Here is a 60,948-nt window from a genome sequence, read left to right as displayed (position 1 = left end):
GAGGAAAATAGCAATTGCAGAGATTCTCCCCAAGAAACACAAGTACCAAGCCCCACATAGAGCTCCCCAGACTGGGCGTCCTGCACTAGAATGACCAAACCCCATAATGTTTGGCTTTGAAGGCTGGCAGGGCTTACTTTTGGGAGAGTCAGAGGTCTGTGGGATATAGACACCCCATTCACACAGACTGCACACAGAATCTTACAAGGCAGCCACAGTAATATGGAAGAAGCCTGGGTCAGAGTCACCTGCTGATGTCGGTGAGCCTCCCAGAGAGGCAGGAAGCAAGTGGAGTGGGCCCACAGGACACAGACTCTGGCAGCGGCCGTTTTGGGGAACTGGTGCCAGCAAGCATCATTGTGGAATCCTTCCTCTAGTTTATTAGTGTCTGAACCCATAATGCTCTCAGCTGACATTTCAGGAGAAAATCTATAGGCAAGAAGAGAGTGACATGATATATTTAAAATAATTAAAGGAAAAAAGCTACAACTAAAAACACTCCATCTAGAAAAAGCTTTCATTCAGATATGATGGAGCTATCAAAAGTTTTAAAGACAAGGAAAAGATAAAAGAGTTCAGTGCTGCCAAATCAACTTTAAAAAAAAATAATACAGAAATATCTCTACATAGAAAAGAAAAGGCCACAACTAGAAATATGAAAATAAAAAAGGAAGAATCTCATTGATAAAGGCAAATAATACAGTAAAAGTGGTAAGTCAAGCACCCATAAAGCTGTGAAGAAGGTTAAGACAGTGAAAAGCAGTGAAATTGTCTACATTCACAAGAAGAAGAAGAAATGCAAAAGAAAAGGACACAAAACAGGTAAGAAACAGTAAACATGGGGGTGTGGAGTAAAAATGAAAGGGTGTTAAAATGGGTTTGATTTAAGAGACAAACAATTTAAAATATTCTCTATATAGACTACTACATATAAACTCATGGTAGCCACAAACCAAACATCTATAAAAGATAATACATGAAAGAGAAAGGAATCCAAACACAACACTAAAGACATTAATAAATTCAAAAGGAAGACAGCAAAAGAAGGCAAGAATAAAAATGAACCATTGAGTAACTTTATAAAACAATTATTAAAGAAAAGGCAATAAGTACATATGTATCAATAATTACTTCAAATGTAAATAGAATAAATGCTCCAATCATAAGACATAGAGTGGATTTTAAATATATTTATAATTCATAATATCAAGTTAATATCTATATATTTCAAGGGAGAAATCTAGAAGTTAAGACATCATAATGATAGCAGTTGTTGGTCTTGGTAAAACGATCACAGATATCTTTAATTATTTTATTGATGCATGAGCAGAAGCTAACACAAAACAGGTAAGAAACAGTGATTCAATGAAGTGAATCAACTATATTGATCACAGGCATTTTTATTTTCATCTTTACCTGTTTCTCTGAACTTTTTCAATGAACATCTTTCCCAGCACATCCCACTTAAGAGCTGGGTGACTTTTGTTGAGTAACATCGGTCCTCTGAACCTCATTTTCCTGATCTACAAAATCAGAATTACCAATATCAATATTGTGTGATTGCTGTGAGAAGAAAAACATTTAGAGAAATAGCCTAACAGATAGACAAAGCTCATTAAATATTTGCTACCATAAAAGTCAATGTTTATTAAACACATAACATTTGAAAATACTAAGCTGAGGAAAATACTAGCTCCTGGGAAAACAGAAACCATTTTCATTCTACAGAAATCAAGATTCCTCCATGGCTCCCTCACAGTCATATCAAATAATCCTCCGGGAATCATTAGTTTTATCTTGAGATCAGCAGAGCCAATGAAGGACCAGAGGACACAGGAGACTCAGGCCTGAGGAGCCTGCAACCAAAACTAACAGCCCAAGAACACATTAGTCTGGCTACTTCCTTCTCCTCCCCCTATTCAGCCATGCCCTCTTACCACTGACTTGGGGCGTCCAGCCACCAGGTCCCCACTTTCCTGCCTTCACTTTGAGCACACAGCCCAGCGGACAGGATGTCACCACTGGAAGCATTCACATTTTTATCCTTCTGGGCTTGTGAGTCACTCCCTGGTCATTTCACTTTAGATGAATGAGCAAAGAAATTCTTGGATATTTCTTACATTATCAGAAGTTCATTAGAAATTCTCTTCTTTTACTTGCAGCTGGACTTGGGTTATCAAAAGTGGAGCAGGCCCAGATCTCCCTTTCCACAGAAGTAAAGAAAAGTATTAACATACGTTGCAAGATAGAGAGCACGAATTTTGAATCAGAAACTGTTTACTGGTACCGGCAGAAAAAGGATCAGGCTTTGGAGCATCTGGTTTATGTGACCTCAACCACAACTGCAGCTCGAAATCAAGTAGATGGGAAGAACAAAATTGAGGCAAGAAAAGATGCTCGAATGTTCACTTCGACCCTTACGGTAAATTTCATAGAAAAAGAAGATGTGGGCATTTACTACTGTGCTGGCTGGGACTCACAGTACTGTAACTGTGGAGATAACCCACACAAGATCCCCTCCCTGGGTCTGTGCCCACCCACATCCTTCCCACTAGCAGCAATCAGTTTCACACCTGGGCTTCCCACCTCAGCCCCACCTCATCTGCAGCACTTCTTGAGCTTTCCAGGAAGTCACCTTGGATCACACTTGCCCTTGACCTTCAGGCTTTATTTGACACTGTATCCCAGTGAATAGAATTCTTGGGAATTCCAAGGACTGAGGGCACACAGACTGTGCCAGCATTCACCATCTCCCATCCAGAGACTTCTGTATGTGGGCAGGTTTAGAAAGGGCATTACCATATTCCTTTATTATGATACATACTCAAGACGACAAGGCTGCTGTACAACTATTATTGGTTCATTCTACAAATAAAGAAATAAACACCTAGAAAATTTAATCCTAACAATCACCAAAGAAAAGAAATCCATGCTTTGAACTGGACTGTGAGATCACACTGAAAAGTTTAAGGATTGCAATTCTTTTTTTTTTTTTTTTTAGAGTCAATAACAAAGGCATTAAGATTTTAATTATTAGAACATCTAGGGAAATGTTAATATATTTAGTAGATACATCCTTCACATTACCTTTAAGTCTTTAAGATTATTCTTAGACACATGGAACTCTGCTCAATGTTATGTGTCAGCCTGGATGAGATTGCAATTCTTCAAGTGAACGTTAGACTATTAAGGATAAATTAGGGATGAAACAAGTGCCCTCTTTTTGAGAGGTATGGGTAAAAGGATTCTGCCAGCATGATATCATCAGAATAGAACTCTGTGTCACTGGGGTGCTTAGATGAGTTCATCATCCTTGGTTACTCAGATTCTGCTTGTGAAAAAAAGATAAAGTGGGACTTCCCTGTTGATCATGTGGTTAGGACTTCATGCTTCCACTGAAGGGGCACAGTTTTGATCCCTGGTTGGGGAACGAGGATCCATCATAGGGTTGTTAGGTAGTTAGACTAAGAAAAAGGAGTCCAAGATGGCACTGGCTAAAAGACAGAGAGAGGAAAAGCCCATGAAAATAGAACAAAAGAAAATCTGAGGACCAGAGTGAGAACCTAAAGGGTTAAAATGTGCCCCCCCCACCCCCCACCCAGAAAAGAAGAGAGAATGCCTGCCAAGACCAGAAGAACTAACATTGGTGTGTCTGAATGAATTCCCTATAAGTGTTCTCAATGCCTTGCGTATATTAGCTCCTTTAAACTGCATTATCTGTAAGATGTTTTCTCTTATCATGAAATATATTTGACTCACAAGGCAAATAAAGTACCGGGTGGTTCAATCACTCCTCCAAACCACACAGCTGGTCCATGGCTAGTCGACAGAGCAGGAAAGGGACCCAGATAATCTAGCTCCTCTTGATTAATACATGAAACCACTTCTTAACTGAAGGACCAGGCTTCCCTGGTGGCTCAGTGGTAAAGAATCTGCTTGCCAAGCAGGAGACTCAGTTTTGATCCGTGTCAGGAAAATTCCCCGGAGAAGGGAATGGCAACTCACTCTAATAGTCTTGCCTGGGAAATCCCATAGACAGAAAAGTCTGGTGGGCTATAGTCCATGGGGTCATAAATTGCACAAGATTTAGCGACTAAACAGCAATAACAAATTGAAGGACAGTGAAAGGATGGATCCATTGTTCCCAGTGCCACAATCAAGGTTGTACTGAGCATCATAGAACACTAACTGACTCATGTTACTATTAGGTGCTAAAGCATGTGCCCAGGATTGGAATAGTAGGTATCTTCTCAGAATAAGTAAAATCTCAATAAATTATCTATTGGCTTTTCAATGTAAAACAATACAAATTTCTTATTTTCTAATAGTAGTATCTGTAGCAGGTTTCTTGCAAGAATATGGATATATGAGCCTTCAGCCTTTCCTCTCCCATTTCTGGTGTTCTTATATTTTGATTACATCCTGACCTATACTGCTTATCACCATGACAGTTTTTTTAGTGGAGAAACTGTTGCTTATTACAGACAAAAATAATCTACCCATCCCCTATAGGTTTCCCTGGTGGCTCAGTCAGTAAAGACTCTGCCTGCCAGGCAGGAGACTGTCTGAAATGCATTGAGACAGGGGTTCAATACCTGGGTCAGAAAGATTCCCCTGGAGAAGGGAGTGACAACCCTCTCCAGTATTCTTGCCCGGAAAAATTGCATGGACAGAGGAGCCTGGTGGGCCACAGTCCATGAGGTCACAAAATGTCAGACATGACTAAGTGACTAAACCACCACCACAGGCTCCTATATGTGTTTTAAAATTTGTATTTTAGTATAGTTGATTAATAATGTTGTGCTAGTTTTGGCTATACAGCAAAGTGAATCAAACATACCTATCCATATATATCCTCTTTTTGGGATGTCCTTCTCCTTTTTGGCCACCATAGAGCACTGAGTTTCCTCTGCTAAATAGGGTTCTCATTATTTATCTGTTTTATACATAATCGCAATAGTGTAAGTGTCAATCTCAATCTCCAAATTCATCTCCCTTTCCCCCTAGATGGCCATGCATTTGTTCTTTACTTTTGTGTCTCTATTTATGCTTTGTAAATAAGATCATCTCTACCAGTTTGGGTTTCCCTGGTGGCTCATATTGTAAAGAATCTGCCTGTACTGCAGGAGACTCAGGTTCGATCCCTGGATCAGGAAAACCACTTGGAGAATGGAATGGCTACTTACTCCAATATTCTTGCCTACAGAATTCCATGGACAGAGGAGCCTGGCAGGCTACAGTCCAGGAGAAAGCAAAGAGTCAGAAACAACTGAATGACTAACAATTTCACTTTCATACCAATTTAAGAAAGAGAGTTTTAAATAAACTGACTCTATGAAGTTTCTTGGCCCAAAGGAAAGACAAAATGAGTCTGGATGAAAAGAATGATCAAAGAAGATGGCAGACTAAGAAGAACCTGAGCTCATCTCCTCCCATGGGCACACCTATATTACACCTATTTACAGAGAAACTGCTGATGAGAAAGACCCAAAGACTAGCAAAAAAGACCTTCTACAAATAAAGATACAAAGAAGGAACTACAACAAGATGGGTAGAAGGGGCTAAGGAACAGTATAAACAAGACTCATAAGCCAGGCTAAGTGAAGTGAAGTGAAGTGAAGTCGCTCAGTCGTGTCCGACTCTTTGCGACCCCATGGACTATAGCCTATCAGGCTTCTCCATCCATGGGATTTTCCAGGCAAGAGTGCTGGAGTGGATTGCCATTTCCTTTTCCAGGGGATCTTCCAGACCCAGGAATTGAACCCAGGTCTCCCGCATTATAGGCAGATGCTTTACCATCTGAGCCACCAGAGAAGTCCCAGGATAAATGACCCACAAACAGGAGGAAAACAACAATCACAGAGTTTCTCCCCAAGAAACACAGGTACTAGGTCTCACATAGGGCACCCCAGCCTGGGGGTCCTGTACTAGATGACCAGACCCTATAACATTTGGCTTTGAAGGCAGGCAAGGCTTACTTTTGGGAGAGTCAGATGTCTGTGGGATACTGACACTCCACTCACACAGGTTGCACACAAAATCTCACAGGGCAGCACACTGATATGAAAGGAGCCTGGGTGAGATTCACCTGCTGATGTTGGTGAGCTTCCTGGAGAGGCAGGAGGCAACTGGGGCTCACCCACAGGGCCTAGATTCTGGCAGCAGCCATTTTGGAAAACCAGCTCTACCACAGGGACACTGGTCCTGGCAAGTGTCACTGTGGAATCCTGCCTCTTGCTTATTAGTGTCTGGACACATAAGGCTCTCAACCGACTTTTCAGGAGAAAATCTGCAGCCAAGAAGAGAGTACATATTTAAATAATGAAAGGGGAAAACCTAACAACCAGGAATACTCTCACCAGGAAAGCTTTCCTTCAGATATGATGGGGATATCAAAAGTTTTAGAGACAAGAAAATGATAAAATAATTCATCCCCACCAAATCAGCTTTACAAGAGATGATACAGGAACTTCTCTAAGTAGCAAAGAAAAGTCCACAACTAGAAATATGCATAAGAAAGGAAGAATCTCATTGATAAATGCAAATATACAGTAAAAGTGGTACATCAAGCACATATAAAGCTGTTAGGAAGGTTAAAAGATGTAAGTAGTAAAATCATCTATATCCACAATAAGCAATTAAGGAAATGAAAAAGAAAAAGACACAAAACAGGTTAAAAAAACAGTAAACATGAGGGTGTGGAGTAAAAAGGAAAGATTGTTTAAATGTGTTTGAGCTGAAGAGATAAGCAGCTTAAAATTTCCTCTATATAGATTTCTACATATAAACCTCATGGTAGCCACAAACCAAACATCTGTAATAGACACACACAAAAGAGAAAGAAACTTAAACAACACTAAAGACAATAATTAAATGACAAGGAAGACAGCAAAAGGAGAAGCAAAGATCAAAAATGAACCTTTGGAAAACTCCACAAAAATATTAATGAAAAGGCAAGAAATACATACATATCAATAATTACTTTGTTTATTTTACTCTGTATTTATTTGGCTGTGCTGAGTCTTAGTTGCAGGATGTGGAATCTAGTTCTCTATCTAGGGATCAAACCCAGGCTCCCTACATTGGAAATGAGGAGTCTTAGCCACTGGATCACCAGGGAATTTCCCTCTATAATTACTTTAAATGTAAATAGAATAAATGAACCAATCAAAAGACATAGAGTGGCTTATAAATATATTTATAATCCATAATATTGTATTGATATCCATATATTTTCAAGGAAGAAATCTAGAAATTAAGACACTGTATGATAAGACTTGTTAGTCTTGGTAGTATGATCATAGGCATTTTTATTTTCACTTTTATCCTATTTGTCTGAATCTCCTCAATAAGCTCTTTCCCAGCACGTCCCACTTAAGAGCTGGGTGACTTTTGTTGAGTCATGTCACTCCACGTTTTTCCTGAGAAAAACCCCATTTTCCTGATCTATTAAATCAGGACTACCAACATCAATATCAATATCATGGGATGGCTGTAAGATGAAAAACATTTAGAAAAATAGCCTAACAAATAGAAAATGCTCGTTAAATATTTGCTACCATAAAAGTCAATGTTTATTAAATATGCAATATTTGAAAATACTATGCTAAGAAAAAGTGTTCATAAACTACCTCCTGGGCAAATAGAAATCATTTTCATTCTACAGAAATCAAGATTCCTCCATGGTTCCTTCACATTCATGCCAAATAACCTTCCAGTGACCACTAGCTTCATTTTTGAGACCCGCAGGGCCAGTGGGAAAACCAGAGGAAACAGGAGACTCAGGTCCAATGAGCCCAAGGACCCGCTAGACCATCCACTTCCTTCCCCTTCTTGGTTCAGGCCACGCCCTTCCATGATTTGAGGCATCTAGCCACCAGGTCTCTACCTTCCTGCCTTCTCTTTGAGCACACAGCCCAGCAGACAGGATGTCACCATTGGAAGCATTCACATTTTTCTCCTTCTGGACTTGTGAGTCACTCCCTGACCATTTCACTTTAGAAGAATGAGCAAAGGATTCTTGGATATTTTTTACATTATCAGATGTTCATTAGAAATTCTCTTCTTTTATTTACAGTTGGACATGGGTTATCAAAAGTGGAGCAGGCCCAGATCTCCCTTTCCACAGAAGCAAAGAAAAGTATTGACATACATTGCAAGATAGAGAGCACAAATTTTGAATCAGACACTGTTCACTGGTACCGGCAGAAATTGAATCAGGTTTTGGAGCATCTGGTTTATGTGACCTCAATCACAACTGCAGCTCGAAATCAAGTAGATGGGAAGAACAAAATTGAGGCAAGAAAAGATGCTCGAATGTTCACTTCGACCCTTACGGTAAATTTCATAGAAAAAGAAGATGTGGGCATTTACTACTGTGCTGGCTGGGACTCACAGTACTAGAACTGTGGAGATAACCCATACAAGATCCCCTCCCTGGGTCTGTGCCCACCCACATCCTTCCCACCAGCAGCAACCAAACACCAGTTCCCCATCTGGGCTCCCTGCCTCAACCTCACCTCATCTGCAGCACTTCCTGAGCTTTCTAGGAAGTCATCTTGGATCACGCTTGCACATGATCTTCCAGAGGACCCCAAAAGCTGTGCTTCCAAAGCTTTTTTTTTTTTTTTTTTTTGGACACTGTATTTCTATGAATTGAAATCTTGTCTGAGGGAACACAGGCTGTGCTACCATTCATCATCTCCCAATCCAGAGACTTCTGTATGTGGGCAAGCTTCAGGTTGAAAGAGGGTATTACCATGTGCCATTATTACGACATATACTTAAGACAGAAATGCTGTAAGTGTAAGTGTAATTAGTCTGTTTCACAACTAAAATGAAAGTGTAGAGAATTTAACTGTAATGATTAGCCTAAGACAAGATGTCCATGTTGATGATCTGGACTATGAGATCACACTGAAATGTTTAAGAATTGCAATTCTTTAAGTGAACTAGGATACTGGGGTAGATGAAGGGGCTACTCTCTAGTTCTGGCGTGCGGACTTCTTGTGGTGGTTTCTTTTGTTGCAGAAGCCCCTTAACTCTCATAACAACCCGTGAGACTTCTGTTATTAGTATAAAGCCCATTGACTCATTAGGAAAATGAGACCCTATGTGTCTCAGGGACTTGTTCAAGTCACACAGCTGGTACTTGGCAGAATAGGGTTGGATCCAGGGTATGTAGCTCTGGAGTCTGTCCTCCTCATTCTAAGGGGATAAAAAGAAGTGCCATGTGTCATTCCTACCTCCATGGAGAAAACAAAACTCACCTTTGTGGAACATTCACTGGCACAATTTACTATTTTATGCTGAATCTTGTGAGCAGCATTTGAATCATTAGCAGTCTTCAAAGAATACATGAAATGCCAGTAAGTTATCAATTTATTTTCTAAAGTATTTGAAAACAATAAAAATTCTATTGTTTTGTGTTGCCACCTTTCAAATCATTGTGAAACAAAGGAGAACTACTTTGCAATCCACACTTCTTATACAGCATATACCAGGCACCCCGTGGATATCACTTTGCATCTATGCCATGAGTATTCCCTTATTTATTCGATAATTTCCAAGGTCATGGCGACATAGTCATCCCCATGACCCCCTCTACTTAAGACTCCAGTTCCCTTTCTAATTCAGGGAGGCCTTTGAAAGAAAAAAAGGGAGGACTCACAGGAAAGACTGACATAGAATCAGACTGTCAGCCTTTCTCCTTCTACCTCTGATGCAGGTAATCTTCTGTGATTGCCTGTCCAGTTAATTTCTATCGATCGGATACACTCAGTGCAGGCTACAGTTGATTTCTTGAAACTAAATAGGGCACTGTTGTTTACCTAAACTTCGAACACAAGCTAAGGTAGAGACCCAGACCTGAGAGAAACAAATGGGCTGAGAACATAAGCCCTTTTGAGACAGGAACTTGAAGACAAGCTTGTCAACTTACTTCTGCTCCCTTCTTCACATGATGGCTCATTGACTAATTAAAAGCACCCCATAAAGCAGTAATGGGATGTCCATAGTAGGGCCCTCTGTATCAGATCTTAGAGGAGAATTCTCCAGCAGCTTCTTACATGTCAGGATAAACGGTGAATAACAGGGAAAGATTTACATTGTGTTCAAATGATAGAAAACTATGCAGCCGTTGAAAACAAAGTTTTCAGTAGTTAAGAATCCACCTTCCAATGCAGGGAACAAGGGGTTGATTCTTGGTCAGGCATCTGAGATTCCACATGCTGTGGGGCAACTACAGAGCCTGTGTGGCCAAAAATATAAATAAACAAACAAATTTAAAGTTAGGAAATTAAAAAAAAAAAGATATGTATGCAGGCAAGGTGCACCTGTGGAAAGTGAGGCAAAAGAAGCTTAAATAATTCAGCCCATGGCAGATGGGGTAAGTGGTATTGGAAATTGTTTAATTTTCTTTAGTCATTAAAAATAACTATTAATAGTTAAAAATAATATCACATAAATTATTTAAAACTATGTTGCTGGGGCTTCCCTGGTGCCTAGGTGGTAAAGAATCCACCTGCCAATGCAGGGTTCCTTTGCTGATCTGGGAAGATCCCATATGCCATGGAGCAACAAAGCCCGTGTGCCACAAATACTGAGCTTGTGCTCTAGAGCCTGAGAGCCACAACTACTGAAGCCCATGCTCCCTAGAGCCCGAGGTCTGCAACAGAAGAAGCCACCACAATGAGAAGTCCGCACGCCCCAACTAGAGAGTGGCCCCCGCTCTCAGCAACTAGAGAAAAGCCTGAGCAGCAATGAAGACACAGCAGAGCCAAAAATAAATAAATAAATAAAATTATATGTAAAAAGCTGTGCTGCTTACAATCAGAAGATAACCAAACGAGAATATAGAGCTAAAAATGCAAATTCCACCTAAATGTATAAATAATACCCATCAATCTGATCGCTAGCCATACAAATGCAGAGAAATTTTCAAAGTAAATGATCTGTGCTTTTTTGTCCTCTTTACATCTTATTTTACCCATTTCCTTTAATAAATAATGGTTGCTTATAGGAGTTCCCACATTTACCAGCTCCATGTCTTTAAATGAGTCTGTTTGCCACTGTTGTCCTTTGTCAAATGGAGATATTCATAACAGCTACCTCCCAGGATAGTGAAGAAGATTAAATAAAATAATATGAGAACATTTAGAACCATGCCTGATGACTAGAAAGTCCTCAATACATATTAGATGCCATATTAATTTTAAAGGTTATCACTGCATATTTAACAGAACATTGCTTTTAAAATACTCCTGCGTGTGACATAATGCTCATGAAACTGTTCTCAGGTCCAGGTTGAGTAGAAGCTGATTTCCACAGACTGCTCTGTCTTAAAGATCCACAAGAAATTGCAATGTAGTCCCTTTTTGAAGGCACCCAGATTGTAAACAAAGTGTAATTTCTCTGGATGGTAATTTGCATGGTGACATCTCAATTAATTAGAAAAAAAACTCAAAAATATTCCAGTGCTTGTGTCTGTAGCATATTAAATTATGTCAAGAAGATGTTCTAAAGTCTGATGGTTTTCTGTAGCGTTACAGAAAAATAAAGGTCAGGTTTTATACACAAGTCCTGGATCACCAACCATTTACAGAAAGACAGACATAGAGAAAGAACACAGCAGGGACGTCTTTCTATTTCTGCAGCAACATTACTAGAGGAATTTCAGGGAGATGAGCTGAGCAGCTATGAGAGTAGCCCCACTCTCAAGTATACGCATTTATCTCTGGGTTGTCTGTCCGGATCATCATCCTTCTCTTAAACCGTCTGCCCAGGACTTAGGGGCAGGAAACCCCTGTGAAACCACAGCTGCTCATATCTGTTGCAGATTATGAAGAACCCCAGACAACCATACCACCAGATCCACCTCTTCCTCTGGGACACAAGATCCAGGCCCACTCCCCTGCCACTGGCCTGAGACTTCCTTCCAACAGACCTTGCCTTTTTTACCTCCTCCCTGGGAGTCAGTCTGGTGACGAGATGGCATTCCTGGAAGCGGTCCTCTTCTCCTCCCTCTGGTCTTGTGAGTTGCTTTCTCAGTCATTTCAGTCTACAGGAGAGACTGAAGAAGGTCTTTCTTGTTGCCTCTTCACATGTCTTTTGTTTATGGGAATTTCTCTTCTTTGCTTGCAGTTGGCCTTGGGCAATTAACTTTGGTGCAAACTGAAGTATCAGTTACTGGAACAAGAGAAAAGAGTATAATTATGTCTTGCAAGGTGTTCTCTAAGGACTTTAGCAAAGATTACATCCACTGGTACCGGCAAAAACCAGATCAAGGTTTAGAACAGCTACTTTTTGTCTTAGATGCCCCTGCGCTAAACGACTTAGGAGGGAAGAAAAACAAGCTTGAGGCCAGAAAAGATAAACCCTCTTCCACTTCTACCTTGAAAATAAGTTTCTTAGAGAAAGAAGATGAGGCCACATACTACTGTGCCGGCTGGTTGCTTGCCCACAGTGTGGGAGTTTCTTGGATAATACACACAAGAACCATCACCAGATCTGTGCTCACCACATCCTCAACGCAGGCAGCCACAGGCGTTGCACAGCTGGGAGCCCTGCCTAAGCCTCCCACTAAGGAAAGTGAGTCTTGTATGATTTTTTTTTTTAACTATCCAGAGGTTATTTGCAAGTTACATGGCTCAGTCTCAAAGAGGAAATCACCCTGTGCCAGAAATATTGATATTTATTGCATCTTACATCAGCATCACAACACAGATGCAATGTAATGTTCATGTTTTCCATATCAATACTAGTAATTTAAGATGTAGCAGAATAAAATGACTTTTTAGACCCTAAATCCCATGTCCCTTCAACTCTTTCAGGCCATCCTGAAGAAGTTCAGAGTCTGGTTATTCCCTGCAGACTGTGGTGAAAGCGAGATGAGGCTCTTTTCCCTTTCTTCCATGAATGGGGTGACTGTTGACTATGCACTCAGGGTTTGTATTACAGCCTGACCATCACAGTTCCTTTTGCACAGGCCTCTGACCCCCCAGAGCCATTAGATGATCCCAGAACAAGGTAGACACTCCAGTCAGGATCCTTTTCCCCAGGATTCTGCAGTGAATCTGCTAAGCCTCACATTGGCTATGCATTCAGTTGCTACTCTTTCTGACACTGTTCTAATTAGGTAAATTGTTCTCATGTTTGAGATAATCCATTGACATTGGTGCTGTCATGAGTCACATTTTGTAACTGATGAAACAGAAGTGTGGAGATGTGATTTCCTTTGTGGTCAACAGTTAAATGAATGGGGGTGGAGGCTTGCAGCTGGATGGGAAAAAAATAGTAGACTCACTTCATTAAGCATGCAAACAAGAAAACAATGAATTAAAATCTATTAAAATATTTATTTATTTGGCTGCGCTGGGTCTTAGGATCTAGTTGTGGTATGTAGGATCTAGCTCCCTGACAAGGGATCAAACCCGGGCTCCCTGCATTGGGAGCATAATTCTTAAGCACTGGACCACCAGGGAAGTCTCAAAAAGACAATGGAATAAAATCTTGAAAGCGATGGAAGAGAAAATGGACATCTCAGTAAAAATATACTTCAAAAGTACAGGAGAAATGAAGAATTCTCAGACAAAACAAAATTGAGGAAATCCATTGCCAGCCAACCTATTCTATGAGAGATGTTAAAGTAAGCTATTTAGGCATAAAACATACATTATAGGTCAAAATTCGAATTTGCAGAAACACATGATATGCACTACAAGTATAATAAATGAATGTAAACGTTCTTTTTAATTGTTCCAAAATAGGAGTTGTCAGACATTTTCTGTGAAGGAAATATTTTCAGTTTTGCATGCCATCTAGTTTCTGCCCCGACCCTTCAGCTTTGCCAGGGCAGCACGAAGCCACTCTCCCTTTAGACCTGAAGGGACATGGAACTGCTACGTGACCGGCAGGGTGTTGGTATTGAGAGGTCACCTGATAGGAGCTGCAGCCTTTAGTAAAGGGACACAACAGCCTGCTGATGCAAATAATCCATAAGCAATCTTTAACAAGAATACAAAAAATTTTTTACTTGAGTTAAACTGAAGGCAACAGCCCAGGTGACACAGATTTATAAGCCATAGTTTGTTGTGTTAATGAGTAAGACTGGAGCCAGCAAGATATAAAAGGTGACCCCCAAGACCATAAGGTCACAGCTGGCAGCCGCTAGCAGATAACAGTTTTTAAAAAGACTGGTGGTGTCCCTGAGTTTGATACCCTTCAGAAAATTCAAGTTCTCAGTAATGCAGGAACATATCTGAAACCACATTCACAATGGCACCCAGCACCATTTGGGATGCCTCAATGACATTTTTATTTCTCTCAGAACAAAGAACAGACATCAAACATGACAAGGGTGCTCTTCTTCAAGATTTCAAAGAGACAGATTAGCATGTGCATGGTGACTCAGCTTGACCTTGGTGTCTGGAAAGGAAAACTCATCTTCAAAGGAGTGCTAGCATAGGAGGGGAGGACCATTTATTTGTATCTTCAAAGTTGATGCTCTAAAAAATCTGGTTAATGCAGCCAGGAAATTAAAAGATGCTTAATCCTTGGGAGAAAAGTTATGACCAACCTTGACAGCATATTAAAAGCAAAGACATTACTTTGCCAACAAAGGGCCATCTAGTCAAAGCTATGGTCTTTCCAGTAGTCATGTATGGATGTGAGAGTTAGACCATAAAGAAAGCTGAGCACCGAAGATTTGATGCATTTGAACTGTGGTGTTGAAGAACACTCTTGAGAGTCCCTTCGACTGCAAAGAGATCAGTCTGTCCTAAAGGAAATCAATCCTGAATATTCATTGGAAGGACTGATGCTGAAGCTGAAACTCCATACTTTGGCCACCTGATGTGAAGAACTGACTCATTTGAAAAGACCCTGATGCTGGGAAAGATTGAAGGTGTGAGGAGAAGGGGACGACAGAGGATGAGATGGTTGGATGGCATCACTGACACGATGGACATGAGTTTGAGTAAATTCCGGGAGTTGTCAATGAACAGAGAGGCCTAGCATGTTGCGGTCCATGGGGTCACAAAAAGTCAGACACGACTGAGTGACTGAACTGAACTGAATTTATTTGGGAGATTCAGGCAAACAAGTGGAGCAATAAGGAAATAAAGCTTGAAAAGGAAGACAGATGATAAAGTATATTTTGGTAAGCTACTAGGTGACCAAAGGTAGCATAACAGGGTTTCAAAACTGAGTGATGAATTAAGTAATGAATTTTCTATTCTGCTCTCCTGTTTTGTGGACTTCCATGTAAAATGAATAGAGTCTGTGGGACCCTAACTTATCTGAAAGTCAACGTGGTGGTCAACCAAAGAACCTTGCTAAGAGTCAGAACCCTACAAGGAAGAAATTACAGAATATAAAAATGTTCATGGTATCCTATTAAATGATAAAGACAGCATAACATTGCATACACATCATCATACCTATGTGAAACAAAATTTTAAAAGGAATAGACGTTAATTTGTAAGAGAATACACTGTTACCTCCTAATTGTCTCTATGCGATGGGACAAAAAGCCATTTTCTTCTCTTCTGTTTGTGTTTCTTTATGATCCATACTGAGGTTGCACTCATTTTATAATACAAAATAACAATAGTTTTTGCTTTTAAGGCATATTGAGGCACTCCAAGGACACAGCATCTCTAAGGATCCCATTTAATGGTCATATTCAAAAATAAGAATCTGAAATAAATCTTCTTTTCAGCTGGGTTATAGAAAGTATAGAGCAGGGTCATACACTACTAGTAAGCTGTCCCTACATCTGTGACTGCCTGATGCAGTACAGTGACCATAAAAGATGTTTCAAGTTCCCATGAGCCTGTCAAGTGTGGACTTTGGCCTTTCCTCCCTTGTCTTTCTCTTCCCCTCTGTTAGATCAATAAAGGACTTTGGTCCCTTAACCGTATAATTGTTTATACTAATGTCACTGGTTGGTGAAAATCACAGGCTGATTGAAAGAAATCTGCTGATGAAATAGCAGACCTATTTCCACAGGATGTTTGAGAATTACCACCAGCCCCTGTCCCTGTGGCCTGGATCCTAGCTGTGGGTTCTGAACACCACTTCCTCCTACTAAATCAGCCTGCCCGTTTGCTCTGCAATCTTCCCATTATTCAATCACATCTCCTGACAAGAGCTGGCAGCATGCTGCTCCTGCCCCAGGTCTTGGTGGTGGCCTCCCTCTGGACATGTGAGTGGCTTTACCCAAGGAAGGGGATTGATCATGGACAGTCACATCACCCCTTTCAGGTGGACGCTGGTCACATGGTCTTTCGAGCTAGGCTGAAAAATTCCACCCATATCTTGAGTTCTTCGGGAAGAAAATTTAAACATCAGTCCCCAGGCTTTTCATGAGTAGAGAAAACATGTAGACTACCTTAATGAACATCAAGTTTTCACTAATTTTTCCTGTTTTTTCTTTCAGACACAAGTGGAGATATTCCAATAACACAACGCATAACATCAATTACCAAGAAAAAAGGAAATACGGCATTTCTTGAATGCCAAATAAAAATAGATAAGTTAAAGAAGAATGTATACATGCACTGGTACCGACAGAAACCAGAGCAGCCTCTAAAACGAGTTCTGTATATTTCCTCCAATGAGAATGTTGTTCACGAACAAGGGATTAGTGAGGAAAGATATGAAGCAAGGAAATGGCCGAGTAACTCACTGGTGAGCCTCAGGATACACCAGGCTACTGAAGAGGATGCGGGGCTCTACTATTGCGCCTGCTGGGTGGAACACACGTTGCATAAGAGATCCGCTGTCATTGAACAAAAACCGCCCTCAGGCCAACATGTTGCAGAAGAGATCCGCTGTCTGAACGAAAACCACCCTCACACCAAGGAGTCTGGGCAAAAGCACCCTACCCCCTCGACCCCCACCACCGCTGCCCCTGCTGCCCCGGCTTTCTGCCTCCTATAAAGGGCTCTTTTCCTGCACATGCGCCCTGAGCAGTGTCTGAGCAACTAGTCCAGGACCTGATCTGTGAGGCTTTTTTTTCAGTTAGATCACTTTATTCTCCATCCTAAACTCTTGGTCATAGGCTGGCTTTTTAAATTACCCCACATGGTCACAGCTTCATCATGTATGGGGGCCTCTTGGGAAGGAAGCCATAAACCAGTGCTCAACATGATGTGTCGGCTTGGAAAGAAAGAAAGAATGAATGAATGAGTGGCGGAAAAGACAAGGTCTTTTTAGTGACATAGGACTGGATTTCTAAGTCCTGCTCAGCCATTCCCTGACAGGGTGACCTAGGCAAGTTACTGAATCATTTATTTCTGTTTTCTCATTTTATTTTTAGTCTATTTATTTTAGATTTTTATTTGGGGTACAGTTGATATACTTTGTTATGTTTCTGCTGTACAGTAAAGTGAATCAGTTACACATATACATATATCCACTCTTTTTTAAAAGATTCTTTTCCCATATGGGCCATTACAGAGTGTTGAGGATAGTTCCCTGTGCTTGACAGTACATTTTTATTAGTTATCTATTTTATGTATAGTACTGTGTGTATGTCAATCCAAATCTCCCAATTTATTCCTTCCCTTCTTATCCCCTGGTAACCATAAGTTTGTTTTCTACATCCCTTGACTCTACTTCTGATTTGTAACTAGGTTCCTTTATACCTCTTTTTTTAAGATTTCACATACAGGCAATATCAAATGATATTTGTCTTTCTGTGTCTGATTTACCTCACTCTGTGTGGAAATCTCTAGGTCCATGGTTTCCCAATTTTCAGAGGGCATGGTGCTAACAACCACATAGGTTGCTGAAGACTGAATGAGGTTCACACAGGAATGTTTCAGCACAGTGTTCAACAAATCACAGTGTCCTAACCTGCCTAGACTAAATCAATTCAGAGTCATCACAGCGAAAATAGGAACTCAGGACTAAAAAAATCACATCTTACATTGTCCTTCAAACCACAGTAAAGCATAGATTTAATGCTGAAAAACTAAGAATTGTAAATAGGAAAAGATTGAAAGGTAACAAAACACGGGGATTTTGTTTCCTGCAACACTTTTCTTCATTCACAGCGGAATTAAGAAATGGCATATGGTAACATCACAGTATCCTAAGCAATAACTACAATAATTGCTGGCATTTACCCAACTTTGTGAACTTTCTGCAAATGAATGATCTATATAATATACAACTTCCTGCATATTCATATTCATGTGTTACTATTTATAGTAATGATAATATCTTTCTAATTCTTATGACAGCCATACCTCATTACTCACACTCTCACAAAATATGGTGAAAAAAATCTGTAATTCAGAGAATGGAAAGGAGCCCAAGGATAAGTGTATCTGAAGCAACACATCAAGGAAAAATGGAAGAGAATTGCTTCCAAGGTGTTAATAACATTAAGTTACCATATTAAAAAAAAAAATTATTTGGCTGCATCAGGTCTTAGTTGGGTATGCAGGATCTAGTTCCCTGACCAGGAACTGAACTCCGGGGCCTGCACTGGGAGCCTGGAGTCTTAACCACTGGACGTCCAGGGAGGTCCCAACAGTACATTATTATAACGTAAGTGTTTTTTGACGAGGTTGTTAGGAGTCTGAAAGCTCTTTTAGACTAATAAGATGATTAAAAATAACACTGTGACAGATCTGAGAAAGACTTTCATTGGTTCTAAAGCAAAGCTTCCTCCCACATCCCTGCCTCCACAGAACACGGGCTGCCACTGCATCTCCTATTCTGTCCTGATTCACACCGTATTCTTACCAATTACTGGCAATGCCAACCATGTGGGTTTTCCTTATGTCTTTGGCTTGGGTTTGTAGGTTGACTTCTATCCTCTCTCCTTTCTTTCCATTGTTTTTGTGTCAGCCTTTTTAAGTCAGCTTCTGATTACCTCCCTTGCTTTTCAGATGGAGACATCAAAATGAAAATTTCTCAGCATCAACTCTCCTCTACCCGAAGACCAGACAGAACAGTGCACATAAGTTGCAAGCTGTCAGGGGTTCCCCTGGAGAATGCCATTGTGCACTGGTATCAAGAGAAAGAAGGGGAGCCCCTGAAACGAATCCTTTATGGCTCAGCTAACAGTTATAAGCTGGACAAACCTAATTCCCGCTTGGAGATAGATAACAAAAAGAACGGAATCTTTTACCTGATAATCAATAATGTTGTCAAGTCCGATGAAGCCACCTACTACTGTGCCTGCTGGGATCTCACGGTATTACAGAGTCAGAAGGAACATGGAAGAAAACTTTCTCTATTGCTAGCCCCTGCCCCCACCACCACTCGAACAACCACAACAGGCTCTTAATCATGGGTTCATAGTTTTTGGAACAGGAAGGGCCTTCAGGACAAATTTAGTCCAATGCCCACACTTCAGATAAGAAAGCTGAGGCTCAGAGATTATGAGTGGCTTTTGCAAAACCAGTTAACCACAGAGGTAGGGCACATCTGCTTTTCAGACTCAGTGCATTGCCTTTTCTTGCCTGTCTTGTGTTTAGCATTGAACTCCTTTTAGTACAATTGCATTTCTCTCAAAGGAAGCTGTGATAAGAATGGCTTGTCTTCATATGTGATGTCCCCAGGACCCAGGTCTGATTTGTAGGTAAATCATGTGATTGCCATACTCTTGAGAAAGGGTAAAAGTCAGGACTCCCTGCTCTGTCTACCTCTCTTCTATTTCCCTATGGCTACTTGTTGCTTCTGCTGCTGCTGCTGCTAAGTCGCTTCAGTCATGTCTGACTCTGTGCAACTCCATGGACTGCAGCCTACCAGGCTCCTCCGTCCATGGAATTTTCCAGGCAAGAGTACTGGAGTGGGTTGCCATTGCCTTCTCCGTATGGCTACTTACTCCCCTTCATTTCTGTAGATTCCCATCTGTTCTGAAATTCTCAATGATTAGAATAGTTTTCTTGGCATACACATCAAATGTGGAGATTGCTTTCCTAGTGAATAGATTTGTAAACATCACTTACAGAAGGACTTACCCAACCAAGTCCTAAATTTCCTGCTCTTCGGTCTGAAACCTGGGATTCATTCTAACTTGATGGTTATGCAGTTGGTTCCAAGTTTGGTAGCCCTGATCTGCCTTTTGCATTTCTTACTAGCCAGACTTGAAAATCACATAAAGAAGAGAAATAACAACAAAATCTATACCCTTACAATACAGTTAAATACCTCTCTTCTTGGATTTCTGATAAGTTGCCAGAATAAAATTGATTCCAGTCCATTCCTTCACCCCAGTCTGCACAATTTGCATTGTTTTTTCCTCAAACTTTCTTATCTCAGTAAAGAGCATATGTTTCTGTGTCCTTTAATACCATACAAGAATATTTTGTAAAAAACAGATGGTGTTTTCTTGACCTTCCACATCTTTGGCTTTCTTTGGTCTTGAGAAAAAAGCAATGAAGGAACCTGACATTTCTTTAGGTGTTTCCCATGAAATGAGATCTGAAAGGAGGAGGCAGGAGGCCCTGGGAAGTTGGATTCTTCTGGTAGAAAGGAAACCACAAACCAGGGCTGAACCTCTCATGTACTGTCTGAGAATAGAATTGGCTGTCAAGACAAAGCCCCAAACCCAAATTCTCAGATGCTAGGCAGAGAACTGCTATTTCTCTCTCTTTATGACTTAGTGCAACTGTAGAAACTCTTATTTTCCAGCTGACATGTGCAGGGTAATCAGTAAGCCCAGGACAGAAATAACCACTTAATCCTAGCAATGATCATAATATGAGATTCATAACTTTTGGTGATCCGCCAAATTTGATAAATTTGGTCAACTATGGAATCATCAATCATACTTGAGAAAATGATGCAAACCCTCAAGGGGTCATTTTGAAACTAGTACTTTACTTGACTTGTTTGTTATTTATATATTTCTCTATTCATTCCTCATACTAAAGTAGGATTTTAGTTGCCTTAGTTGGTCACCTCAGAATGTGGTGAGTTGTGTGTATGTGTGCGTGTGTAACATGAAGCAGGGTTAAAAGCAAAATTATTTATTTTTGTATGCAGTGCTAAGATTTTTCTATTCTTTGCAAAAGTGAATTCTCTGTTCCTGAATTTTGCCTCACATCTTCTAGACACATTATCTCATATGAACTTTACAAAAGTACTGAGAAATAGATAGTAACACCTCCCTTTTAAAGATGAGGAAACTGACACTCTGAGATGTACCCAAGGACATGTCACCAGGAGTGGTGGGGTTTGAATTGGAGCTTTATCTTTCTGATTTTAAAACATCTTTTCCTTCTCTTTCAACCTCCTTAATAATTTGATTTCTCCCATTTGAACTTCTTAGAAACCTGATGAACCTGTTAATATTTATTGCACCAGCCCTTCTGTCCATCCCCCTGTCACTACAGTAACTGGGTCCACAGACGCCTCTCAGTAGCTCATGGCAATCATCTCTGAAACATGTCTGCTTCCTCAGGATTGGTCCACTGACCCACCCATCTTTCTGCTCTTACATTATGTTCCTAAAACACAGATCTGATCATGTCACTAAAGTCTTCACTAAGTCACCACCATTTATTCTTTCAAAAAAGTGTTTATTTGAAAAATACTGTAAAAAGTGAATATTCTCCAAGTTCCTCCTTCTGAAACATTAGTATTATGTACTATGCCTCTTCCCTTTTCAAGCTTCCCACACAACAGACGCAATTAGCCTCCTGCTTCTTTCTAGCTCACATCTCTAGAGTCCTTTTCATTTCAATATTGATATTGATCTACTTGGAACCCCATTTATATGGTATGAGGTAGAGAGCTATTTTTGTTTTTCCCAACATAGTAGTCAATAGCGCAAAATTGGTTTTAAAATAATATATTTCTTTATTATTGAAAAATAAAATATTATATTTTAGTTAGTAGCTTTGTAATAAGTGATAAAATCTACTATGTGCAATGTCTCTTCACCATTGTTTTTTAAAATATTTTTCAATTATCTTGTATTTATTCTTCCCACTAGAATTTGAAATCAACTTATCTAGTCCACCCCCATACTTCACAGCAAAGACCAAAAAATAAAATGTTACTGTAATTCTGATTGGAATTGCAGTCAACTTATATATATGCTTTTAGGAAAGATTAGCTTCTTTATGGTCTTGAGTTTCTCCTTTACAAATATGACATGCTTCTTTGTTCAGATTTTATTTTATGCTCTTTAGTAAGTTATTGTGCTTCCTTGATGGCTCAGATGGTAAAGAATCTGCCTGCAATGTGGGAGACCCAGGTTCGATTCCTGGGTCAGGAAGATGCCCTGGAGAAGGGAATGACTAACCTACTTCAGTATTCTTGCCTGGAGAATTCTATGGACAGAGCACCCCCGTGGGCTACAGTCCATGGAGTCACAAAGAGTCAGACATGACTAAGCAACTAATACTTTAATTTTTTTCATTAAGATATTATACTCTTCATATAGTTCTTCTAATTTAATAAGGGATTTTATAACTCTATTTACTCTTTTGTATTTTACTACCTTTGTGGATCTTGAAATACAGACACCTCCTAAAATACTTTATAATTCTGCTCATTTTCTTGGAATAAGAGAAAACAGAGGAAAAGGATCAGAAAGGAATTGAATGGGCGGGTATCATTCTTACCTACAATAGATGGAAAAGGTATTTGACAGCTCCAAGTAATAATACCTTGGAATTTTCAGTTAAAAACCCTTTCTAAACATGATTTTCATCCGGGTCTCTCATCCTCTCCCATTGTGTTGGGGTCCGTGAGCTGCTGTGAATGGGCAGTTGCCCACCATGATCTCCTCTTACATTCACCCTCAGGACAGAGGCACTGATTGCTCACAGGGGATTAGACCAGGACTGGGTGGATCTCAGGTGGACATGGGGGTGCTCAGGACCTGTTCTGTCTAAATCCTGAAGATGGACAACTCATCTGTGCTCAGAGGAGCACTCAGCTGCTTCTGGCAATTTATTTTCCCCCAATCCAGGATAAGTGACATAACATTACAGAGCAGCATCCCAAGACTTCTTTCAACTTATGCAGAGAACTAGATATAGTTTTTAAGGTTTAATTTAAGTAAATTTTCTCATTTGACATTGCTTTTGTAAACATCATGTGATCCAATAGTGAAAGTGGTTTTATGAAAAAACAAAAACTTTGTTCACATTGCCCACTGTATTAATGTTGGTATATTTGCATTTTCAGCAGAGTACATCATGAGAAACACTGGACTGGAAGAAACACAAGCTGGAATCAAGATTGCCGGGAGAAATATCAATAACCTCAGATATGCAGATAACAGCACCCTTTTGGCAGAAAGTGAAGAGGAACTCAAAAGCCTCTTGATGAAAGTGAAAGTGGAGAGTGAAAAAGTTGGCTTAAAGCTCAACATTCAAAAAACGAAGATCATGGCATCCGGTCCCATCACTTCATGGGAAATAGATGGGGAAACAGTGGAAACAGTGTCAGACTTTATTTTTTGGGGCTCCAAAATCACTGCAGATGGTGACTTCAGCCATGAAATTAAAAGATGCTTACTCCTTGGAAGGAAAGTTTTGTCCAACCTAGATAGCGTATTCAAAAGCAGAGACATTATTTTGCCAACAAAGGTCCAGCTAGTCTGCTGCTGCTGCTGCTGCTAAGTCGCTTCAGTCATGTCCAACTCTGTGCGACCCCATAGATGGAAGCCCACCAGGCTTTCCCATCCCTGGGATTCTCTAGGCAAGAACACTGGAGTGGGCCTCCATTTCCTCCAATGCGTGAAAGGGAAAAGTGAAAGTGAAGTCACTCAGTTGTGTCCGACTCTTAGCGACCCCATGGACTGCAGCCTACCAGGCTCCGCCATCCATGGGATTTTCCAGGCAAGAGTACTGGAGTGGGGTGCCATTGCCTTCTCCCCAGCTAGTCAAGGCTATGGTTTTTCCTGTGGTCACGTATGGATGTGAGAGTTGGACTGTGAAGAAGGCTGAGCGCCGAAGAATTGATGCTTTTGAACTGTGGTGTTGGAGAAGACTCTTGAGAGTCCCTTGGACTGCAAGGAGATCCAACCAGTCCATTCTGAAGGAGATCAGCCCTGGGATTTCTTTGGAAGGAATGATGCTAAAGCTGAAACTCCAGTACTTTGGCCACCTCATGAGAAGAGTTGACTCATTGGAAAAGACTCTGATGCTGGGAGGGATTGGGGGCAGGAGGAAAAGGGAACGACAAAGGATGAGATGGCTGGATAGCATCACTGACTCGATGGACCTGAGTCTGAGTGAACTCCGGGAGTTGGTGATGGACAGGGAGGCCTGGCGTGCTGCGATTCATGGGGTCGCAAAGAGTCGGACACGACTGAGCGACTGAACTGAACTGAACTGAAGTGTTTCCGCCTTTCAGAAATACATTCCCCTTTTTTGTCCCCGGCGACCGTTCGCACCCTTCCCGCTAAACATGCCTTTCGTTGAGCTGGACACGAGCTTGCCCGCCAGCCGCGTGCCCATGGGGCTGGAGAAGTGGCTCTGCACGGCCACTGCTGCCATCCTGAGCAAGCCTGAGGACTGCGTGAACATGACGGTGCGGTCCGGCCTGGCCATGGTGGTGAACTGCTCGGTGGAGCCCAGCGCCCAGCTGCTCGTCTCCTCCATCGGTGAGGTGGGGACGGCCCAGGAGGACCGCGGCCACAGCGCGCGCTTCTTCGAGTTCCTTACCAAGGAGCTGGACCTGGCCGAGGACCGGATAATGATCCGCTTTTTCCCCTTGGAGCGCTGGCAGATTGGCAAGAAGGGGACAGTCATGACCTTTTTATGATTGGCGTGTAGGGCATCCAGGGCCTCTGAGCTGACAGCCCTTCCAGAGAGGCCACCTGGCAATGAGGGCCTGGTGGACACCAGCTTCTGTCACCTCCGTGTGGTTCTCCTCCGCATCCTCACAAGAAATAAATGAAGAGAGCTCTGTCTCAAAAAAAACCAAAAAACATTCCTGAATCACTAATGAAGCAGCCCTGGGGTTTGTGAGAACAGAAGAGACGTTCTTTGATAACATCTCTGAACAGTTTCAACAAAACCAAACACCTGAGAATAGAAAGAAAGCCCTAATTCTCTGAATACTTTTCCTGGAAATTTAGAAAAGCAGTTGGTTGATGCCAAACTCTTTTTTTTTCTGTTTTTACCCTTTCCATTATCTATCAGTGCTTTTTAATGTTTATGACTCAGAGGAAAATGAAAGACATTTGGGTCGATTGATTTGAGGTAAATCTATACATATTGGATGCCATGAAACCTATGTTCAAGGACTTTCAAAAGTCAGAAGATCAAATTGCCGCCACAAAGTATTTTGAACTTCTAATCACATGTTGAAGTGAAGAGAGGGCTGAGATTTTTGTAGAAGCTCCAATCATTGTGACAGTTCAACCTGGATCAAGGTATTTGGTGAAGGAACTAAGCTCGTAGTAATACCTCCTGGTAAGTAACTTTTTCCTATTTTAACTTAATAGTGAAAATGGTTGCTTTTTAGAAAAAAGCAATTTAGGATTCGCCTTATTTGACTGCCACATTCTTGGCCTCAGCATATGAACAGGAGTTTTGCAACTACTGGTCATTGTATATGGAAACAAAACTGCCTTGTAAATGGCTTATTCACTTCCTTGCTTGTAAGAAGTTGGAATTCTACTTTTAGAAATTCAACTTTTTATCCAACAAAGAATAGACTCAGGGTAGAAATTAAAGTATTTTGAGGACTATGTCTGTAATCTGTTGGTATAAGTTACTGGTTCAAAATTCTTTTCTAATAAATGGATTAAGTGAGAAATACTTTTCTAATTTATCTCTTCTCTGTAGTAAACACAGTATTTCTCTCTCCCAATAACTTGAAAAAATGACATTTTTGGTTTTCAGCTAATCCTTAACAGCAGTGGAAAAAAATTATAGTAAATGATGATAGATAAATCCCACTTCTTATTACTCCACTTCTTATTACTCTAAATTCTTAGAGCGAGGCTGAGATCAGTTGAAACTTGTGCAGTCACATCTTTTGTTACATTGCCTGCATATGGACCAGTTTCATGGAATTTGTGAGCTCAATGAGCCATCTCAGCTCCAAAGTCGATGAAAAGAGTCTGCATGGTTGGACATCCTTATTTGCTTATTCTTTCAGCAAACATTTATTGAGGACAGTTTCTGTGTTGGATGCTGGTGATAAAAAGGTGAACAAGACACAAGATAGAACAAGTTTCAACACTCAAAGAGTTTCTTGATTAGCAGAAAATCATTATAGATTCCAACATGATTGAGCCCAATGTACTATGGCCTGTGGCTGCCAGAGAGGCAAGAAGTCTTGGACTGATGAGCTTGTTTCCTTTCTTAATGGATAAAATGGTTATTGCATATAAAATCCATATTGGACACAGCTAAGCAATATAAAATCCACGTACTTTGTTGGAAGATTTTAATGAAATGGCTGCAGACCATCTTTTTAAAGAGAATAATAATATCAGCTACTATTTACTGAAGGCCAGACACCATGATAAGTAGTCTTAGGGCCTTGTCTCTTTCCTCAACAGAAATTCTTATATTCCCATTTCATAAATAAGGAAACAGCTTGAGAGAAGTTCATGCACTTGCCTAAATAAAGTACATGACTAGTTACTGTGGTGAAGTTTGGAATCTGATAGTCTATTCCTAAGTGCATGGTCTGGATCATTAAGTGATGTGAGAAGCATCGCATCCTGTTTTTATATTCTGAATATTTAATCTTTTGTATTCTGACCTTTTAAAAGGATTCTGTAATTGACTACTAATTAGTAATAATTCGTAATTTGTATTATTACTTGTGTATGAAAACAATGCTTCTGCTTCTAATCAGAAAATGAAATTATCTTTTTCCTCCCAGAAAAGATCATGTAAGTCATATTAAATATACATCTATTAAGTACTCAAAATTTGATTTTCAGGTCATCTTAATAGAATAAGTCATTTTGACACCATTCAACTCAAATTTCTTTTTGTATGGCATCAAATTTGCTAAATTGCATAACTTAGAGCTGCCTTTCCAGTCATTATGGGAATGAAAAATATCAAATACAAACTATTATATTTAAAACAGGTAACCAACAAGTACCTACTGTATAGCACAGTATTCTGCAACAACTTATAGGAGAAAAGAATTTGAAAAAGAATAAATACATGTATATGTATAACAGAATCACTTGGAAGTACACTTGAAACTAACACAACATTGTTAATCAACTATACTCCAAAATAAAATAAAATTTTTTAAATAGTGCAGAAAATGTGATACCAAAATCTCGAGAAATACAAAGCTGAATAAAATTCTCTGACGAGCAGTGGAGGATTTTATTTCAATGCTCTTGAAACCACAAGGTTATTTTTAGGCAGAGGGGAGCAGTCTTTCAGCAAAGGAATAGCTTAAGAGATCATCATTAAAAATTCATAGTCTGTAACAACTCATTTTGTCTACTAGATGAGAATTAGATTCTAGAAAGAAGTTACTTTAGATTTAACCCAGATATTTTCTTCTTAAAACATATAGATCACAAAATACCTATAAAATGTAACAAATATACGTCTATAAAATACTCAAAAATATTATTCCCATTATTGCTCAACTTTGGAAATTAAAGAAACACTGTATACTCTAAGCATGAACTGATTTTATGCATGAAAACACTTTAAAGGGAGGATATTTAGAAGATTTAGGCAAAATGGTGAGAAAAGATGAAATCATACTCTCCAATGTATGTGAGCTGAGATGGGACCACACAAGCCCAAGCTGCCCAGTAAGAGTGGGTTCAGTTTTTCAGTTCTTGATCATTTGTACCTAATGTGCTTTTACTTGAGCTCCATCTTTATTTAATGTTATCAGGTTCAATTTTTATATATTTCTACAAATATTGAAAAGATATGGGCACAATTTGAGAGCAGGCACAGAGGGAGACTTCTATAAAGGCTTTTTAGGTAGCACAAACAGGTGGCCAGAGCATCAAAGTGTTTGGTTCCAGAACACAACTTATTCTTACAGGTGAAGTTTCTGTAAATTCTGTAGTGAGGTAGGGATAGGAGGTAGGCAATACAGGCACTGCAGGCTTGAGTGTTGGTGCTGGCTCAGATGGAGAAGGCAAGTACTGGAGAAGGCCACTCCAGTACTCTTGCCTGGAAAATCCCATGGGCGGAGGAGCCTGGTAGGTTGCAGTACATGGGGTCGTGAACAGTTGGACATGACTGAACGACTTCACTTTCACTTTTCACTTTCCTGAATTGGAGAAGGAAATGGCAACCCACTCCAGTGTTCTTGCCTGGAGAATCTCAGGGACAGAGGAGCCTGGTGGGCTGCCGTCTGTGGGGTCACACAGAGTCGGACATGACTGAAGTGACTTAGCAGCAGCAGCAGCAGCTGGCTCAGAATTCTTGGATTTATTCCCTGTTTGGTAATGGATTAGGCACGGGGAATGACTGGAGAGGTCAGTGACTCCAACCAGGTCCTTGGAGTCTGTTGTTTTCCTGACCTAGTAGAGAAGATACTGACAAGAGTTAGCCCGTTAGACCAAGTGTGAGTTCCTCAGTGATGGATACATTACATTCATTTAGTCTTGGAAAATTTCAAAGCTCTTAGATAATTTTTAATTTAATTCTGAAAACAACCAAAGGAAAATTTGGACTAATATTGTTCAACTTATTTAGTCAGAGAATGATTAATACCAAGTTTCAAGATATTTAACTTTGTGACCATATTCAAGAATGTCTTAAGATGGATTTTTTTCCCCTTAAATTCAATCCAGTAAATTTGTTCCCTCCTCATTTGCCTTAAAGATAAAATTTTGCCTGGATGATGGGGAACATCTCTTAAGGATGTTCTTATCCTACGAGATCCATGGAAATTAAAGTTTTTAAAAATTTTTGCAAAGTTGATAAAGCATTGAAAAGTGAAAAAAAATATGTATTTTGATTTCTTTTAGTTGTGATCATAAGAACAAATGAGTTTGTAAATTGGAAAGCAACATTCTGGTTTGCTTTTTGCAACTGACTCTATTCAATGTAAATTATAACGATCCAGTTAAATGAAGGTGAACCAGTTATAACTCATGAGGATCCTGGAAAATGATTTCTAGTAACGTGTAGTGAGGGAAAAACATAGACTTTGATTCTGAATCTGTCACTTATGTATGATGATCCTTTAGCAAATACATTTTAATTCATTGGTTATTGCTTTAAAAAATTACAAAGACAATACATGCTCATAATGGGGAAAAATGGAAAAATACAGAAACAAAGAAAAAATTAAATTTTTATATAGACACATTGCTGTTAACAGTTTGATATATTTCCACTGATTTATCCCATCTATGTAACAACCATCTTAAGTTGATGTTCTGAGGATAAAATGAAATTAAAAATGAAAATTACCTATCATAGACGTTGGGACATGGTAGGTGATTAAAAAGTCAATTTCTTCTCTAGAATTCAAAATATTACTCTTTGGAATTTTTTATGCAATCAGGAGTACAGATAAATGTATTAATTACCATCTCATCTTAGGTCAGTTTAGAACAAATAGTACTTAAAAATTCCCAGTTTCTATGACTATTAACTGCTTCTAAAGTGGCTAAATGTAATGAGCGTAATTTCAAATACTAGAATATAAGGTGCTCTCTCATCTTGCAGTAGAAATGTTTGGAAATAAAAAATGTGTATTTTTTAAATATGAGTTTTTTGCAACTTGAACATACAAGCTTATAGGGATACATACCAAAGTCAAATATTCAAGTGTAATATTTAATTTCTTATTTGAATTACACCTAGAGTTAAAAATTATGTCAATACAAAAACAGTTGAGAAATAATGCCTTTTGCCCATACATTTCATTGAAATTTTTGTTCAGACTCTAAACATGCACTTGAATAGCAGACTGTCATAGTTACATCAGGATTTGAAGAAATCAGAGATGCTAAATTAGTCTACAGTTTTTGGTATGGGTTGAATCACTGTGGAGTTATTACGTAAAAATCTTCGGCGATGGGATAAAACTTGTAGTCACAGGTAGGTATCAGAGGAATGCAAGTTTTTCAAGTTTCTAGAGAAGAGAAGAAAAAATTAAATTGCAGTAATAGTTAAGAATGTTTAGAGAAAACAGGGCTTTGATGATGTTTAGATGTAGAAATCTTAGAACGGATTTTTAAACGAATCTGCAAAGGATAGCACAGACAGCACTGTGTACGTATTGTGATAGGAATTAGCTTTGTGTCCGTGTGGACTTGTATGAAGTACTAATATCTATGTAATTATGAAGGTGTTTGGCCCAAGGCCAAAGTTTATTATTGCAGGTAAGTTTTGTGAGTTGACAAATTTCCTTTTCTGATGATGAAAGGATTTTTTAAGGAGTGTAAGCTTTGGCTGAGCTGGAGCTCTGAATCCATTACTTACTGCTTATATGAACTTGGAGATGATACTCTGGCTTCAGTTTTCTAATCCGTAAATGAGATAACAATATGTATCCAGCAGGGGTTTTATTGGAATTGAATGAGATAGTGTGAATATAGTACTTTGTACATTGACTTACTTATCATGGGTGCTGGATAATGTAACTACAACCTATTCAAAGAGAATTGTATCCAGGATGGAGCTATTTGCAGCCTATAGCACTGACAGAACAGATGTTCTCCAGCAAATACAGTTGTATTTCTAATTGCCTAAATGAAGAATTATCTTACTGTCCACTCACACAAAAGATTGAATTTAGATGTATTCTTTTTCTCTTTAGGGGTATTGTTTTCACTTAACAAAAAAAATGAAATTAAAATGTGTTCATTTTTTATTTTTGTTCATAAATATAGACTATGAACACTTTATACACATATAAGAAAATAAATCTTAATCATTTTTTAATTGATATTATATCTACACCAAAATTTATTGCCTCAGTTTATAGCCCATAAATTTGGGCTTCATGCTTATAGTTATCAGAAAAAAAATTAAATTTTTATGGAGAATGGTCATGGTATAAAGTCAAATAGATGTTGTTAGAAATGTCATAAATTTGAAATTCTTATTTAAATATAAATGAATTGTAATTATTTATCTGATTAAAAATATGACAAGAAAAAATATAACACATAAATCAAGATCAACAAATTACATATACAGATGGAGAAATATTTAGTGTCTTATTGCTGCTACTGCTAAGTCTCTTCAGTCGTGTCTGACTCTGTGCAACCCTATAGATGGCAGCCCACCAGGCTCTACCGTCCCTGGGATTCTCCAGGCAAGAACACTGGAGTGGGTTGCCATTTCCTTCTCCGGTGGGTGAAAGTGAAAAGTGAAAGTGAAGTCGCTCAGTCCTGTCCGACTAGTAGCGACCCCATGGACTGCAGTCTACCAGGCTCCTCCGTCCATGAGATTTTCTAGGCAAGAGTACTGGAGTGGCTTGCCGTTGCCTTCTCTGTAGTGTCTTATTACAATCAATCAAATATTATTTGTGCTAAAACAGAAATGTATAAAATTAAGCACATTGTGAGCTAATTGTATTTACAGCATGAGTAAAAAATTAAGATTGCTTGCTTACTGATTTAGTATAGAAATCAAGACCTTTGTTACACAGGCAGAAATTATCAAGAATATTTTCCATTTCTTCTCAAAGGAGAAATCCAGTGCTTCTTTTCTTAAGAAATTGCCCCTTGGATTATTCAACTAAATGCAAGTTAGCCAAAAGATAATATCAGCAAAGCATTCATGTTCAGTTGAAGATCAAATTGGAAAATGTTCTAAGCCTTATTATAATAACAGTAAGCATATAATCAAGAACATTCCAGCATCCAAGTGACACCTTTTGGAAACTGTGATTTTTTTTACATACCTTGACTTTATGTCTGCAAGAAAACTAGGGAGCCATAACTTTTAATGTGACACTAATTCTATATACACTTTATTCAGCAGTTGTAAACAAAGAAATATTTTAGTTCATAAACAGTTTAGCAGCCCAAAGTAGATTTAAATTTGAGGGAAGACACTGAAAGTCAAAATATGGTGTGTTCTTAGTTATGCTTCAACTTTGAATGAAATTCCAAAATAAAATGTGTTCTTGATGAACATTTTCTAAAGCAAAACAAAATTCTATAACTGCATTACTTGGCAAGATAAATATAAAAACATTTCTGAAAATAATTTATTTTAATAGAAATACTGAAAATATCATTGTTTTGCTTCTAAATTCAAGGCACTGTAAATAATTTAGAGGTGAAACTTTAATATTGCCCCACTCAAAAGTCTAGAGTGGTTCTGATGTGACCTTGAGAAGTTGTATAAAGTTATCAATTAGCAAGAACTTCACTTCAGAACTGAGCATAGGACCCACACTTGAAGCTAAAAGTTCAACTTAGATTGTTAAGTACATGTGGACATAGATTCCCATGAATACAAGTGAATGTATATTGTTTTAAAATGATAACCTCTCCTGACATTTATTTATTTAGGAATCAGAATAAGTATGATATATCCCAGAGTAAGTTAAATGAAGAATAAGAGTCAACATATTTGCAGAATGTGAGAATGTATTAATTGGCCAAAAAGACTGTAATTTACAAAACCTGATATAGGAAATGGAAGTCATTTAGAAGCAACTAAAGATTCTTACCTATAGAGAAATCATCAAAGTTACCTCATCTCCTCCCCTAGCCCCATCACCTATTCCCATCCCTTTTAAAATAGTCTCCACTATGATAGAACAAAAGAGATTTAATAAAATTAATTTGTTTATGAATGTCACAAGCATTGATACAGGGCATTTTTAAGTCACAGTCCAACTTAGCACTTGGAAAAGGAACCAAAGCCAAGATGTGGGTGAGCCTCTGCTTCTGAAAAACTGTGACTTTGGGCAAGTGATATAACTTTTTGAACATTGCTTCCCATTGAAATAAAACATCTACTGTGGATGAAAAGCCATGATGAGAGTTAATTCACTGGCAGCTTTTCTTCTTTTCACTCTAAGCCAAATTGTTCCAAACTTCATGACATGTATGTTTCTCTAATAATTCTTTTCAATTCTCTTCCATTTCCCCCCACAGATAGAAGGCTTGATGGAGACTTATTTCCCAAGCCCACTATATTTTTTCCTTCAGTTGAGGAAGTAAAACTCCACGGGGCTGGAACACATCTTTGCCTTCTTCAGAATTTTTTCCCTGATGCTATTAAGATACAATGGAAAGAAAAGAATGTCAATACAATTCTGGAATCTTATCAGGGAAATATCATCAAGACTAATGACACATACATGAAATTCAGCTGGCTAACCTTGACTAAAAAGGCAATGGATAAAGAACATGTATGTATCGTCAAACATGAGAATAACAAAGGAGGACGTGATCAACAGATTCTTTTTTCTCCAGTTAAAAAAGGTATGAGATTATAAAGAAACATAACCTCCAAGAATACTTTTTTTTCCAAAGGAAATACCCTACCTTTTCAATCAAGCATTAATGAAAACAAATATAAATCATCTTTAATGTTGTTACCTTTAATGATAGCCTAAATATCCTACAAAATTGTATTGGCTGGCTCAGCTGGTAAAGAATCTGCCTGCAATGTGGGAGACCTGGGTTCAATCCCTGGGTTGGAAAGATCCCTTGGAGAAGGGAATGGCTACCCACTCCAGTATTGTGGCCTGGAGAATTCCATGGACTGAATAGTCCACGGGGTCACAAAGAGTCAGACATGACTTAGTGACTTTCACTTTCACTTTGAAACATAAAAAGAAAAAAAATGTACTAAACCTTTCTCAGATCAGTTTGATCATCTAAAATATAAAGGTCACAGTGATATATTTTAGTGTTGTTGTGTAGATTAAATGAAACAATACACCTCAAAGTAACTATCAATTAGCATGTAATAAACACACTGAAAGATATTCCATTTTTGATGATCTTACTTGATCAGAAATAAGAACAACTATATATACCTTTCAGAAAAGTTCTACTCATCAAGCAAAGTCACCCTTACTTCAGTCTTGCTTTGTTCAAGATAAAACCCAGAAATAATGAGCCATTAAATGACAAAATGGCATTTTTATGAGGAATTCAGATTGTAGCTCAACAAAAAGTAGAATAATTACTGCTGCAGGCTTATTATGGTCTTGGGTTTTTGAGATTTGTGTTTTGCCTACTACCTTAAGCTAAAATTTTGTAATTAAAGTGTGTATTAGTTGCTCAGTTGTGTCCAACTCTTTGCGACCCCATGGATTATAGCCCACCAGGCTCCCCTGTCCATGGAATTCTCCAGGCAAGAATACTGGAGTGGGTTGCCATAGGGGATCTTCCTGATTCAGGGATTGAACCCAGGTATCCTGCATTGCAGACAGATTCTTTACCATCTGAACCACCAGGGAAGCCCAATTAAAGATGGAGTGAGGCTAAAGTGTACAGACTTACTCCCATTCTACATAATGAATGTATCTCATTGGAAAATGCCTCTCACAAACTTTCATTGCAGCCCTAGCATGTGCCAATCCTGGAGCGATGTGTGAATGAACACATTTGGGCGAATTACTTTCCCAGAAAGATGCACTACAGTAAAGAGAATATCCCTCAGTCATGTCTGACTTGGTGATCCCATGGACTGAAGCCCGCCAGGCTCCTCTGTCCATGGAATTCTCCAGGCAAGAATACTGGAGTGGGTAGTCATTCCCTTCTCTAGGGGATCTTCCCAATCCAGGGATCAATCCTTCATTGAAGGCAGATTCTTTACCATGTGAGCCACAATGTATGTAAAGAGAATATGCTGCTGCTGCTGCTAAGTCGCTTCAGTCGTGTCCGACTCTGTGCAACCCTATGGAAAGCAGCCCACTAGGATCTTCTGTCCATGGAATTTTCTAGGCAAGAATACTGGAGTGGGTTGCCATTTCCTTCTCCAAAAGAGAAGGTACTCGTTCCCTAATCACTCAGAGTTACTCGTGATTTGGGCATAATGTCCCAAAGGAGTCCCTTTGATGCAGATGCTGGACGTGTCTGCTCAATGCAGGCAGAGGGCTGGATGTGCCTTGGCCCTGTAAGTGGTCCTGTAACTCCCTGGACTTGGAACTTAATGTCCTGAGTATTTGCCTAACAGACCAAAGGCCCCAGAGTGCCCATAAGAAGGAATCATTTTGTACTTCTCTCTGTGGTTAGGAAGCTTTTTTAAGCAGTGGGAGCCAAGCATTAAAAAAAAACTGCATAGAGATTTTGGTGTAGCAGTCCGAATTTCTGAAGTAAGTCTACCTTCTCAGAGCCTTAGTTTGTCCAGTGATCAAATTATATTTGAGTAGTTGCCTTGGATTTGTCCTGGGGCCTTGATGAAGAGTAAATGAAGTGACATCCGAGAAAATGCTTGCTTTCCAAAACATAATACTGTTGTATTTATTCATATATTATTTGTATTTATTTATATCCTTTTCTAAAACTAACTAGAGTATGATTACAGAAACAACCCCAGATTTCTGTTTCTACACCTAAGAAACAGAGGGGAAGCAAATATACAAAGCAAGTTTACTATAACCTTAGGCTTAAGTGCCCTATTAGATTTTGATTTTCCCAATATTCAGGGGAAAATAGGAATAATAAGTTCCAGGTAATGACCATAAAGGAGAGATGTTCCAGTTCATAATATATCTTACTTGGCACTTAATTTCTGAAATAAATGCCTCCCATGGGCTTCTCAGAGCAACATAGCTAATAAGGGCATTTTATCAAAGTCATTCTACACTGAATTCCTAACATTGTTTCTTAGAAGTTCCTGTTTGTTGTTTTTTTTTGTTGTATTAATAAAAAATAAAAATAAATATGGAAGCACAAATCAATGACGTGATCTTGAAGGCACATAAAAACTAATCTGATCCAAGTTTTTGACCAATGATGACTGAGAAAGAGAACTTAGGATACTCACACGATTTTATGAGGAAAAAATTTTACATTATTGTTTTTAGCTCGATCAATGCATGGTGATAAGTGATCTTTATTAATATTATAATAAATTCACTGTAAGGAAAAGAAAGTTTTTAAAGACTTATTAAAGCCAGTTCTTAAGTATATTTTAACATCTAACATGAGTGTACTAGCATTTTCATTCTTGGGATTTACCCCAACGTCTATACAGGTTCCAGTACTCTTGCCTGGAAAATCCCATGGACAGAGGAGCCTGATGGGCTGGAGTCCATGGGGTCACGAAGAGTCGGACATGACTGGGTGACTTCACTTTCACTTTTCACTTTCATGCACTGGAGAAGGAAATGGCAACTCACTCCAGTGTTCTTGCCTGGAGAATCCCAGGGACGGAGGAGCCTGGTTGGCTGCCGTCTACGGGGTCTCACAGAGTCGGACACGACTGATGCGACTTAGCAGCAGCAGCAGCAGCAGCTATACAGGTTTAGCTTCTACCCCAAAGTAGACTGTTCCTATGAAATCTATCCTAAGCAGAAAGGCATAAAGTGAAGAAGCAATCATCTGAAGACACATTTGGCTAACAAATGCACAAAAAGTAAATAAAAAATAAGGCACAGGGCTTCCCTGGTGGCTCAGTGGTAAGGAATCTGCCTACCAATACAGGAGACATGAGTTCAATCCCTGGTCTGGGAAGGTCCCACATGTCACGGAGTAACTAAACCCAAGCGCCACAACTATTGAGCCTGTGCTCTAGAGCCTGGGAGGCACAACTACTGAGCCCATGTGCCCTAGAGCCCGCACTTCACAAGAGAATCCTGTGCATAGCAACTAGAGAGTAGCCCACGCAGTAACAAAGACCCAGTCTGGCCAAAATAAATAAATAAAACTATATGCATAAAAGAAAGAAAGTAAAGCACAGATGCTACGGACACAGTTCAGATCTATGGGAATGTAATGCTGAGATGCTGAGTGCGGGTCCTTGGCAAAGCTGTCCTTGCTGCTGGGGGTGCCCACTGCCTCTATCACGGCTGGCTGCAAAACAAACACTAAATGCTACTTTTACTTCTAGCCTTTTTTCATAAAACTGAAAATCCTCTTCAGATTCCTTTGCAAAAACAGGTACTTATGTAGATCTTTTGTAAGAGCAAAGTGGTAAAAAGTGAACTTCTGAAAAATGGGGACACTATATCCCAAATGCATTTTTTAGAGTGAACCAAAAAAAGATCTCAAGGGTGTAAAACAGCACACCAGAACCACATCATGTGGACAAAAATACACCTAGGATAAAAAGGATAAACCCGAACAACCTCTGTGTCTCTGCTTCCCTCCATCCAACAGTTTATTATGTTTTAAATAAATTTTGTCTTTGTATGAATATTTGCCTTTTTTCACTTTAGATAAATACAACTCTCACGTCAAGTTTTATATTGTCAAGAACAAGTAATGTGATTTGGTCTCTCTCACCACCCTGGAAAGAATTGCACTGAAATGCTGATCTCCTGTGATAAATATTTCATTTGTTAAGAGTAATTAAGAACTCTGGAAAAGAAGGTGTTTTTAATGTCCATCACTGAGTGACTAACATGGTGAAATTATGTGGTCTCTTTAGAGATTAATTTCTCTGTATTTTGATGGAATATTTTTACAAGTACCTTTCACATGGTTTGTCTCATTTAATCCCCCACAACCAACATTTGACTGTACTGTCATCACTGATATCACTTACCCTCTAACCTTTATTCTCCTTTTGTGACATGGAATCCCTCCCTAATATAACTCATCACAGTGTCATTGGGGAATTAAAGGAGATAATGCATGTGAAGTATTTCATTAAATGGCACAGTAATAATCACTCACTAGTTATTAGTTAGTTAGTTAGCCGTTCAGTCGTGTCTGACTCTTTGTGACCACACTGACTGTAACCCACCAGGCTGCTCTGTCCATGGGATTCCCCAGGCAAGAATAATGGAGTAGGTAGCCATTCTCTTACCCAGGGAATCTTCCAGGCATTATATTGTTATCCTGATATCCATAAATTCCACGACTGTAGAAAATCATGTATGTGAGTTGGGAGTACTGGAGTATGTGTGACTTGGAAAGGTTTGGCTGTTTTTTTTTTGACTAGGTGTGAAATTTACCTAAGCCAAACTCCTTCAAATGTGAGATTCTGTTGTGGATTCTAGGATTGGATGCATTCCTTTTGGTAGCATCCCTTCACGTAAGCAGTGGGTACTTAAGAATGTAGAACAGTTACTTTTTCTGATGATTTGTCTTTTTGACAGTATTTCTTGAACACTTACTTTGGGTCAGACACTGTGTTAGAAGCTATGAATACAGAAGGAAAATAAAATGGTCTTGAAAGTGAAAGTGTTAGTCCTTCAGTCACGTCTGACTCTTTGGGACCCGATGGACGGTAGCCCACCAGGTTCCTTTGTCCACTGAATTTTCCAGGATACTGGAGGGTGTTGCCAAGAATACTGACATGTGTTGCCATTTCCTTCTCCAGGGGATCTTCCCAACCCCGGGTTTAAAACCAGGTCTCCTGCATTGCAAGCAGATTCGTTACTGTCTGAGCCAACAGGGAAGATGTCCTTAGATATTAATATTACCTTCTGATTGTAACAAAGGAGAAGAAAAATGTCCCCTTCATGAACTTCAACATTGTCACATACAGAAAACCACATATGAGTTAGGTCTACTGAATTATGTCAAATCAGACCATCTGTTCTTAAATTTGTAGGGCTCTTATTTTTAATGATTTTCTCCTTTCTTGGCAGATTCTATCTATCAGCTTGTCTGTCTATCTACAGACACACGCAGAGACACACACTGTCAAATAATGGATATAAACAATTCACTAATACTTGCTTTTATTTTGTAGAGGTCGATACACATGCCTGCATGAAAAAAGAAAGTGGTAAGTTTTTGTCTATGTTTGCCTTTATGTCATGCTACCACATTTTTTTCCTCTGGAAAAATTTAACTATTGAACTTCTTTGGTTTAAGGTGGAAAAAACAGAATGTCTGGATATTGCAGAAATGGACTGAGTGATTTTTTAAGTAAATCTATCATCATTTCCTAGGAGTCATCTTAACACTGTAAATGCTGATTTTGATGTGAGATAACTCTGAATTAGAGGGTGCAGTGGTAGACTCTGAATTATTTCAACAGTGGATTTCCTTTGTTTGTGTGGCTTGTGTTTCAAATAACTGGAGAAAAGTGATATCAAGTTTCTTGTAGGTTTTTTTTTTGTTGTTGTTGTTGTCTTTGGTGATTGCTAGTAGCTAATACATGAACTGACACTGAGAGCTTTATATATACAAGGTGCTCTGCCATGTCTTGCCTAAATATTATGTTTGCTCCTCCTAACACTCCCCTGAGGTGGTACAGTATTTTCTCCTCACTTTACAGATGAGGGCAAAGAGCTGAAAGTAATAAAGTCCCTTGTATGAAGTCACAAAGCTCGATCTTGAAATTCAGCCCAGCACATCTGAATCAATGGCTCACACACTTACTCAGTTCTCTATTCTGCCTCTAAGATACAGGCATAGAGCAAGAATCCCAAAGCCAAGGTTTTGAGATAGAATGGATCCGCTGCAGGGTGCAGGGCAGGGGGCGGTATGTGCATAAGTGCGTGGGCTTCAGAGTATCAGATGGACTTTAACACCAGTTGTTTTGTTATTGCATGAATATGGGTAAATTACTTATATCTTCTGGACAGTAATTTCCTTAACTGCCAATAGGGTACAATTGCACTCAACTCAGTTAATTGGGAGATAAGGTCACATATGTGGAATGTTCCCCATAGGGTATCTATTTAGCTAGCACAGAAATCAGTACTAGTGGGTGGCCCGTTCTCTCTACATGAAGGTTCTAGGTGAATTTAGAAGTTCTGGCTCTGCTCATCCCTCCTTCATTCCCAGTATCAGGGGGCCAGGAACTGAGCTAATGCCTGACCTGACTGAGGTCAGTTGAGTTATGAACATATAGCTTCCTGAGATCCTTTCCACACTAAGTGCTAGTGATTCTGGAGTTCTGACTCTATGAGATGAAGTGTGGAAAAGGGAAATTTTCATAGGAAGAGACCTGGTGATCTATTGAGGAGGCAAGTCAGACCCATCATCATTGTTATTTTTTCTTGGCATCTTATATATCTTGCAAGATTTCAGAAGAGAATAAGTACAATTATTCTATGACATCTTAGCCTCAATGAAAGATGTTAAAGAAAATACAAGGGACTGAAGCATGAGCTCCTAAAGTTTCAGAGAGTTTGGATTAAACAGTTTATTCCATTTTGTACGATGTTCTCTTTACTAGCCACCCCCCACCCTCCACCCTAAACACCAACAGATTTCCCTGGTTTGTACCCCTTAGAGGAATCTCACTGATGGACAACATATAATGGATCAGACTTTTCTAACTATGACATGTTTCCCCATCACTTTTTTTTATCCTTTTGAAAGACGAGGCCTAACTAATCAAAGGACTTCTCTTAGATACCCTGCAGCTGCAGTTTGCGAACACCTCTGCCTACTATACCTACCTCCTCCTCCTCCTCAAGAGCACGATCTACTTCTCCATCATCGCCTTCTGTGTGTTTTGGAGAACAGGCATCTTCAGCGATGGGAAGATTTTCTGATAGACGGTGCCCTAAAATGGTCAACTCTCCTTCATCATCTACATAATGGGTACATTTTTCTATTATTGTGTACTGGTTTTTCAAACCACTGGGCAAACAGTTTTCCTCTGTAACAAGGAATTCTGCCATTATTCAGGGAAAATGCCCAGGGCTGGTCCAGGGGAGCCTCTCCCCACCCTGTCGCTACAACCTCATCAGCTCCTCCAGCCTCCAAGTCCTTGTACCTGCACACAACGGGCAGCTCCCCATCTCTTCCCTCAGCGCCTCCCCCCAGACCATCACCCTGACCCTCCCTGCCACACATTCTGGGACTGCCAGCTTAGCTACTTGAATTCTGTACTTTCTGTTTTAATAATAAGCATAATAATTAAAAAGAGAAACCAATAGCCACTTTTGTCTGTGTGTACTTTAATTTCATGAAATTTAACCAAGCTAAGAAACAGCATGACAACTGAAATATTAAATTCAGTGCTGGTTGTAATAATGATCAACAACACATTTCTAAGTCTTTCCCTGAGATGGTGGTTATGGTGCTTCCTTTGGGGCACTGGCCCCAAGAGGACTCCTAGCCAAATGAAAGTACTGGTCTCCTTCTCTTTCAAAGTCACCAGATTCAGACTCATTGGTTTGGGATGTTCTGATGGTCACAGGGTGACACCCATCATGCCTTGAACTGTGCATGTTGAGATTGTACTAATGTCTCACAAGCACTGCCTACTGATCCTCACATTAACCCCATGAGAATTGCTCCAGCACCAGAGGGGCATTGGGTGGAGGGTGAAGCGCACAGACTCTGACCACCCCCCTGACCCTGAAGGTCTGGGTTTGAAGCCTGAGTCTCTATTGGCATCTGTGTGACCTCAGGAAGCGATTTGAACTCTGCGCCTTCCTCTTCTGGGTAATGAAGTTACAGAGCCCTGTCTCCATGAGCATGAAGAACATGAGTTAACGATGTTGGGTTCATGCAAGTCCTCAACAACATTAGCATCTAGTGTTGGCAGCTCTACTGTAGAAATGGTATTGATAGATTCCACACATACACAGGATCATCACGAATCATCTCTAATCTCATTTCCCTGCAGACAAGTTGGATGTGGGTGGAAGAGGGACTCATTTTCTGTTATTCACCAGGTAATCCCATTAATCCTCTAAGAGCCCTTGAAGGAAGGTATAGTTATAGTCCACACTTTACAGATAAGAGAAATAAAGTTATCTGCTTTTCACCACTATTTTGTTAGTAATACTCATTTAAAGCCAGGTCTCTTTGTTCTCAGATCCTATATTTTGTTACCTTGTATGTTTTAGCTTCCCCAGCATTCACTTTCAACTGGGAAAACAAAACAAAGCAAAGCAAAAGAAAACAAGACACGCACTGCTTCTTTACTAAAGAGATTCTTCAAGGAGTCAGTGAGAATTTTCTTAAGGACTTGTGGGTCTGTCTGCCTTCTCCTCGTGTATATTCTCTGCAATCACCATAGCTACTCCCCTTGTTATCAACACTATGGAAATCCTGCCTTACTCTGGGAGTGTATCTAGATTAGTAACTGCTCTTTGAGGGGAGTGTAACAATTGGACTGAGAGTCTTGGGCAGAGGAGGACAGTGGATGGTACTCTGAGCATCCTGACACCCCAGCTCCGCCCTTAGACTCAATGGGCCCTGAGGTCCTCAGAATCTCCCTGCGGAAGCCTCTTGTGTATCCAGGTGCATTTCTGAGGTGGGAGGAAGCTGTATATCCTTTTGGTCCAGTCCTTTTTCACTACAGCATGACTGCCACGTGGTATGGGGGGAGGAACACTGGACCAGAGTTTCCACCTCACACCCCATAGTTAGCACCTTGGCTACTTGGTCTGTTTTAACCAGCTGTGTCACGTCTCCTTGACCATGTCATGTTGCCTAGTTTATCCATCTTTTGAAGAGAGTTCAAGCTAAATAATTTCAAATTTCCAGAGCAATTTATAAATTTAATGACTAAAGTCTTAATGAAACAGTAATAGCAAATGCTGGAATAGTGCTTTCTGGGGCTGGTTTAGGTACCTGTTATTAAATTCTCATGAGAAACTTATGAGATAGGCATTTTGATCTTTTCTATAATTGGGGAAACTGAGGGACAGAAAAGATAAGGAGTGTCTGCAGAAGGAAACAGCTAATAGGAAACAGAGCTGGGATTTAAACACCAGCAGTTTGGTTACTGGAGCTCTGTTCTTTCCTTCTACAGTAGTTGCTGTTAAAATAGAAACAAATTACTTTTACTTTCAATTAAAACAGGGAAATTTTGTTATCAGGCTAAGAGGTGATGAAGACAACTGCCTCTTCCCTGTCTATATTTCCTCTCTTGCTCCTAGGTTGAGAAGAGGTTAAATACCAACCTCACATCTACTAATAGGATTTCTGCAACTAAAGTTCAAGAGACGTGGTTCAATAAAATAAATATTAAAGCAACAGGCTACATCCACAGGTGAGCAATAGAAAAGTTAAGCAAACATTTGCGTATTTCCATATCAAAACACTCAAAGCCCAATAAATTTTATAGAGCTAGAGTGGTCCATACCCTCTCAACAATAAAAAGCGAAACTTCAGAAAATAATTCTCAAAGTTTCGTTCTCTACTGTTTAGAATTCTTTCTCTCTTTGACTTCATGCTTTGCAAACTTTCTGTCAATCAAGTAGGTGACAGTTAAGTAATACTTGATTTCCCCAAAAAGCAAAGTCCTATATAACTGTCAACTAGAAATCATGAGTAATAAGAGATAACCAGAGGGACTACACCAAGATGAGCTAACTTAGTCAAAAGGCTAGAAATTCTACATTTCTGTTAGCCATGAAAACTTGTCTAAGTGTATGATCTCTGTATGTTCTGTTAGGCTAATTTTCTTTTTTTGCTCTCTCTCTCTCTCTCTTTGTTTGAATGGCAGCATGTAGTTACTACTTAGTAAGCATCAAGAATTCTGTAGGCAGTTTGTTTGCTTCAAGTATAATCATTTCACTGATGGAAAGACTAGGTCCCAGAGAGACTGGGAAAGGCATCCAAGGTTAAGCAGGGAGTAGTGCCGGGATACACACGGGCCAGGTCTGCATTTGTACCACAAAGTAGGTGAATGTCTGGAGAGTGATATCAAAGGTCAGATTTTGCTCATCCTGGTGAAAAATAACATCTCATTGTAGTTTAAATTTGCTTTTCTTTGACAAGCAAGGACCGAAGTCTTTTCATATAGGCAAAAACTATATTTATTTTTCTGTGCAATATTTATTCATATCCTTTGATCACTTTTTCTATAGAGTAATAATACTAACAAGTATGATGTTCATTTAATTGTATGCCTTGTATTTCTATAGGCACAGGCATAAAATGTGTGATGCCTGATACATGCGTGGAAAAAAGATCACATATTTTTCTATTTTCTCTAGTGACACCTTTTAAAGTAAAACTTTTTAGGAGTCAGATGTAAGCCAATGTATCATTTAAAATTGGAAATTTCTTTTTTTGTTTGCTTTTCATCAGCTTTAGTATCGGCTAAGCAGGTTCTTTGAGAAAGGAAGTAGAAATTCCCTTTGGGGGGGAAAAAAAATAAGAGCAACCAGATACAAGAAAGATGAAATCTAACTTAGATCAACTCCTTTATTTGCATGAATTTGATTAAGCTTCTTCAGCCCAAATACGTGGCCCTCCTCGTATAGATTTGGAACTATTTCTGCATTGAGAAAGTACAGAAGGCAAGAAGGGAAACTTGTAAATCACTGAGTTTTTGCAGCTGATTCCATAGCTAGGGCCCTGTGGAGAGTTTTTTCTGTGGTTTCCAACTTCTCAGCAACTTCCTGCCCCAACTTGTCCTGGGCTGCCCTGGGCTGCCTTGGCCTGGGAGGTGCAGAGAGGGGAGGACCGTGGGGATGGGGTGACGGCCTGATTGACAGCAGGAGGGCGCTGGTGTGGCTGATGGGGTTTCATTTTCTCAGGGTTTTTATGTTTACGTGCTCTGTCAAATGTGGTTGATTCGTGGAAAATGCTCAAAGTCAAACTGGCCTCTACTGGTTGAAGCTGTGCAAGGGGTAGCTGGGGTGTCACAAGGAAATGAGAACAGTTAAACCACAGCCAACTTTGCTCACTTTCAAAGGGTCACAGCTAATGCAAGAAAAGTCCTCTACACAGGCATGTGATTGTTATCAAACATACTCTGGGCTGTGGGTCCAGGTTCCCCAGTTTTTACAGACAAAGTTCCTCCAATCAACTCTTCTGTGAGTTGAGAAACTTACACCCAGCATTTACCTCCATCCATGCTCAGGACCCTGTTCTGGAGGAAAAGCGAGATCATCCCTGATGTTCCGCCAACCACCTGGGCTCTTCCATGATCTGTGACTTACTGAGGCTGGTACTTCTTGGTCTCATTTTCCCAATGTAGATGGAGTGACACACCTGATTCCTGAACCCAGTAATAGGGATAGACTGCAGGTATGGGCAACAGCAGTCTGCTTTATTCCTCAAAGAACAGTAATAAGGAGGCCCTGGCTTCACTTGTGCAATGAAGTGTCATATATGGAGTCACATAAGTGAAAATGACTTCAGAGTCAACCTGAGAAAGGCTTACTAGAGGACAGTAAGTCAGATGACAATGTGATGAGTGAATGAGCACAGGTCTGCTCAGCAAAGTCAACATGAAAAGCAGGTGTCCACCCATCCCCCCAGCATGTCCAGGATGAGGGTCCAGGTCCTAGACTCCATCCATCCAGTCCCAGAGGGAAGCTCAGCTCTATGGCTGAGAACAAGGCTTTAGCTCTCATAGTCTGACCCTAGGGCAGATTCAAGTCACACACTGACTTGTTCTCATAATGATGGACAACCAGGAAACCCAGCAGAAGTGCATTAAGGCCTCTTACGGTTGTCAACTGAAAAAAAAAAAAAAACCCACACAAGATAGGAACTGTGAGTTGAGTTCGATCAGTGTCTTACTGAGGACCACAGCCTGGGACACTGATTCTCAGTAGCTCTGAGAAACTGTTCTAAAGTGGTAAGGGTTGGGGGGAGTGAAAAATGTGGACGTGTTAGTCAGTCGGTCATGTTCGACTCTTTGTGACCCCGTTGACTGTAACCCACAAAGTTTCTCTGTCCATGTAATTCTCCAGGCAATAATACTGGAGTGGGTTGCTATTTCCTTTTCCAGGGGATCTTCCTGACCCATGGATCAAACCTGTGTCTCCTGCATTGCAGGCAGATTCTTTACCATCTGATCCACCAGGGAAGTCAGTATATATATAATTTTGGTGAAAGGGTACATGCAATCAAGGACACATTTGGGTAGAAGGTTACTGCTAGTCACGAGAATCAAATCTTAGTTATTGGCTTTAATGCTTTATTAAATATTTGATGATACAAGAATATCATCTCAAGATTTTTTCCTGAAAATATTTAACTATTTTAAAGTCTGTCTGCCAGCTTTCTCAAAGCAGAGAGTACCTCATTCTTTTTTATTTATTTATTTTAATTGGAGGCTAATTACTTTACAATATTGTATTGGTTTTGCCATACATCAACATGAATCCGCCACGGGTATACACGTGTTCCCCATCTTGATCTCCACCCTGGACTCTTCAGGGTGCATTAAAAGTCAGGGACTACAGTTGCTAATGACTCAATACTAGTAGAGACAAAAGGTGAATGACATTCTTCAGTTGGCAATGCCCCCTCATGGTCATAAATTGCAAAAAGGATTGGAAGGTATTTCATGATCATTTTGGCCAACGGTGCTAAGAATGTTCATTTCTAGGTCAAACCAGGATTTCATTGATAGGCCAATCAATGTGCTATTACTGGAATGGGCCCTATTAACAGTAGCCTAAAGACTCTTTCCTTGTGGCTCAGACAGTAAAGCGTCTGTCTGCAATGCAGGAGACCTGGGTTCAGTCCCTGAGTTGGGAAGGTCCACTGGAGAAGAAAATGGCAGCCCACTTCAGTATTCTTGCCTGGAAAATCCCACGGACAGCGGAGTCTGGTAGGCTACTGTCCATGGGATCGAAAAGAGTCGGGACACGACTGAGCGACTTCACTTTCACTTTCAAAGCCTCTATATCTATGTCTTACTAATCTGTTATGGTCCAGGAAAAGCTTCCCTCTTGTCGCTTCTTCTCATACCTGAGTTACACTATTACAATTATTGATCTCATAAAGAACTGTGTATTTATTCAATCCTTTCAAGACTTATAGTCATCATTATTTTTATCAGTGGCTCAGCCACATATTTGCAGACAGCAATCTTGTAAAATAGGTACCATACAAGTAATACAAGTAGTTGTGTTAATAAAGTTAGCCAAATATTTAAGCCAAGAGCTTCTAGCACCAAACCAGTGTTTTAAGGGATCATGAAGACTGGGGAGTGGATCACTTAATGAAGAAATCTGATTTTTCATATGGGTCATTAAATGTGTTGTCATAGAGGATTCATCTGGTGTGAAAAAAGCACACTTCAGTTTGAATTATGGCACAGATGCCTCCTGAGATGCTGTAAGGATACTGAGGACTGCTCAGTTTTGTAATATGACTTTTCTCATTGTAAAGAACTCAGAATTCAGTAGGTTAATAGCCTGTCTGATTACTATTATTTATAGTCTGCTTCATGAATTTGTTAAAGCTTTGATATGGTCAGTTATATCTTTGGATCCTGTGAAGGCACAAAAACACTTGCTAAATGGTCATACCGGAGAAGGCGATGGCACCCCACTCCAGTACTCTTGCCTGGAAAATCCCATGGATGGAGGAGCCTGGAAGGCTGCAGTCCATGGGGTCGCTGAGGGTCGGACACGACTGAGCAACTTCACCTTCACTTTTCACTTTCATGCATTGGAGAAGGAAATGGCAACCCACTCCAGTGTTCTTGCCTGGAGAATCCCAGGGATGGGGAAGCCTGGGGTCGCATAGAGTCAGACACGACTGAAGCGACTTAGAAGCAGCAGCAGCAGCAAATGGTCATACCACTGAATTACAGATCATTTGAGCCATTAGGCTTATACCAATGGTAAATTTGCTGGGGCCATACCTAAATTGGCCTGAAGGTTATCTTGAGTCCACAGGAAACCTAGGGTACATCTTCTGATACATCCTGGAAGAAACCAAGGCCATTAATTGGTTCCTCAAGTTCGTTAAACTCTATTAGGAGCAGCTCACTATATCCTCAGTCCTTTGATCCAGTCTGTCTTGTGTTGCTGTCTCTAAGGGTAATGATATATTGGCATTGTTCACAAGGTACAAAGCCCAGTTGCTTAGCGTTATTAGAAAAACTCCTGACATAAGGGAGCTTTTCTGTTTAAAAGACCATAGCCTGGTGTTAACCATATAAATCCATCTCAGGATTGTGGAAAGTGTCCCCCTAATAAAGTGAGAAGATTTTATTTTTCTCTTGTACCATAAGGTGTACAGGATCTTAGTTCCCCAACCAGGGATTGTACTTGAGACCCCTGCAATGGAAGTATGGAGTCTTAACCACTGGCCTGCCAGGGAAGTCCCAAGGTTAACGGTTTTTGACTGACTCAGCTCTTTGTTCTGGTTGAGCTTGAGAAACCTTTCAAGAATATTCATATGTATGGTCACTGTTAGAGTAGGTATTATTGATCAGCCAAGTGAGGGCAACCTATCTTGTAATATCAATAGTGGCCTGAACAGGACTATGACTTCTTTCTTTTAAATAAATTTCCTAAGTGAAATTCAATCAGTGTCTTGGAGGGGCGAAACACACCAAAGTTAACGAAAGGACTGGAAATAGGTAATTAACCACAAGCCCAACAACTGGATTTATATCTAAAATCTGCACAGGCTCCTTCTCAGATAGAAAAACACTTGATTCTGTGCAGAAGTCCAAGAAATTAAGAAAACATGGGTTGGGTTTGGCATCTTGGGACAACTGTCTAGTTCCGATTCTTCTCATCCTGGTCCAGATGTGCCTCCTCCATCTGAGCATCACTGCAAGGTGATCTTGAGTTACCATTCCCTCACAGAATCAGACACCACTGAAGCAACTTTGCACGCGTGCACTACAGACTAGTCTGGTTCAGGGGTCATTTTCCAGTGGGAAATATAAATCCAAGAATCAGTTTCCTTTCGTTTTGTTGCAGATGAGCGAAAGTACCTGTTAGAGGCCTTTCCATCTAGGATGGAGTACGTCTTTCCAAGTGCTCTTCTTGTACACTGGTCACTGCAAGAGAACTAAGGGTCCAGAAACACACATCTTTACGGTCAACTGTTTTTTGTTTTTTTGTTTGTTTTTTACAAATGTGCTAAATCAATTTGATGAAGAAAATGTGGTCTTTTCAACAAATATTTATGTGCCAACTGGTTACTCAAAGAGAAAGAAAACTTACTTTCTTACCTCCAAACACATTCAAAATGGCCAGGAGAGGGTGCTACAAGTTAGCAAAAGTATCTAAATAGAATCAAGGTAGCTTCCCTGGTGGCTCAGATGTTAAAAAAAATCTGCGCACAATGCTAGAGACCTAGGTTCAATCCCTGGGTTGGGAAGATCCACTGGAGAAAGGAATGGCTACCCACTCCAATATTCTTGCCTGGAGAATTCTATGGACAGAGGAGCCTGGTAGGCTACGGTCCGTGGAGTTGCTAAGATTTGGACACCCTGAGCGACTATCACTCACAGGGAGTAAAACAATATCACATTATACATCGATCCAACATTCCAAAGAGGACAGAAATTGATCACCGAATCACAAACAACCCAGCAATTTACTTAGGGCACAGGCTCTGGAGACTGGCTGACTTGGTTCAAATTCTTCATTCCCTAGGCAACCTCAGGTAAGTTACTTAACCTCCCCAATCCCCTGTTTCATATGTAAAATGGTCATCAAACTATATAGAAAGAAAGACACTCATTTAGAGGTAATGATAAAATTCTAATATTTCTTTATATACTATTTCCCATATAACTGCCAGGTATCCGCAGCTGAAATAGAAATGTAAGTAATATTCTGGATGCTGTAACATTCTCCCCAAGGAAGCAATGATTTGGCAACTCTCCTAACATGACCACATAATTCTGGTGTCTTCATATGTGACAGGTAAAATTGTCAGGAGAAGCCAAAGAAGCACATTTACGCTTGTAAGCTTGAACTCATTCTCCCATCATAGCAAGCTGACCAGATGCCCTGGGCTACATCCCACAAGCCAACAGAGCCCAGCAAAGATGATAAAATACAACAGCAGGGATGGCAGAGAGAGATTAAATATAATAAAGGGAAAGGAAGCTATTTAAAGATACTGATAGCAATAGAAATTAGTATTAGGAAGTTCGGGAAAGAGGGATGAAGGGCAGAGTGGGCATGAGAGGAAAATAACAAATGAGGGAGACAGTGACATAGAGATAAAAAGAGTTAGTGAGGAGAGAAATGTACACATAGAATTATAGAACTCTAATGAAAGGAGAGAGAGATAATAAAAGAGAAGTAAGTAAAAAGAGAGGGATAGAAACAAAGGGATAAAGAGATGGAAACAGAGACAGAGAGGAGGAGGGAATATTAATACTGAGAGATAAGAGTAGAAAGAGATTTTCATATAAATACAGTGAGAGGGAGAGGTAAACACCAGAGACAGAGATGGAGAGAGAGGGAAATACATAGTAAGAGAATCAGAAATGGAAGCAGAGACACAATGACAGAGCTACAGAGACAGAAGAATATATGTGGCTACACAGAGTGTGATATACATGTTGAGATGGATATACAGAGATAGAAGGGAATATTGTGAGAGAGAAAGAAAGGGAGAAATAAAATTAGAGATATGCATATTTATATACATATTGTTACAAACTATATTTACATAGTTACACATTTATTCAATATATGAATACATTTTATATAATAAATTAATAATATGATTTATTTCTTTTCTATTTATATATATTGTCTTTCTACCTATCTATATCTATGTCTATCTATTTATTTATCAATTATTTATCTACCTATCATCTATCTAACTGCCTAATAAAATGGTATAACAAACATCCCAAACACACAGTAGCTTAAAACAATAATTAATTCTCACAAGTCCACAGGTCAGCTAGGCTATTCTGCTGATCTGGGTCAGATTTAGCAGTTGACCAGCCAGGCCCAAGCTAACCCATCAGCTACCATCTTATGACCTGGTCAAGGTGACCTGGGCTGAAATGAATCAGCTCTATTTCAGGTGGAACTTCATCCTCCAGCTAACTAGCTGGACGTGTGCTCATGACAGTGTGGGGGTGCAAGAGAGTCACCAGGAGTGCCGTAGGCCTCTTTTGTTGTCGTTGTTCAGTCACTCAGTTGTATCTGACTCTTTTTGACCCCCGTGGATTGAAGCACACCAGACCTCCCTGTCCATCTCCAATAACTGGAGTTTACTCAAACTCAAGTCCATTGAGTCCTTGATGCCATTCAATCATCTCTGTCATCTCCTTCACCTCCTACCTTCAATCTTGCCCAGCATCAGGGTCTTTTCCAATGAGTCAGCTCTTCACATCGGGTGGCCAAAGTATTGGAGCTTCAGCTTCAGCATCAGTCTTTCCAATGAATATTTGGGGTTGATTTCCTTTAGGATTGACTGGTTTTGTCTCCTTGCAGTCCAAGAGACTCTCAAGAGTCTTCTCCAACACCACAGTTCAAAGGCATCAATTCTTCAGTACTCGGCCTTTTTTATGGTCTAGCTCTCATATCTGTATATGACTATTCTCTTTGCTGTACAGCAGAAATAAACAGAACATTGTAAATCAACTATACTGCAATAAAAATTCATTTTAAAAAAAGAAGTAAGGGAGGAGGTCAGTGTATATATGATATTAATGAAGGAGTACAAGCAATCAAGCACACATCTGAGTAGTAGGTTGCTGCTAGTCATGAGAGTCAGATCTTAGTTAATAATTTTAGTTCATTTCTAAGCATGGGAAGGTGAAAAATTTTGCATTCATGAATTTTTTCTGATAATATCTAACTATCCAAAGTCTTGATTTGTCAGCTTCCCTAAGCACAGATTACCTCAATTCTGGTGTTCATCTTGCAGTTTTTTCATGGTGTGTTAAACATCAGTAGCTGCAGTGGTTAATGGGTTAATGACCCAATCCTAGTAGAGCCAGTTAGTGAGCAACATGCTCTAGTTGGCAAGGTCTGGATTTGGAACTAGCGCTCCATAACTAATGAGGAGACTGGCACCTCTCGTTTGAGGGGCTGACATTCACATCGCAAGGAGTGAGTTCCAATTCTGGAAATACTACTGTGACCACACTTGGTCCCCTATCTCTCAATGATCGCAATTATAACCCCTGAATCTGAGGACTCTGTAAAATAAAGGGTAGCAAGCAGATAGGAAAAGGAAATCATAAAGTGAGTGTTATTGAACAAATGTGAGTTTCCCTCATTTTTTTTTCACTGCAGGTCTTCCCTGGCCTGGACTCAAAAAGAGCCTGAAGCCTGTCTGTGCATCAGGTGCAGACAGAAGGAAGGGGGCACTCAATGGGCCCGGAGGCCTGCTTGTCTGTTTCTGCTTGTGTTTCTTTTGTCCTTTCTCATTCTTTCCCACCCCTCACCCCCCACACCCACACCCCACCCCACACCCACATCCTGGTGTCATGGAGGCTAAACCCTGAGGGAAGGGACCTTCTCTCTCACACAAGAACCTGTGGTCCCAAGAGAACAGGGAGAATCCCAGTGGCTTTTGTTCTCTCTCTGTCATCTCTCTTCTTGGCACAGAAGGCAGCCTCAGTTTCAGAAATGCACAGCAGAGCAAATATACTAAAGTCCACTTATCTGGTCCAAGAACCAGAGGGACAATTCCTGTGAGTTCGAAAATGGTATAGAGATTGCAGAGAGGAGATTAAGAAAAAAAATCTGATATAATTGGTGTTTGACAACTAGGATCACCCCTCCCCCTGGCCCCCACCCATATGCAGAGGCATAAATGTGAGGAAAAACAGACTTCGCAAATTGATATGAAGTGTAAACAACCACCTAGAGCCTATACTCAGCTTCCCTGGTGGTTCAGATGGTAAAGAATCTGCCTGCAATGCAGGAGATCTGGGTTCAAGCCGTGGGTCACGAAGAGTCCCCTGGAGAAGAGAACAGCAATCCACTCCAGTATTCTTGCCTGGAAAATCCCATAGACAGAGGAGCCTGGCAAGCTACATACAGTCCATGGGGTGGCAAAGAGTTGGACATGACTGAGTGACCAACACTTCCTTTTTGGGGCCTAGACTGGTCATTGGATGACATGAGCAGTTCAGTGTGAACAGCACTGTATTGACTCAAACTGCCCATCAAAGGCAGGTAGGAATTTACTGTCCCTTATACAAAAGCAGAGACATTACTTTGCCAACAAAGATCCATCTAGTGAAGGCTATGGTTTTTCCTGTGGTCATATATGGATGTGAGAGTTGGACTGTGAAGAAGGCTGAGCGCCGAAGAATTGATGCTTTTGAACTGTGGTGTTGGAGAAGACTCTTGAGAGTCCCTTGGACTGCAAGGAGATCCAACCAGTCCATTCTGAAGGAGATCAGCCCTGGAATTTCTTTGGAGGGAATGATGCTGAGGCTGAAGCTCCAGTACTTTGGCCAGCTCATGCGAAGTGTTGACTCATTGGTAAAGACTCTAATGCTGGGAGGGATTGGGGGGCAGGAGGAGAAGGGACCCACAGAGGATGAGATGGCAGGATGGCATCACTGACTCGATGGACGTGAGTCTGAGTGAACTTAGGGAGTTGGTGACCGACAGGGAGGCCTGGCGTGCTGCAATTCATGGGGTCACAAAGAGTCGGACATGGCTGAGCAACTGAACTGAAGTGAACTGAACTGAGTAGGCTGCAGTCCATGAGGTCACACAGAGTCAGACACGACTGATTGACTTAGCAGCAGCAGCAGTGGGTCAATTAATTCTCTGCTTACAACAGCACAAAAACCACAGCCAGAAAAAAAAAAAAAAATCAGGATTCTCCATAGTATTTAAGCACTAACTAGAGTCCGTGGCATTGTATTGAAAATGTGCAGAATACAATCCAAAATTCCCCAACAGGTGAAGAACCAGGAAGATCTCGACATCACACTGTGGAAAAGCTAGTAAACAGAGGCCAATCCTGACGTATCACAGGATTTTTTATGCCCGAAGAAAAAGGAGAAACGGACATAGAGATAGAAAGTCATACAGATGAGAGAGATATAAATGTTGAATTAGAAAAGGAAAGACAGGTGGTAGATTGGGCAGACAGAGAGATAAAAAGAGAGAAATAGAGATAAGGAGAGAGAGAGTAAGACAGGAGAGAGATGAAGAGAAACAGAGAAGGGGAAGGGGACAGAGCTGGAAAGAAAGGCAGAGAAAGACTTAGAGGGGTGAGCAGTGATAGTAAATATGGAAGATCTGTGGACACAGAGATGGAGAAACAGAGAGCAGTCCAGACAAGTGGTGGAGAAAGCCGTGAAGAGATAGGGAAACAGAAGAGTAGAGAAAGAGAGCGAGAGAGCCAGTGCAAGGGACAGAGGTGAAAAATGCTTAAGAGAATTGTTTTCTCTGGTTTCTCCTTTTTCCTTTCTTTCTTTTTTCCTTCCAAGTTCTCACCCTGCACCCCTATCTCTCTCTTTCTTTCGGTACATTGTGTCTAATGAATATATTCTAGTGCCAATATATTGTAATTTTTTCAACATCATATTTGATAGTTCTTTCACATTCTGGTTTTTTCTCTTACTATTTTTTTGTGTGTGTGTTTGAAGAATTTTCTTTCCACTCTAGACTAACAGAAATTTTCTCCTTATATATATATTTTTGAATTTATTTACTTATTTTTGGCCATGTAGCGTGGCATGTAGTATCTTAGTTCCCAGACCAGTGATCTGACTGGCGCCCTGCAGTGGAAGCATGGAGCCTCAACCACTGGACTGTCAGCAAATTCCTCCCCTTTTTTATTTTTAAACCATGAAACTTCTGTTCCCAAAAGGATTTTCTAGGACTCCAGGGCACCTGCACTTGCTTCATGTACAACAGCCTGGAACACTCTGCTCTCAGATTAGTTCCTGTCCCCTGCACCGTTGGTCCTGGTGGCACAGGGAAGACCAGCTTTAGTCCTGTCCCTTCCTCACTCCCCTGCTCTCTGTCATGAGCCTAGAAAATGAATTATCTGAGAGAGAGTGGCCAAAACATTTTATTATACATATTTTAAACATATATCCCAGCATTTTACAAAAGTGGTGGGTGAAAATCTGTATGCACATCATTTCAGTTCCACTGTGGTTTCACTATCCTTGTCTGATCTCCTACGTATCCGTCTATGAGTCCAAGTAAATCAAAGGGGAAAGTTTTAATAATGTCACCACAAGCATGCTTGTCCTTGAGTCCTGGTGACATGAACAAACATTTCTGTTAGATGTATGCCTCATAGTGGAAATACAGTGTATCTGAACACCTTTCAATAGGTTTATCGTTCCTTGTGGTGATTGCAGCCATGAAATTAAAAGACACCTACTCCTTGGAAGGAAAGATATGACCAACCTAGATAGCATATTCAAAAGCAGAGACATTACTTTGCCAACAAAGGTCCATCTAGTCAAGGCTATGGTTTTTTCCAGTGGTCATGTATGGATGTGAGAGTTGGACTGTGAAGAAAGCTAAGCACCGAAGAATTGATGCTTTTGAGCTGTGGTGTTGTGGTGTTGGAGAAGACTCTTGAGAGTCCCTTGGACACCAAAGAGATCCAATCAGTCCATTCTAAAGGATATCAGCCCTGGGTGTTCTTTGGAAGGACTCATGCTAAAGGTGAAACTCCAGTACTTTGGCCACCTCATGTGAAGAGTTGACTCATTGGAAAAGACTCTGATGCTGGGAGGGATTGGGGGCAGAAGCAGAAGGGGACGACAGAGGATGAGATGGCTGGATGGCATCACCAAATCGATGGATGTGAGTTTGAGTGAACTCCTGCAGTTGGTGCTGGACAGTGAGGCCTGGCATGCTACAATTCATGGGGTTGCAAAGAGTCGGACACGACTGAGCGACTGAACTGAACTGACTGTATATGCAGGAACCATGCATGTTCTTTACTTTTTTTTTTTTTTCATTTTGCCTCTTTTGAATGATTTCTTTCTTTTAAAACTCAATTTATTTAAACAAAACATTCGAGTGTTTCTCCCATGTCCTGCCACTTGCCTCTGGTAACCACTGATCTGTTCTCTGTTTCTCCACATGTAAGAGAGATTTATGATATTTGTCTTTCTCTGTCTTACTTTTTCACTCAGCATAATGCTCTTAAGTTCCACCCATATCGTTGGGGATATCTGAGGAGTATTCCATCCCATACATATACTCCAGCTTCTTTACCCATTCATCTGTTTGCTGATGGACACTTAGGTTTTTCCAAGTTTAGACTGTTGTAAATAAAGCAGCAATGAACCCGGGAGTACAGATACCTTTTCAAGTCAGTGTTTTTATTTTTTTTTTTTTCAGATCAATACCCACAAGTAGAATTGCCAGGTCACATGGTAGCTGCATTTTCAATTTTTCAAGGACCCTTCCTACCATTTTGATAGTGACTGTGCCAATATACATTTCCACCAGGAGTGCACAAGGTTCTATTTTCTCCTTATTCCCACCCACTTGTTAGTTCAAGTCTTGTTGATAACAGCCTTCTGACAGCGCTGAGATGACATCTCATTGTTGTTTTGATATCCATTTTCCTGAATTTCAGATAAACATCATGTTTTTTTAGTGTAAGTATATCTAAATGTTACGTAGTACTACGTAAGACTTTTTTCTCTACTAAATCTAGCAACCCTAGGTGAAGGGCTTTTACTTGATGATGAAAAAATTTCTCTTATTTAATTGATTTGTAAGCACACACACATACACATTTAACTTTGAGGAGAGGTAAATGTAGATCAATACACCTGGTATCAATTTCTTGTAATAAAAGAGGGGTGAATGCTTATTAGATTTGTGGGTGGTTGCCTCAAATTTACCTACAGATGTAAAGAGGAAGGTAGTGCAGGGAAATGATAGAAAGGTGGTTCCTTGAGAGAAAGACTATGGCAGCATCATTAACACTGAAATACTGAGCCATGGGGAACTTAGCCTGATTCACGTCTGCTCACTCCACTAGGCCACAGGCAAGCTTGTCCACATTTCTCTGCCTGCCCCTTCATCTGATCCCTCTGCTTGCAGTTCTGAGAGCTCAGAGCTCAGGCTTCTCTTCTCCTGTGGAGGAGGCGGCTGCTCCCAGCCTGCCCTCCAGAAAGGGGTTGGTGCAAAGAGGCAGGGCTCCTCCCCAGGCCTCACCCAGCACCCACCCCTTCTGGGCTCAGCCTGGTGGTCTTTAAGAGAGATTCTCCCTGACTGCTCTGCCTGTCACATCTTCTGGGAAACTCGGTCTAGCTCACTGTCCCAGGCATGCCGTGGGTCCCAGCACTGTTTCTGGTTTTCCTGGCTCCTGGTAAGTGTGTTGCCTGGATGCTCTGGGGATTTTTCTGTACTTTTTGGCAATGGTGAGGGGGAGGGTCATACTAAGAAATGGTGTTTCCTCTTTCTCATGATTTTTTGTTGCTTTCCCCATTGCAGTCACACACGTATCTTCCAACATGGAAGAGGACAAGTTGTCAGTCATGAGGGCGACTGGGTCATCTGTTGTAATCGATTGTGATCTCACAGGAAGCTATATCCACTGGTACAAATTCCAGGAGGGAGCTGTACCCCGACGCCTTCTCTACTACGATGTCTACTACTCAAAGGTTGTGCTGGGCTCAGGAATCAGTGAAGGGAAATACCACGTTTACAAAGGCACAGGGAAGAGCTACACGTTTGTAATCTCCAACTTGCAAGAAAGTGATTCTGGCACCTACTACTGTGCTGTCTGGGAGAAGCACATTGGTTTAGACTTCCTTTACACTGCACTGGAAATTTTGCTTGTGGCTGCCAAAACAGCCCTGATACACAGGATAGACCAACCCCTGTCTCACTTCCTGCCCCCAATTCTTTTCACTCTGAATGAAGAGAAATCCTGAGCTCAACGCCCAGCCCCAGTCACTGCCACCTCCCACCTCCCCTCAGCTGCTGTTGTTCGTTGTTTAGCCAACAAAGATTTTTCCTAAAAGCAGGTCTCCATCTTAAGGCCTCAGGCAAGCAGCTGGTAGGCAGCATATTCTTTTAACTTCCCTAGGAGCTGGTGGAGTCTATCCAACGGTCTCTTGAGGACAGACAGAGCACCTTGTATTGATCTATTAAGGGGAATATTTAGGAGAACAAATTGAAAGGTTAGTTGTATTGAATCATTTATCTGATCATTTTCCAGAGAAGATGGCTAGGAATGAAGCATCTTCATTATTCACGATTATGAAATATGAGAAAAGATGGAGTGAAAACTTGGATCCTGAAGCCCAAGCTGGTATCTGATCTATCTTTTGGACAATTTGAGATTTTTCTTATATAAACAACCAGGGCGTGAAATGTAGGAAAAGGGGGATTGATGTAGCTATGCCAATCATAGTATTCTACTTACACCTTCTGCTGAAGTTCAGCCCACAGCCAGAACTGTTCTGTATTAAACAAGTAAGGCCAGAAGTTCTTTTCACTCCCACCCCCGATATTGACATGACCAAGTCCCAAACTGGAATGAGACTTAGATTTTTTTTCAATAATTCAAGTTAAAGAACATTTGGGGGAACAATTAAACAATGGGTGGTATCTGTATCAACTGAAAAGTCATATAAGAAATGACTTTCTTATTGGGCTAGGTTTAAGGACATACAATTAATACTGAAGTACAGAAATGCTATATTTATATGTATGTGGTTTCTTGTGTATGAGGTCTCTTGTGTATGCATGTGGGCTAAGTCGCTTCAGTTTGCCTGACTCTGTGAGATCCTATGGACTGTAGCCTGCCAGGGATAGGCTGTACTGTCCATGGGATTCTCCAGGCAAGAATACTGAAGGGGGTGGCCATGCCCTCCTCCTGGGGGTCTTTCCAACTCAGGGATCGAACCCGGGTCTCCTGCATCTTCTGCATCGCAGGCAGATTCTTCACCACTGAGTCACCAGGGAAGCCCCTCTTGTGTATGCTGCTGCTGCTGCTGCTAAGTCGCTTCAGTAGTGTTCGACTCTGTGGGACCCCATAGAGGGCAGCCCACCGGGCTCCCCTGTGCCTGGGATTCTCCAGGCAAGAATACTGGAGTGGGCTGCCATTTTCTTCTCCAATCTCTTGTGTATAGTATCCTCCAAATTTCTACCAGAACAGTGTTTCTTAACGTGTGGTCCATGGAGCACACCTGAGTCAGAAGCATTGGGTTGGAATAAAAGTCCCCATTATGGATGTTACCCAATATAGGGAACACAAATCTTGGAATGAAACATGAAAATGCATTTTCCAATAAGTTCCATAGCTTATTCTTATTCAAGTTGATTTATATCAATGTATATCAACTGCTATGCTAGCAGTATCAGACAAAGTGACATGTCTCCCTCTGAAATGGACTGGTTCCTGGCCTCAAACAGGAGTGGATTCTAGAACAGTGTTCATGGGCTTATCCCCAGCCCAGAAGTCCTTCCTTTCTTGTTGCATCCTGGGTGCTGCTGCTCTCTCAGGTCATCACATTTCTCCATGAGAATCCCACAACCACAGGTCAAAGTTTCTGGTCCTTCTCACTTCTGTGACTGGAGGCAAGAAGGGATTGGATAGTAAATGCACTGACTTTAACTTGGGCCTCGGTACCAGGGACCATGCACTATTTTGGGGCTTTAAAAAAGATTGAAACAAAAACTTCTTGTTATTTATATTTTTCCAATGTTGTTTAGGCTTTGTTCTGCACATTTATTTCTTTGATCCACTTTGAGTTTAAATTTTACATAAAATTGGACCTGCACAAATGGAGAGACTTAACATATTCATGAAGGAAAAGATCAATATCATAAAGAAGCTGATCTTTCCTAAATTCATGTATGTAAATTGACTATAATTCCTATCAGAATTAAGAAAAGATTTTTTTTTTGTTCTATGATATAGAACAAAATGTTTGAAACATAGAGAATTTCTATTAATTGGATAAAGCATGATTAAGTAATGAAACAGCCCAAGTATTTGTGTAAATAATGACAGGAATAGCACTGTCTTATTCACTATGTGAGGCTTCCTTGGTGACTCAGATGGTAAAGAATCCACCTACCAATGCAGGAGATGTGGGTTCGATCCTTGGGTCAGGAAGATCCCCTGGAGAAAGAAATGGTGACCCACTCCAGTATTCTTGCCTGGAGAATTCCATGGACAGAGTAGCCTCATAGGCTACAGTCCATGGGATCTGAAAAGTTGGACATGACTTAATGACTAAATAATAGCAACATTATCATTTCCTAGGAGTCATCTTGACACAATAAATGCTGGTTTTGGTGTGAGATGACTCTCAATTAGAAAGTGTAGTTATAGTTTCCAAATTCAAACAGTGGATTTCATAATTTAGTGTGGCTTTTGTTTCGATGTCTCATTGCAAAAATTCATTGAGAGACAAAGCAATAAGAGGTGGATTTGTTAGGATCCAGAGAGAAGCCACTCTTCAGGGTGTGAACCATTGCCAAGGGCAAGGGCTGGGGCCACGGTATTAGGGCTGGCTAGGTTTTGTGACAGAGAAGGCAATGGCACCCCACTCCAGTACTCCTGCCTGGAAAATCCCATGGATAGAGGAGCCTGGAAGGCTGCAGTCCATGGGGTCGCTGAGGGTCAGACATGACTGAGGTACTTCACTATCACTTTCCACTTTCATGCATTGGAGAAGGAAATGGCAACCCACTCCAGTGTCTTTCCTGGAGAATCCCAAGGATGGGGGAGCCTGGAGGGCTGCCGTCTATGGGGTCGCACAGAGTTGAACATGACTGAAGTGACTTAGCAGTTTGTTTCTAATGACCAGGGAAACATGATATCTTTTTGCTTCTAGAATTTCAGTTGTACTAGTAGCTAATACATGAACTGACCCTTACAGAAAGTGTGTTATGTGGAAGATATTCTGCTGTACCTTGCATGCGTTTTCTATTTAATCCTCATTACTCACCTTGTGGTGTTACAATATTTCTCCCTGCCCCTACTTTACAGATATGTTTTGTAAGTTGTTAAAATTAAGTTCCTTCAAATGAAGCCACACAGCTCTAATCTGGGGATTCAACCCAGACTACCTCAATCAATGGTTCACATAATTAATTCTCTATCCCTCCCCTAGGATACAGACATAGAGCAAGAATACCAAAGCCAAGGCCCTAAGACAAGACAGCCTCATGAGCAGGAATGTAAATGCATGGGCTTCTGAGTATCACAGATTAAACTTTAAACCCCAGTTCTTTTATTTATTAGCTATATGAAAATGCAAAAATCCATTATGTTGTCCTCATTGACCAAGTGGGAGTAATTACATCCAACTCGGTTATTACAGTGATTAGATCACACATATGGAATGTCTCCCACCAGGTATCCATTTAGCCAGCACAGAATCAGTGCTA

General features: G+C 40.3%; 1 protein-coding gene, 1 long non-coding RNA gene and 2 gene segments (V, D, J or C); 3 read left to right on the top strand and 1 right to left on the bottom strand.

Annotated features, from left to right (window-relative positions):
- Positions 1-248: 248 nt before the first annotated feature.
- On the bottom strand, positions 249-1,803 carry LOC113891298. The gene is made up of 2 exons (XR_003510716.1): positions 1,417-1,803; positions 249-429 (listed from the first exon to the last, which is right to left on the bottom strand). It is a non-coding gene; the product is annotated as an uncharacterized LOC113891298 (long non-coding RNA).
- A 10,143-nt stretch (positions 1,804-11,946) lies between these two features.
- LOC113891297 lies at positions 11,947-40,881 on the top strand. The segment is given in 6 exon segments: positions 11,947-12,031; positions 12,142-12,457; positions 25,339-25,397; positions 33,008-33,337; positions 38,733-38,768; positions 40,349-40,881. Coding segments are annotated over 6 exon segments (927 nt in total).
- Positions 24,365-24,814, top strand: LOC113891296 (D-dopachrome decarboxylase-like). The gene has a single exon (XM_027539160.1). It carries the CDS (start codon positions 24,388-24,390, stop codon positions 24,742-24,744), a length of 357 nt encoding a protein of 118 aa, XP_027394961.1. The 5' UTR covers positions 24,365-24,387; the 3' UTR covers positions 24,745-24,814.
- Positions 40,882-56,807: 15,926 nt separating the features above from the next.
- Positions 56,808-58,557, top strand: LOC113891870. The segment is given in 2 exon segments: positions 56,808-56,908; positions 57,034-58,557. Coding segments are annotated over 2 exon segments (486 nt in total).
- The last annotated feature ends 2,391 nt before the right edge of the window (positions 58,558-60,948 follow it).

This window comes from Bos indicus x Bos taurus, chromosome 4 (assembly GCF_003369695.1).
Source record: "Bos indicus x Bos taurus breed Angus x Brahman F1 hybrid chromosome 4, Bos_hybrid_MaternalHap_v2.0, whole genome shotgun sequence".
Classification (NCBI taxonomy): Eukaryota; Metazoa; Chordata; class Mammalia; order Artiodactyla; family Bovidae; genus Bos; species Bos indicus x Bos taurus.
Note: the sequence above shows the minus strand (reverse complement) of the source record. Positions and strands in the feature narration are given on the sequence as shown.

Coding starts and splice junctions, on each gene's coding strand:
- LOC113891296 (XM_027539160.1), top strand. CDS start 24,388: ATGCCTTTCGTTGAGCTGGACACGAGCTTGCCCGCCAGCCGCGTGCCC.